This window comes from Cajanus cajan, chromosome 9 (genome assembly GCF_000230855.2).
Source record: "Cajanus cajan strain Asha chromosome 9, NIPB_CcT2T_4, whole genome shotgun sequence".
Lineage (NCBI taxonomy): Eukaryota > Viridiplantae > Streptophyta > Magnoliopsida > Fabales > Fabaceae > Cajanus > Cajanus cajan.
In genome coordinates, this window is record NC_138525.1 from 35,493,774 (window position 1) to 35,565,862 (window position 72,089).

Consider the following 72,089-nt stretch of genomic DNA (forward strand, 5'->3'; position numbering starts at 1 on the left):
ACTTTTAAGATCGGTTGTTTTATAACCGATCTTCAAAGTCCTGGTTGCGAAAAAATTAAACTGGAACGGGGCGTTCCAGATTGTTAAAAAGTCCTAAAAAGATAGTGTGGAACGGGCCGTTCTAGCATAAGTTTAACTAATCCAGAACGGACATCTGAACAACCCGTTCTCCTTGTAGTACGGGTCGTTCTTCTTGCAGAACGGCTCATTCCAGATTCAAAATTTACCCAAAATTGAACCTACAACGAAAATAGAGACAAGAGAAGAGCATGAGAAAATGAAAAGAGACACAAGAAGGGCATGAGAAGACGAAAATGAAAACGAAAATGACAACAAAACTTACCTTATTGGAGACTTTAGAAAATGAGAGCACGAGAGAGTAAAAAAGGAATGGAGGGAAAGATTAAAGAGAATGAGAATGGAGGGAAATATAAAAGGTTTCTGACGATACTTTTAAAATCGGTTATTTAAGAACCAATTTTGTATACTACATACAAAATCGGTTCTGAAATAACCGATTTTAAAAGTAACACTTTTAAAATTGGTTCTTAAATAACTGATTTTAATAGTAGCACTTTTAAGATCGCTTAAAATTTAACCGATCTTAAAAGTACTTTTAAGATCGGTTATTTTATGACCAATCTTAAAAGTTATGTTTGATACAACTTTTAAGATTGATTCTTTTGTAACTGATCTTAAAAGTTGTGCCAGACATACCTTTTAAGATCGGTCATAAAATAACCAATCTTAAAAGTACTTTTAAGATCGGTTAAATTTTAACCGATCTTAAAAGTCTTCATATTATTTACAAAATTGCCACCGCGTCACTTTTAAGATCGGTTACCTTGTAACCGATCTTAAAACTTCGATTTTAAATCCAATTTTTGCACTAGTGCTTCTATAGTAGTTATCACAATGATGATTACTACCAAAGACCCTCAAGACCCCATAGACATAGGGAGTCCTCCAATAAGGAACCTAACATCACTCTTCCCCCATTTCATGGCAAGGATAATGTTGAAAATTATTTAGATTGGGAAATGAAAGTTGAACAACTTTTATCTTGCCTGGAGTGAGTGAAGATAGGAAGGTTTCTTTAGCAACCCTTAGCTTCCAAGGGCATGCTATGTATTGGTGGACCTCCTTAGAAAAAGAAAGGAGAATAAATCATGAGCCCCCTGATCCAATATTAGAATGAGCTCTGTAGTGCCTTAAGAAGGAGGCATATTCCTCCATACTATGATCGAGAGCTTATGGACAAGCTTCAAAGATTGAAACAAGGATCCTCTAGTGTGGAAGAATATAGGCAATCTATGGAGTTGCTAATGATGAGGGTTGGGATTAGGGAGGAAGAGAGGACCACAATCTCTAGATTTCAAAGTGGTTTAAACCTTGAGATAAGAGACAAAGTTGAACTTTTGCCTTATAGAGATTTAAATGAACTTGTTCAACTTTGTTCAAGAGCGGAGCATCAACTTAAGAGAAAAACTTTTGCAAAATACTCCATTCCCTCTTATCCCAAGAGCTTTAAGAAGGAGGGCCACTCTTCCCTACCTTATCCCAAAGAAGAAGAAAAAAGAAAAAGAAAAAGAAAAATCATCTTTTAAAGCACCTTCCAAAGAGTCTAAGTCAAGTGAAATCAAGTGCTTCAAGTATCTTGGAAGAGGACATATTGCTTCCCAATGTCCTACAAAGAAAATTATGGTTTTAAAAGCCCAAGACCACTATAGTAGCCTTGATGAAGCTACTTCATCTTCCTCTAGTAGTGAAAAAGAAGCCATAGACTCCGAGGAAGAAATTTTACCTTGTGAAGGAGACTTACTTTTGGTAAGAAGGCTTTTTAACAATCAATCTAGTGACATTGACCAATCTCAAAGAGAGAACTTTTTTCAAACAAAATGCAAGGTTTTAGACAATACTTGTTCTCTCATTGTAGATAGTGGGTCAACTTCTAATTGTTGTAGCACTAGATTGGTTGATAAGTTAGCCTTGACTACAAAACCTCATCCTAAACCTTATAGAATGCAATGGATCAATAAGGAGTGAGGTATTGTAGTTAACCAACAAGCAAGCATACCAATCTCCATTGACAATTATAAAGAAGAAGTTTTGTGCGATATAGTGCCATTGGAGGTTAGTCATGTCTTGCTTGGAAGGCCATGGCAATTTGACAAGAAAACAATCTATGATGGCCTCACCAATAAAATAAGTTTCCAACATTCGGGAAAGAAATTTGTGTGGCGTCCCCTATCACCTTCTTAAGTGAATGAGGAGAAACTCAAATTAAAAGCTAAGAAAGATGAGGAAGAGAAAAGCAAAAACAAAAACAAAAAGAAAAAGAAAAGAAAAGAAAAAAAGACTTTTTCCTTTGAAGAAAAAGGGCTAGGTTCAAGAGAACCTTAACTCTTGTGTCATCCTCATTCTTTTGGTGCCAAAGAAAGATGGAAATGGAGGATGAGCACCTTTTTATAAAAGCCATCATTGAATAAAAGGCACCCAATCTCTAAGATAGATGATTTAGTGAATGAAATGCATGGGGTCAATAACTTTTTCAAAATTACTTAAAATGGTGATGCCTCTTTGGCTCTCTCCTTCCCCTAGCACTTTCATTCAACAAATTGTGTACATAAAGATTACATAGCTAATTTTTAGTATTTTACTTCCCTAATTGTGGTCTCACATCTTTTTGAAGGACCAATGGAATGGAAGAGCTTAAAAATTTGGGGTCAAATTCTTAAAAGCATTGAAGGCATAACTCTTAGTAGCAAGAAACATTACCCAAGTAAACCTTGAATAATCATCCACCATAACCAGCCCATAGTAATTCCCTCCTAGACTCATGGTTCTTGAAGGACCAAACAAATCCATGTGAATTAGTTGCAAATGCCTAGAAGTTGAAATCACTTGCCCTTTTGACAAGCATCACATAGTTTATCCTTGCTGAACTTGAGTTTAGGTAATCCAATTACTAGCTCTTTTCTACTTAGTTTGTTTAAATGATTCATATGTATGTGTGCAGTTCTTCTATGCAAAAGCCAAACAATGTCTTCCTTAGTGATCAAGCATTTTGTGTTAGAAATTGTGATTGAATGCTCTAAGTCTAACATGTAAGTGTTATCAATTCTTTTTCCAATGAATATAATTTCTTTAGTCAATTTATCTCAAATCAAACAACAAGAATTATTAAATTCAATTTTGAATCCCTTATCACTTAGGTGGCTTATGCTTAGCAAATTATGTTTCAACCCTTCAATAAGCAACACATTTTCAATCAATGTTGAGGAAGAAGAGTTATGTAATACCCATTTTTTTTTTTATTATTAATTATCAATGGCATTTTCGTAAATTTTATAAAGGTATAGGGGTATTCTTGTAATTTTATTACTGATGGCATTTTCGCAATTTAAAAAAAAAAAAATTTAAGGGGTGTTTTGGTAACTTGGAACGGGCCGTTCCAAAAGCAAAACGGGCCGTTCCAAGCTTAAAAATTATACTAAATTTTTTTAGTGAGAACGGGCCCAGAACGGGCCGTTCCAACTAGGAGAACGGGCCGTTCTGACTTTGGAACGGGCCATTCTGGAGGGAGAACGGGTCGTTCCGGAAGGAGAACGGGCCGTTCTGGATGAGTCTCGGAACGAGCCGTTCTGATTTTAGAACGGGCCGTTCTGCTTTTTGGGAACGGCCGTTCCGATTTTGGAACGGGCCGTTCCAGTTTAAAAATTTGCGTACATTTGAAAGATTCGGAACGGGCCGTTCCGAATTCAATACGGGCCGTTCCGGGTGACTCTGGTTGCCTATAAATAGGGGCCAGGGGGGGTGAAAAAAAAATATACTGAGAAAAGAGGAGAGAGAAAGAGGAATCCAGTAGAGGAGGTTCTGCTAGGGGAGAGAAAAGAGGAGAGAAGAGGAGATTCTGCCCGAGTTTCGGCCCTTGCTTAAGGAGAGAGGTGGAGGTTCTGCCCGAGTTTCAGTTCAGGTTTATCCAAGTAAGGGTAGTGCTTATAAAATTAATCTAGTATATATGAGCATGATAGGAATAGTATAATTTTAATATGCTATTTTATGTGGAGATTTTCATTTCATATAGTATAATTTGGATCAATTGATGGTTGTTTTGGATATTTATATTATTATTATATTGACAAATTGGCATGGTTATGGTTATGTTTAATTATGGAATATGCTATGTATGTGGTTTGGAAAAGTAAATAGGACTTAAAGGAGTAAGGTTATGGTATGGATTAGATCTCTTGGTGAGATCAGGATATAATCTTTGGAAAAATATGAAATTTGGGAATCCCATGGTGAGGATTCCAATGTGGAACTTTTCCAAAGGTTATATGATAAACCACTTCAGATGTTAGGTGGATTCTGAAGTACTCCTCTAAGTATTCTATTTGCTACCGGTATGGGGGCAAGGCCGAGTCATACCGATGGATGAAGTGGCCATGATCACCAGGGTTACGTGACGACGCAATCCAACTGTATATTTTCCATGAGAGGTTAGGCGTGGGACATGGGTTGCTGACATGTTTCACCGTATCAACACTTGGTTTGGATGGTGTTGAGGCCAACATTTGGTTTGGATGTGTTGGTTACATCATGGATTATACAGTGGTGTGACTTTGTTTTGGATATGGAATCTGTATACATATGGTATGGATTGTATACATTGGTTATGGATTATTTTATTATCATAAAATATGTATATATTGGCATGGACGTGTATACATTATATTTTGGGTTGGTCTATATTTAGAATGGAAAATGACTTGTTGGTTTGGATAAATACTGTGGATAAATATTTGTTTAATGATATAATTATGTTTGATATTATGAAATAAAATTTTTTCACTCTATCGTAGCTGGCTTTTGCTCTATTTTCTTTATTTTATATTATTTTATTTTGGCTGGTTATTAATGTGACGACCTAGGGTGGGTCGTTACAAGTTACCAACATTTCCACAATCTAGAATCTTCCCATTGTTGTTGTCACCATATGTAACAAATCCTTCATGCTTTAGTTTCAGACTTGAAAATTTTGAAGGATCTCCAATCATGTGTCTTGAGCAGCCACTATCAAGATACCATAGCAAACTTTTGGCTCTCAAGCATTCCTATAACAAAGTCAAAAAATTGATTTAGGTACTGTCGCCACCGGCCCGAAACGGGCTTTCGGCATTCGCGAAGGATGGTTGGACTCTTTTATTTGTTTAAATATATGGATTGCTAGAATGACTTATTCTCAAACTGAGACCTTGTCAAACGAGCAATTTTATTAAAAGGCTCACCAATCCATGTTAATCCCAAGCGGGACCCTCCATAGATTAGCGGTTTTTATAAAAAGGAAGGGTTCGTGGAGTCGCCACCAATGTTTTACTCAAAACATTGGAAAAAGAAGTTTAAGGCAATCGATTCAAAAATCGACTTCGGCCATGACAACCAGAGTCGGGTAAGGGAGTCGGTTACGCGTGGGGAAGGTGTTAGCACCCCACAGCGCCCCTTTTGGGTTCCCTATGACAGATTATTTAAAAAATAATAATGCAAAATTACTAAATTACCCCTATTTATTCTAAGCAATTATAAATTAACTATCTACATGATGACAGTTTAAATATGTACACACAGAAAGCGGTAAAAGAAGGGACTTTAAAGATATAAACCTTTGAAGCGTGCTTTCTTATATATCTTGACAGAAATTGGGAAGCGTTTTGGCGTTCCCTCCCTCTACAAGACCGCTCGCTCCCTCCTAAAAAATAATTTTTGACTTGGAAATCCGATGGATTTCCCTTCGACTTAGTTTGAGACTCAAGCAAAATGCTCAGAACTCAAAAACTTCGTCGGATCAACTCTCCGAGTGATTTCTAGGCAGAGCACTGCTCAAAAAAACCCAGAATACTCAAGAAGAGGGTTAAAACTCAGTCCAAAAGTGTGAAATGACGTCCCATTGACGTCATATTTATAGGGAAAAGGCTCAATACGGTCTCTGGGGGTCAATACGGTCAACATTGAAATTTTGAACTACAATACGGCCGTATTGAATTCAATACGGCCGTATTGAAGTTCAAAAAACCTCAATACGGCCGCATTGAAGTTCAGTGCAGCCGTATTGAAGTTCAGTGCAGCCGTATTGAATTCAATGCAGCCGTATTAAAGTTCAGTGCAGCCGTATTGAATTCAATGCAGCCGTATTGAAGTTCAGAAACTTCAATACGGCCGTATTGAGTTCAGTGCGGCCGTATTGAAGTTCAAAATGTTCAATACGGCCGTACTGAACCTCTGGGAGGCCGTATTGGGCTTCATTCCTCCCACTTTTCTTATTTTAGCTATTCTAAGACCTCTAAACCTACAGATAGTCATCCTATGGTCTTCTGGGAGTCCTTCCGGCTGACTTTCCTTTGGTCTTCGAGAGTCTTCCAGCCTTATTTCTGACCCGGACAATTTTAGGGGTCTACAGCTGCCCCCCCTTTACTTAGTCGTACGGCCTTTTGGTGTACCGGCTGACAAGTAAAGGAGTTGACCCAATTGTCCGGGTGATGTGCCAACCTTCTGACTTGTAGCGTCTACCGGTGGAAAATTGTTGAGTAGCCTCTCCAGGTTGTTGCATACCTCGGCGTTTCTGACAACCTCGGTAGCTAAGTTTACCCTCTCCAGGGTCAACTTCACTCGACGCCCGAGCCGGAAGTTGAACACCAACGTGCCTCTGACAACGCTGATGGTTGAGTACCGCCTCTCCAGGCCTAGCCTCACTCGACGCCCGAGCCGGAAGCTAGACACCAGTGTTAACATCACCGATGATTGAGTACTGCCTCTCCAGGCTCTGCTTCGGTTGTTTCTGACGACCTAGGCAGCTAAGTTTACCCTCTCCAGGGTCAACTTCACTCGACGCCCGAGCCGGAAGTTGAACACCAACGTGCCTTTGACGACGCTGATGGTTGAGTACTGCCTCTCCAGGCCCTGCCTCTCAACATGAGGTAGTTTGAGTATCGCCTCTCCAGGCCCTGCCTCTTAACATTCAGCAGTTGAGTATTGCCTCTCCAGGCCCTGCCTCTTAACATTTAGCAGTTGAGTATTGCCTCTCCAGGCCCTGCCTCTTAACATTCAGCAGTTGAGTACCGCCTCTCCAGGCCCTGCCTCTTAACATTCGGCAGTTGAGTATCGCCTCTCCAGGCCCTGCCTCTTAACATTCGGCAGTGTGAGTTTACCCTCTCCAGGGTTTTGAGATGATTTTTGTCTCCACAGTCCACGATGCTGCTTCGACAGTTTTTCTGATTTTGTGCCGCTGAGGGCTGGATAACGCAGGGATCCGTCTAGGGGATGTGCAGTCATTCATAGGTTCCTGTGCCCCAACTTTCCTTTGCATAGTTGGTGCCCATTGAGGAATTTCTGTTTCCCTGGGGTGTAGACACGAAGATGCTCTTTCTGAGATGAGCGGTGCCTTATGATTGGCTGACGTCCTTTCGACGATGGTGGAGTATCCCGGTTATCCTTATTCGGGTGACTCTTTTTGTTTTTCTGGTTTTGTCGCCTCTGTGTAGGCTGTTATCCGCGGGGGGATTTTGTCATTGATTGTGATTAGCCTCTTCTGTTAGGCAGATCATCTTGACGCTTGATGTTTGGCCAAGAGCCGGATTCCACTTGGGGAATGATTATTGATCTTTTGATTTTTTTTCTTTTTGTAGGAATGCCTCTTGAGTAGGCGACTGGGGATTTGGGGATCTTATGTATCCCAGAGTATTATTTAGGAAGCCTCTACAGGCTTAGCCTCACTCAACGCCTGAGTTGGAGAGCTATCTTCCACTGAGGAAGTTTTAAGTCCTTTGACTAGATATACTGCTTGGGTGATCGTGTTTCCATTGGGAATTTTGTCGATCTTGCTTTGATAGCTCTCGCTGGGGATTTGTTCCGTGAGCTTGAGTTGAGATATCTCTGGGGAGTATTATTTCTGCGAGCCTCTCCAAGCTCAATTATTCTGTATGATGAATTGGTTTTTTGTTCAGCCCGAGAATGCGAGCTGAGACGTCTTTTGGAGAGTATTATTTCGGCAAGCCTCTCCAGGCTTAATTATTCTGTGGGAGTATTATTTCAGCAAGCCTCTCCAGGCTCAATTATTTTGTGAGAGTATTATTTTGGCAAGCCTCTCCAGGCTCAGTTATTCTGAGAGTATTATTTCGGCAAGCCTCTCCAGGCTCAGTTATTCTGAGAGAGTATTATTTCGGCGAGCCTCTCCAGGCTCAATTATTCTGTACGATGAATTTTCTGTATTTTGCCTTTTTGTTGATTTTGGCTTATTCTGTGTTTTTGCCTTTTTTGATTTTGGCTTTTTTCTGTGTTTTTGCCTTTTTTGATTTTGGCTTTTTTCTGTATTTTGCCCTTTTTTGTTGATTTTGGCTTTTGTTGTACAGAAATAAAAGTGTTAAAAGATTTAGACTCAAAGAGTGAAAAAATTTCATTCATTAAATAAACATGAAATTTTGTACAAGGGAAATGATGGGACGCAGCCCATTCAAACAAATACATAAAAATAGGAAAAAGAAAACCGGTCTTCATTCTTCTGCCGGCGGGTCCTGTGGAGGAGCGGGGAACTGGCGGTGCATCCAGACCGAGAGGTTGTCGAACCCCTGCACCAAAGTGTCCAATCGAGCATCGGTGCTCTGCTGCCATGCGCCGATACTGTGCTGAAAAGCATCGAATTGAGTATCGATGCTTTGCTGTAAAGCGTCAAAGCGGGTATCAAAGTAGGCCCTATCCGACTGTGAGGTGCCGGCCTCTGGCTGTGGGCTGCCGTCGCCCTGAAGATCAACGTCATTGAAGAGCTCGACGAAGGCATCAGGGTCGTCCGCTCGTACATACCTCCCTCCTGACCTCGTTATGATCTTCATACTGATCAAGGTGGAGGCATTAATTGGCTTCGGTGCCAATGGCCCTGGCTCTACGCCGTCTGGGCATCCCCAAGTCTCCGCAAGCCGTGAGAGGAGTGGGGCAATCAGGATGTATCCCTGCCTAGATCCTCCTTCTCGTGCCCCCAAGTTCCTAACGTGCTCGAGGAAGAAGTATCCGGGGTTGGCCCTCCGACTGGTGGCCATGCAGTATAATGCTAATAAATCCGGCCGTGTCACCGACTCGGGGCTCTTCCACCTGCCATGGATGGTGCTGGTGAGGATCTTGTGACAGATCCGAAGAGCGGTCGGGAGCCGGGTGCCCTTCACCCCGGCATGATAGTCCTCGTGGCCTGTGATCGCTCTCCACATGTCGACCGGGGTCCACTGATCAGGCCACTCGCATATAGCATCTCGATATGCGAGCTGATCAGTCCTGCTGAAAAATCCTGTCTGGACGTTGAACTCGTCCAACGTCAGTGAGCGGTACCCCTGATTTATCCAGAAGTCAACTGAGCAGACAGCCTCCCCAAAACTGTTTGTCGACTCAGTAACGCCGACAGTGGCCAAAAACTCCTTCGTCGCCGTCAAGTACAGGTGAGAAGGGGAATCAAGGAGGAATCCCCATCCTATACTGTTGAAGTAGCCTCGGACTTCATCCTCCAAGCCCACTGTACGGAGAATATCAAAGTCGAGCACCCTCGACGGCTCGAAGGTGAATGACTCTATGAGCTGCAGCCGTTCCTGATGTCTGTCTGTCATCTCACGTCGAGCTGGGGCCCTCTGCCTCTTTCTAGATGATTCTGTCATTTCTGAGGTTTCTTCTTGAGGTTCACTTACAAGCAGGATGCAGAGGAATGAAGATTGGAATGCAAAAATGAGAAGGAAAACGCTTATTTATAGATAAATTTTCGCCAATACGTCCCGTATTGATTCAATACGGCCGTATTGGTGTAGCCGTTATTGGGCAATTTTGGCAACCAATACGGCCCGTATTGAATTTAATACGGGCGTATTGGAGGTCAATACGGGCGTATTGGATTTAATACACCCGTATTGAAGCTGAAAGGTTGCTTCAACGGTCGTCTTAATACGGCCGTATTGAATTCAATACGGGCGTATAAATTTTTTTTTTTATTTTTTTTATTTTTTAAATAAACAGAGAATAAGTGATCTTCTAGTACACCTATCATCTGTATGCATGTATGCAGTATGATGCACCTGATTCTATTTGATTCATTTTTCAAAAGAATTAATCGATGCGTTTTTTGCTTGGATTGTGCCATTCCTCCAGACGGACTGTGTGCTGCCGACTTTTATGACCAAGGAATGATGCATATTTGTTTTTTGTGTCATCAACCCAATGATCTTTCCCTTCCTTTAGAAGATGTGTCAACCCTCCTATTGACCACTATATCTCCATGTTTCCACTAGATTATTAAAAAAAATCGCTGGGACAAGAGAGAAAAGAAGGAAAGGATATATTTTCAAAAGTTTGTGTTTTAGAGGGGATTATTTATTTTTTGAAAGATGGATTTTGTAAGAATGGCTTGGCCAATGGTAGGCTTAAGTGTTTAGGCTTGTTTGATTAAACACTTATGAAGTTAAGCACGTCTTGGTTATTAACGTTTGTGATTTGACAACTTGGATAGCTTTTCTTGAGCCCCTTTGTTGAATTCAGTTGGTGGTACCATCATGGATTTATTCTGTTTTTCGATTGCCCTAACTTTTGCCTAAAACACCCATTTGTGGAGTTTTAGCGGGCTTTTGTTTTTGTTCATTATTTTGTAACCCTAATTTTTGCCTAGGTTACCCTCTTGTGGGATTCCTAGCGGGTCTTTTGCTCTTATTTTTGCGCAGTCCCCTTTTTTGGGTTTCCTGCCGAGCTTCTTTTATTTTGAAAGATTTCTTTTTACCCATGATGGCACTTGTCAAGGCCAAGGGAAGGTGCTCCAAGTTGTCACACACACCTCCACATAAAAATGATGTGGGTTTATTATTATTAAGGTGATTTTAACCTCATTCATGTTCATTCAAACAGGGTTAAATAATGTGGTTTAGAGTTTTATTGCAAGCAAGAAAAGAAGCAATAAGAAAGAATGATTTTATTATAATCATAGTGGAAAACATGTGCCCTATCGAGGCTCGGGGGTCGGGCTGTCCCCGAGGAGTGATCTCTAATAGTCACTGAATTTACACATCCCTATTAGAAGGAAAAGGACACTTGATGACGACAGTTGGCCTTGACGTTTGTGAACCAGCCTTCCTAAAGATCTGGCTTAAAGAACGTCGAGAAGGATCTTGATTCCTCTTCGTTCTTTGATCTTTAACAGGGTTGTATCCTAACCCTTGTTTCCCCGGATTATCCTTAATGATGGGTAGCTCCGGAATTCCTTGGGAGTCCTTGCCAAGTCCTTGTCCCGGCAAGTATCCATTCTTGGTGAGCATATGAGCTGCCTTCTTCATTTCTCGGGGAAACGTCTCAACATTGGCAATTTCCAATGCTTGGAAGGCGGTTTCCAAAGCTTCCTCTGCTGCATCCACATAAGGTATGGTGGATGGCTTGCTGATGAGTATGTCATCTTCGGCTTGTACGGTCACCAGTTTGTCACCCACTATGAACTTGACTTTCTGGTGGAGCGTAGAGGGTACAGCTTTCGCATCATGAATCCAAGGTCGGCCGAGGAGACAGCTGTATGCAGGAGTAATATCCATTACTTGGAATTCGACATTAAAGATAGTGGGCCCAATTTGGATTGGGAGACTGATTTCTCCCACCACTTCTCTTTTAGAGCCGTCGAAAGCTCGAACGATCATGTTGCTCGGGCGCATTTGGACTCCCTTGATTGCCACTTGATCAAGCGTTCTTTTGGGCATCACATTCAAGGAAGATCCGTTGTCCACCAAGACTTTTGCGATGTGATACTCCTTGCACTTTACAGAGATGTGCAAGGGCTTGTTGTGATTTGATCCCTCGGCGGGGATCTCTTCATCGGTGAAAGTGAGGTGATCATTAGCCGTGATGTGACTAACAATCCCCTTAAACTTGTCTAGGGAGATGGTATGCGACACATATGCCTCGTTCAAGACTTTCAACAGAGCTTGTCGATGCGGTTCGGAGCATAGGATCAACGACAACAGAGTAATCTTTGCTGGCGTCTTATGAAGTTGATCCATGATGGAGTACTCGCTTTGTCGGATAAACTTTAACAGCTCATCAGTCTCCTCCTCGGATTCTTTTTCCTCGGTCTTCTCCTTTTCTTTTCCTTTATTCTTGGGAGCTTTATCGTGAAGATCTTCGGGAGTGTAGATCCTGCCACTCCTAGTCATGCCCCCAAGTCCAGCGATGTTAGAGATATCGCTGTCGGCAGAAGAGTGTATGTCGTATATCCATGGCACAGCCTTATTTGATTCGTAGGGGAAAGGCCTTGGAGTGATGATCCTTAACGGTGTCGGACCTTTCCCTTTGTCTGTCTTAATTACCAACAACGGAGTTGCCGTGTGCTTGCTTGGTGCAGTTGTTGGTTTGCATTTAATTACCAATGGCGTGCGATCCATTCTGAACATACGCATCGATTAATTCTTTCTTTTTATTAATATTTATTATTAAATTACCGAGAGAGATAAATGCAAATGAATGACTAATGAGATGCAAAGGCAATAAATCTCAAAAATACAATTTTATTATTTGAAGAAAGTGTACAACTTTTATACAATGCTTTGAAGCAACTTTTTACAAAAAGAGAAAAGCCGGTAAAAACCCACAGGCGGGTTCATATGTCTTTGCCATTCATCTTCGGCTTCCTCCACATGACGGCCCATTGCTTCAATCTGAGTATGGACTGCTTGGCTCATATCATCACTGATTTTCTGAGCATCTTTCGCTTTTTGTATATGATAGTTGATCATGGCCTGTAGCTCATTAAGCTCATCCTCGGCCCGATCCTTCTCCTCTTGGAGTTTGGCCATTTGTGCCAATCCTTCCCTTTCCTTTTTGCGGAAGTCGGAAAGGTTTGCGGCTTGTCGTTGAACAACTTCCCGCCATTGTTGCGCATCGGATCGAGTCAAAAGCAGATCGTCTTGCATATCCTTGATCAATTGTGCCTGCTTTGAATACTCGGCCTCAAGGTGTGCTATCTTCATGTTGACTTCTTGAAGTTGACTACTCGGTTCAACCTTTGGCATTTTGGGTGCCCGAGTAGTCTCCTCATTGAGGTTAGCACACTCATCCTTGAGCCGCTCTATCTCGTGGTCTTTCTTCTTGCATTGCCTTTGAAGACCATCAATAGTGAAACTGGATTCTTCATTTTTCTCTTCAAGAACTCTCATCTGAGCTCCCATGATTTCCAGTTTCTTGGTCAAGGCGTCGACTTGCTCTTGCAACACCTTCCTTGTTGCTGTGGTTGCACAAGAAGTGGATGGTTGAAGCACCCCCCTCTCGCTCCTCCATTTCTCATAATCGATGGAGACGGATACCCGAGGCTTTCCAAGCTCGAGATCTCCCTCATAGGTTGGTCTCTCCCACGCTCTCATGACAGCGTGCATGTCCTTCTGATGCTCGGAATCGAAGGAGAAACACGACCCTCCAAGCTCCTCTATAGTAGGAATGGTCTGAGTCCTCATTAGTTGCCTCATAACCAATCTAGGTGAGTAGGCTATGCAACCTCTGAGGCCCATCAATGGTATGCTTGGATAACTGCCGCATCTCATCAATACATGGCTTGGACGGAACCAAGGGCAAACCCACGTGAAGTGCTCGATACTCCACTGTTCCATCTCTTCCTTCCACTCAGAAGCATATCGGCGGCGTACGGGAATTTTCGAAAAACTCCTCAAAGGGTCGGGCAAGGTCCCCATACGACTAGAGGCATAGAAATGAGTGATGCTCCATACATACAGCAAGGAGGTGCAGCATCGGATGATTTTTCCTTGCTTCTGTTGAGACAGATGAACAGAGAGCAAGGTGTCGGCAAGAATAGCAGGCACGGGACTCTTCATGTGTACGTCCCAAGCGAAGAAAGCGTCCATCGCAGCATGGTCCACTGTGTTAGCGTGAAAGGGGAATAGGATCATCCCAAACACAGCTAACGCTAGAGTCTTGTTGAAAGCTAACCAATCTCCCTCACCAGCCAAGGAAGAAAGGTGGTCCTCAATCATAGCAAGCTTCCAACCTTTAATACTGCCGTTCCCCACTAAGGCAGCTGATCGTGATGGTAATTTGACCTGAGTGGCAACTCTCTCCACTGCCACATGGTTGTCATGAAAGATATAGACCCCGGCTGATTTGGGCCATCGTAGCATGAGCTCGTACTCCTCGAGAGTAGGAACTAGATCAAACTGGGGGAACTCGAAGCAGTGCAAATCGAGACTCCAGAAGTGAACCAGTGCTCTCAGAAATGCTGGATCCACACAGATCTTCATCAAGTCGAGGACTCGTCCATATGATTTCTCAAACTTGACGCGAGCCTCTCTTGGCATCAAAGTACAGAGGTGATCCAACCTCTCAGCACGGTATAACAAGAAGTCTACTTTCTTCAATTGCCCATGCATCTCCTTAGACCTCTCCATATTCTACAATACAATGCATGATATGAGATGATGGAGATGAATATGCATGCATAGTGTTTATTCAACTAAGCATTATCATGTTTTGGGATTTTCCTAAGATGATGCATGATATTGCTTGGTTTAGATAAATATATATATATATTTTTTTTTCTTTTGGATATTTTGTATCTTTTTGTATTTTTTGGGTGAAAAGGGAAACTACCTATATGAATGCAATGAAGGTAGATGTTAACACCGTGTACTAGAAGATCTTTATTTCTATTTATTCTTTTTATTTAAAAAAAGAATGTTGTATGTTTAAAAGGTGCAATGTATGCTCATACAATGTCACATAAAAATGCACAAACAATTCACTCATCCACGAACAGTCACGAGCGAATCACGAGGTAGGGGTATCCTGCAGAAAAGTGCATATTCAAGGTGGTTCTAACTGTTCTCACTGGTCTGAGGCCCCCAAGGTGCCCCCATTATAGGGACCCAATTCCTCTCGTCGTAAGTCGATGGAAAGCTCCAACGCACTGTCGGACTCGAGTTCATGGTTATCACCTTGAGTGATGCTTTCCGACAACGGTCTACGGGCACCTATAGACCCATTCGACAACCGGCCGTACTAACATCCACTCCCTATGGCTTACCACTCATGCCCCCGGGTATAGAGGGAACTGTTGTGTGCAAAGGTTTGTGTGCAGTTTATATTTCAAACAATTGCGGAAAATTAAACATACAACAATTATTAAAGCCAAATAGATAAACATGTTATCATACAAGCAAGGGGTAATAAAGTAATTTTAACTATTATTTGTTAAAAATAATCTGTCACTAAATGGGACTGACTCTCGAGGCTTCCCCAGTGGAGTCGCCATCTGTCGCCACCGGCCCGAAACGGGCTTTCGGCATTCGCGAAGGATGGTTGGACTCTTTTATTTGTTTAAATATATGGATTGCTAGAATGACTTATTCTCAAACTGAGACCTTGTCAAACGAGCAATTTTATTAAAAGGCTCACCAATCCATGTTAATCCCAAGCGGGACCCTCCATAGATTAGCGGTTTTTATAAAAAGGAAGGGTTCGTGGAGTCGCCACCAATGTTTTACTCAAAACATTGGAAAAAGAAGTTTAAGGCAATCGATTCAAAAATCGACTTCGGCCATGACAACCAGAGTCGGGTAAGGGAGTCGGTTACGCGTGGGGAAGGTGTTAGCACCCCACAGCGCCCCTTTTGGGTTCCCTATGACAGATTATTTAAAAAATAATAATGCAAAATTACTAAATTACCCCTATTTATTCTAAGCAATTATAAATTAACTATCTACATGATGACAGTTTAAATATGTACACACAAAAAGCGGTAAAAGAAGGGACTTTAAAGATATAAACCTTTGAAGCGTGCTTTCTTATATATCTTGACAGAAATTGGGAAGCGTTTTGGCGTTCCCTCCCTCTACAAGACTGCTCGCTCCCTCCTAAAAAATAATTTTTGACTTGGAAATCCGATGGATTTCCCTTCGACTTAGTTTGAGACTCAAGCAAAATGCTCAGAACTCAAAAACTTCGTCGGATCAACTCTCCGAGTGATTTCTAGGCAGAGCACTGCTCAAAAAAACCCAGAATACTCAAGAAGAGGGTTAAAACTCAGTCCAAAAGTGTGAAATGACGTCCCATTGACGTCATATTTATAGGGAAAAGGCTCAATACGGTCTCTGGGGGTCAATACGGTCAACATTGAAATTTTGAACTACAATACGGCCGTATTGAATTCAATACGGCCGTATTGAAGTTCAAAAAACCTCAATACGGCCGCATTGAAGTTCAGTGCAGCCGTATTGAAGTTCAGTGCAGCCGTATTGAATTCAATGCAGCCGTATTAAAGTTCAGTGCAGCCGTATTGAATTCAATGCAGCCGTATTGAAGTTCAGAAACTTCAATACGGCCGTATTGAGTTCAGTGCGGCCGTATTGAAGTTCAAAATGTTCAATACGGCCGTACTGAACCTCTGGGAGGCCGTATTGGGCTTCATTCCTCCCACTTTTCTTATTTTAGCTATTCTAAGACCTCTAAACCTACAGATAGTCATCCTATGGTTTTCTGGGAGTCCTTCCGGCTGACTTTCCTTTGGTCTTCGAGAGTCTTCCAGCCTTATTTCTGACCCGGACAATTTTAGGGGTCTACAGGTACTCATGTGAAGGGTCCTTGATGGTTAATTCCCAGCCTTTGGCCTTTTATAATCGAAATCATTTCACCATTACAAACACCATATTTTTTGCAATAGCATTTTCTTATTGTATGTCCTTTCTTACAACAATAAAAGCAAGTAATTTGTTTCTTGAAATTGTCTTTGTACTTTCTAAAAGATTGGTTCCTTTTGAAAACATTTTCCTTTGTTTTTGATGGCAAGTTCTTGCTTTGATTATAACCAAGTCCACTTCTATCTTAAGCATGTCTTTGATTTCCCAAAATAATATTCAAATTTGCATTTTCATTTGTGAATTTTACAAGAGAATTTTTCAAATCAACATTTTCTCTTTTTAAATCCTTGCAACTTTCACATTCAGATTTTGTAGAGGAACTTTTCTCACAATAAGCTTCATTGAAATTAAACATTGTTTGCAAATGATCATGTTCAATCATCAAATTTTCAAGTTTTTGCTCAGCTTTAATCAAAGTATTTTCATACCAAGTCAATTTGTTTTTCAGCTTTGTATTTAATGAATCTAATTTTAGTGCTTCATTGTGAATTTGAATAAAAGCTTCTTAAAGTTGATCATAATCAAGATTAGACTCAAGATCAGAATCACTTACAATGTTATCTTGATCAACTCCAGCCATCAAACACAGGTTGATTTCTTCAGATTCAGATTCACTACTAGTTGAGCTTAGGTCATTGTCTTCCCAAGCTATGTAGGCTCTTTTTTCTTTGTTGTTTCTCTTCCCTTTCTTTTCCTCTTGTTTCTTCTTTAGGAGATTGGGGCATTCAGTTTTTATATGGCCAAATTTTCCACACTCAAAACAATTGTAAGAAGATGTGCTCCCTTCATCTTTCTTAGTTGCCCTCTTGTTGAACTTGAATGGAGATCTCTTTTTCCTTCTTAGAAACTTGCTGAACTTTTTCACCAGCAAATTAAAATTCTCTGAATCAAAATCTTCAGAGCTTGTATCTTCACATTTCTCTTTGCCTTTGACCAATTTTAAGGCGTTAAGAGATACTCATTTTCCCTTTTTGTCTTGCAGTTCATTTTCATCAAATATGTGCAGCTTTTGTTCATGTTCTCTTAACTTTCCAAAGAGAGTTGCAAGAGTCAATGAAGTTAGATCCTTTGATTCTTCAACTGTTGTAATCTTTGCTTGCCAAGATCTATCCAAGCATTGTAAAACCATCAAGTTTAATTCATCTTCTTTGAATTTCCTGCCAAGATCAATAAGGTGATTTATCAAGTGTGTAAAATGCTTTTGAAAATCAGAAATTGATTCACCATGATTCATTCTCAACAATTCATATTATCTTATGAGAGTATGTTTCCTAGATCTTTTTACATCACTTGTTTCTTCATGAGTAACTTGTAGTATGTCCCACATTTCTTTGGATGATTTGCATTGAGAAATTCTAAAAAAACTCATCAATAGACAATACAGATATTATAATGTTCTTTGCTCTACAATCATATTGAGCACTCTTTTTCTCATCATCACTCCACTCACTCCAATGTTTTTCTCTCTTCCCATCACTATCCATAGTCATAGGAACTTAAATAGGCAATCCATCATGCCATAATGGCGCCAAGTTCAAATTTGAACTTTGGTGCCAAGAATTTGAATTTTGAATTCAAATCTTTGGCTACCATGTGCTGGCCATGAATCATAGTTAATTAGATGTCATTTGGAGTGAATTTAAGATGTATTTGAGTGTGCACATGTGCAACCACCCTTGGCTAAAAACATGTGACTCAAATTCAACTTAAATGCATTCTAAATGAAACCTAATTTAAATTCATTTTGCCTTTTTAAGTATTCCTCCAATATTCCTACTCTAATGGCCTAAATAAAATGGCCAAAAAAATACAATGGAAAATAAAAATTACAAGAATCAAAATGAGCCCCATATTGGGTACCAAAAGCCCAAAGGCCCATGAAGTCCAAAACTAGGCCCATTAAGCCTATGGCCCAAAACTGCTACCTTATGTGGTCCAAAATACAAGATCAAAATATATGAAACCTATGCTAATATGGTATATACAAAATAAAAGCAAATGGGTATCTCAAGGTGTGGCCCATATAAGGATCAACTTGGGTCTTCCAAGCCCAACGGGCCTATTGGGCTTTGACTGGCTCAAATCTTCATGTCTAGCCCATTCCTCTTGGTTCCTTCAAGATGTCACCTCTTGGCCTCCTTGGCATGAATCCATCATGACTAAACTCCAAATCATGTTCATGTGTGTGATTCGGGAAGTCTAGAAAATGTTGAGGTGGGGTATATGATAAGTATGGTGCGAATGGTGGAATGTTTGCAAGTAGCTTGACGTCTTTGTCATGATCTCGCTTTTGTGCAAAGATTTTGTCTTTGTCCTCGCTAAAATGATCAAAAACTTCAGTTGGGAGACCTAAAACTACATTCTCTTCAATATGGGTTTCTTAGATTGACTGGGATTCTTGGATTGGTCGGGATGGTAGTTGATTAAGGTCCATGAATGGACCGGTTAAAAGCTAGGTGTAGAACAACATGTCATAATTGAAATTCATATCATGGGTTTGAATATGTGGGTTTGGAGTTTCGTGGTTAGGGTAAGGTGAAGGTGAATGTGAAATTTGTGGTGGCTTGGTAAGGTAAGATGATGATGTAATCGAACGTAACATATAGTTCTATACCTGATTGAAATTCATTTGTGTCATGAATGTTGAAGACTGCCTTAACATCTTCATCATCGTTCAACTCAACAGATCTGTAATTGGTCACCCCCGGCCTAAATCTAATTGGGTAGCAAAAATATATGGTTGCCACCCTTTCATTTTTGTGTCCCCGAATTTTTGTGTGGATTATTTTATTTAGCCTTCGTAGAGTGACTCTTCTCCTTACTTGAACCAATTTGGCTGATGGTGAGCTGCACGTGACTCCTTCCTTAGGGCAAGTGTTAATGGCACCATCAGAGTGAACAATGACATATATTGAAGACATGTTTTAAAATTAAGAAAGATCGACAGAGATTTTGGGAGTGAATGCAAGTGTTTCTAAGTGAATGCAAGTGTTTGAGAGTGTTGGCAGGTCAACAATGTTATGTTTATTTATAATGGTTTAAGGTTTGGTTGAAATCAAAAAAGAGTTTGAAGTCTGAATCTTGGATTCCCTTATCTGTAATTGTGGGGCCCATCTCTGAGATGGACTGTGACATGTCAGTCATGCATTCTAAAGGCGTGATTCCCTGTGGGGCCCATATCTCGGGTGCATGTTATGCAAGCAGAGCATTGATTCCTTGTGAGGCCTATCTTTGAGACAGACTATGACATGTCAATCACGCGTTCTAAGGGCATTGATTCCTTATGGGGCCCACGTCTTAGGTGCACATTATGTGAGCAGGGCATTGATTCCCTATGAGGCCCACATTTGAGATGGATTATGACATGTTAGTCACACGTTCTGAGGGCATTGATTCCTTATGGGGCCCACATCTTAGGTGCACATTATGCGAGCAGAGCATTGAATCCCTATGAGGCCCACCACCTTTATGACCAATAGTGACATGTCGGTCATGCCTTCTGAGGGCATTGATTCCCTATCAAGCCCACACTTTGCACGCATTGGATTCTTTCTCATGCGCAAGTGTTTCAACGACTCGGTCATCCCACCTCCATAAATAACCATGGTCACTATCGGAGTAACTTGCATTTTCAATTCTATCCTTTTTTTCTTCATTTCAAACTTACATTCTCAATTACATCCTCCTTTGTTTCTTTTCTCACTTATCAAATACCAAATATGTTGTTGTCAAAGCAAGATGAACATAGGTCTACCTTCATTGATAGAATGGTAAGTTTTACACAATGTCATTATTTACTTAAAATTTCAATCTACCTCTTACACATAATGTGCCTAATTTGTTTATTCATTATAGAAGACTGAAAATATTATTTCCTCTTACTGTCATTCAATGTCAGAACCCTACTCTCTAATTGTTCCTATTTTATAAGAAGTTGATTTTTTTGGGTTGCAAAACTCAGACATCTTAAGGTGGATCATGCATTGGTGACAACTTTGGTCGAAAGGTGGAGACCTAAGACTCACACCTTCCATTTTCCTAAGGGGAATGCACTATAACCTTAGAGGATGTTGTTGATATTCATGGAGTAGTGAATCAACTAAGACTTGGAGTATGAGAGTTTTGATGATAACAAAGGAGACAAAGGAGTTGAAGCTGACCAAGGACACAAACCAGTCAAGAAAGGAAGATATGAATATCATGATGTGTAATAGGAATAGCTTATAAGTTCTTATGAGTTGTATTGTTTTAATTAGCTTGTTTTGCATGTGTATACTTTGTGCATGAGTAAATTTTAATCTAATTTGACTAAGAGTGTGTATGATGATGATTTAAAATACTTGGAAAGATTTTTTTAAAGTATAAAATTGATTTTTTGAAAACTAACTCAAAATAATCGATTATCATCAACTGTAATCGATTATTCCAGCAACAGGTGAAAAGAGCCTAGATTTAATAATCAATTATCTATGAAATAATCGATTATTCTAGGAAGCACTCTCTGGAATAATCGATTATCCTGCAAAATAATTGATTATTCTGTTCTTGAGTGGTTTCCAGAAATCATGAAGAACAAAATAATTGATTATCCTTTAAAGTAATCGATTATCTGGTTCTGAAGATTTTATAAATAGCTTTCACACTTTGAAACTTCAAAACAGAGGATGAGTTGAGAATTAACAAGAGAAAAACTATATTATGAAGTCTTTGTGACCTTCTTGGAGTGTTTTCTTTGTGAAACCAAGAAGTAAAACATTTTGAAATGCTTTGATAGAGATCATCATCATCACTACATTCTTGGGAGAGAAAGATTAAGATTTGCTTTTGGAATTCACAGTTTGATTTGTTCAGCTTCCAGGTGAATTTATTCCTTTAATTCTTTGTGTAAAGTGTAAAGAAAATCTTGAGTAGGTGTCTCAAGTGGTAAGGAATTCTTGTAGTGGATTTCTACAAGAATTTCTTTCTTGGGGGCAAGAAAGTGGTTATCTTGAATGTAGGAGTATATGCATGAGTGGTATGCTTGTAAAACTTCTTCATTGAGATAGTGAAACAAATCTTGATCAGGTTATGATTGAGGGCTGGATGTAGGTCACATGTGGAGTGGTTGAACCAGGATAAAATACTTGTGCAATCTTCTTTCTCACTCTTATCTTTTACATTGAGCAAAATCTTGGTTGAGTATTAAAGTGGACGATCTTGATTAATATTTTTGTATGCAAAACATTGTGTTAAATTAAACCAAGGTGTTGCATATTAAGTGTTCTTAACATTGAACTTAATCAAGATTAATCAAGAAATCATATAGGACTCATTCCCATTGACAATCCTTTCAAGGAACTTCTTTGAGAATTCATATTAGAAAAGTTTAAGTTGAAATAAAGATCCTTAGAACTCTGAAAAAATTTTAAGTGTCATAGAATCCAATTCACCCACTTCTTGGATTGAACCATTCTTTTCTAACAATTGGTATCTAGAGCAAGGTTCTTAAGTGTTAATCAAGATTTCAAAAATGGCTAACAACAACCTACTTTATGGTGAAGGTGAGTCTATTCATAGACCCCCTGTTTTCAATGGTGAAAACTATGTCTATTGGAAAATTAGGATGAGAATTTTCATTGAAGCAATTGATATTGCTGTGTGGGATGCAATAGAAAATGGACCCTATATCCCTATGATCAAAGATAGTGATGGAAAGAGAGAAAAACATTGGAGTGAGTGGAGTGATGATGAGAAAAAGAGAGCTCAATATGACTATAGAGCAAAGAACATTATTACATTTGCATTGTCTATTGATGAGTTTTTTAGAATTTCTCAATGCAAGTCAGCTAAAGAAATGTGGGACACTTTACAAGTTACTCATGAAGGAACAAGTGATGTAAAAAGATCTAGAAAGCATACTCTTATAAGAGAATATGAATTGTTGACAATGAATCATGGTGAATCAATTTCTGATTTTCAAAAAAGGTTTACACACTTGATAATCACCTTGTTGATCTTGGTAGGGAATTTGAAGAAGAACTAAATTTGAAAGTGCTACAATGCTTGGATAGATCTTGGCAAGCAATTAGGTTACTGCAATAGAAGAATCAAAGGACTTAACTTCATTGACCCTTAATCAAAGCATGAACATGCCATTTGATAGAAGTGGACTTGGTTTTAATCAAAGCATGAACATGCCATTAAAATCAAAGGAAAGAGTTTTTAATAGGAACCAATCTTTTAGAAAATTTAAAGGCAATTTCATAAAACAAACTACTTGCTTTTATTGTTGTAAGAAAGGACATACAATAAGAAATTTCTATTCTAGGAAATATGGTGTTCCAAATGGAGAAATGATTTGGATCAAAAAGAGCCAAAGGCTGAGAACTAACCATCAAGGACCCTTCACATGAGAACCTAAATCAATTTTCTGATTTTTTTGTAGGAATGCTTGAGAGCCAAAAGCTTACTATGGTATCTTGATAGTGGCTGCTCAAGGCATATGACTGGAGATCCTTCAAAATTCTCAAGTCTGAAATTAAAGAATGAAGGATTTGTTACATATGGTGACAACAACAAAGGGAAGATTCTTGGTCATGGAAACATTGGTAACTCTTCCTTCTCAACATTGATTGAAAATGTATTGCTCGTTGAAGGGCTGAAACATAACTTGCTTAGTATAAGCCAACTTAGTGACAAAGGATTTAAAATTGAATTTGATAATACTTGTTGTTTAATTTGTGATAAATTGACAAAAGAAATTAGATTCATTGGAAAAAGAATTGACAACATTTACATGTTAGACTTGGAACATTCAATTACAATTTCTAACACCAAGTGTTTGATAACCAAAGAAGATAATATTTGGCTTTGGCATAGAAAAGTTGCACATATACACATGGATCACTTAAACAAACTTAGTAGAAAGGGGTTGGTAATTGGATTACCTAAACTCAAGTTCAGCAAGGACAAACTATGTGATGCTTGTCAAAAAGGAAAGCAAGTGAAGGCTAGCTTTAAAAACAAAAAATCTAATTTTAACTTCTAGACCTTTACAATTAATTCACATGGATTTGTTTGGTCCTTCGAGAACCATGAGTCTAGGAGGGAATTACTATGGGCTGGTTATTGTAGATGATTATTCAAGATTCACTTGGGTTATGTTTCTTGCAAATAAAAGTGAAGCTTTCAATGCTTTTAAGAAATTTGCTAAGCTTGTTCAAGATGAGAAAAATAAAAATATCACCTCAATTGGAAGTGATCATGGAGGTGAATTTCAAAATGTTTTGTTCCAAAAATTTTGTGAGGAGCATGGCATTAATCACAATTTTTCAGCACCTAGGACACCTCAACAAAATGGAGTTGTGTAAAGGAAAAATAGGTCTTTGAGGAATTAGCTAGGAGCCTAGGACTATGTTAAATGAGGCCAAACCACCTAAATACTTTTAGGCTGAGGCAATTAACACAGCATGTCATGTGTTAAATAAGGTTATAATTAGGCCTATTCTAAAAAGAACAGCCTATGAGATTTATAATGGAAGGAAGTCTAATATCTCATACTTTAGAGTGTTTGGGTGTAAATGTTTTGTGTTGAATAATTGTAAGGAACAAATTGGAAAATTTGATGCTAAATCTGATGAAGCAATTTTCTTAGGTTATTCTACAAATAGCAAAGCCTATAGAGTATATAACAAGCGAACTCTAATAGTTGAAGAGTCAGTACATGTTGTGTTTGATGAGACTAACAAGCAAGAAACAAAGCAAATTGAAATAGAGGACATAACTGATTTGCTTGATCAACCACCATTAGAAAGTGAACCTAGTGAAATGCCTAAAGAGAGTGAATCAATTGAAACCGCTAAAAATACAAGTGAATAATTGCCTAAGGAATGGAAAACTTCTAACGACTTGTCAATTGAAAACATAATTGGAAATATTAGTAAAGGAGTGACAACTAGAAGATCCATCAAGAATATTTGTAACACTATGGCTTTTGTTTCACAAGTTGAACCCTAAATAATAGATGAAGCACTACATGATGAACATTGGTTAATGGCTATGTAAGAGGAACTAAATCAATTTGAAAGAAATGAAGTTTGGGATTTAGTGCCATTACCAAATGATTATCTCATTATTGGAACTAAATGGGTTTTTAGGAATAAGCTTGATGAATCTGGAATCATTATAAGAAATAAGGCAAGGTTAGTGGCTAAGAGGTATAATCAAGAAGAGGGAATTGATTATGATGAGACTTTTGCCCCTGTAGCAAGGATAGAAGCCATTAGATTACTTCTTGCTTATGCTTCAATAATGAATTTCAAGCTTTACCAAATGGATGTGAAAAGTGTCTTTCTAAATGGTTTAATACAAGAAGAAGTGTATGTGGAGCAACCACCTGGTTTTGTTGATTTTAAGTATCCTAATCATGTGTACAAACTTAAAAAGGCACTCTATGGCTTGAAACAAGCTCCAAGATCATGGTATGATAGGCTGAGCAAATTCTTGATTGAGAATGACTATGTTAGAGGTAAAGTAGATAATACATTGTTTGTGAAGAAATTTAAGAATGATACAATGTATGTTCAAATCTATGTGGATGACATTGTTTTTGGATCTACTAATCTATCTCTATGCAAAGAATTTGTTAAGACCATGCAAGGTGAATTTGAGATGTCAATGATGGGAGAGCTTACATTTTTCTTGGGGTTGCAAATCAAACAAATGAGTGATGGAATCTTTATAAGTCAAAGCAAGTATTACAATGAATTGTTGAAAAAGTTTGGTACGGAAGGGTGTAAGGAGGCTGCAACACCAATATCAAACTCATGCAATCTTGACTTGGATGAAAAAGGGATAGTTGTTGACAACTCAAAATATAGAGGTATCATTGGATCACTTTTATATTTGACAGCTAGTAGACCTGATATAATGTTTGTTGTGTGCTTGTGTGCAAGATTTCAGGCAAATCCAAAAGAGTCTCACATGAAATCTGTTAAAAGAATTCTTAAATATCTAAGAGGAACAACAAATGTAGGTTTATGGTATCCAAAAGGAGTCTCACTAAGTCTGATAGGTTATTCAGATTCAGACTATGCTAGGTGTAGACTTGATAGCAAGAGCACAAGTGGTACTTGTCACCTACTTGGAAGTGAACTTGTCTCATGGCATAGCAAAAAGCAAGAATGTGTTGCTTTAAGTACAGCTGAGGCTGAATATATAGTCGCTGGGAGCTGTTGTGCACAAATCCTCTGGATGAAACAACAACTAAAAGATTATGGAACTGAGTTGAACAAAATTCCTTTAAGATGTGATAACACAAGTGCAATCAATCTAACCAAAAATCCAATCTTACACTCTAGGACAAAACATATAGAAATAAGACATCATTTTTTAAGGGATCATGTACAAAAGAATGATTGTGTAGTAGAGTTTGTTGAAACAAATAAACAATTAGCTAATATATTTACAAAACCTCTACCAAAAGAAAGATTTAATCAATTAAGAATTGAACTTGGAATTATCAATGAGTCTTGTTTGAATTGATTGTGAATGTGCACTTGAGTGTGATTGTTTGAATAAAACTTGGTTGATGTGTGTATAGAACATTGAAATATGGTGCATAAAAGTGTCATTTAAGAGTTGAAATGGATCAGGGATGGTTTAAAAGGTTTAAACTAAGAGAAACAAAACTCCTCTAAAATAAATCGATTATAGTAAAATTTAATCGATTATTGTAAGTAAGCCTAGGCAAATAATCGATTATTTGGGAAATAATCGATTATTTGGGAGAAGAAGAATTCTAGAAGTCTCTGGAATAATCGATTATTTGGGAAATAATCGATTATCTGGATAACAAGAAAACTTGGAGCCCTTGTAATAATCGATTATTTGGGCAATAATCGATTATCTGGGCAAGTCAGAGGAAATAACCCTCTGGAATAATCGATTATTCTAAAAATAATCAATTAATTAGTGCAGACAGGGTTTTTCAAGAGATTTTACTGATAAATAATCGATTATTTGCGCGACCCTTGGTTTTCCAGATAGTTTTTGAACGGTTTTATTCGCACCAACTCCCAACCTCCCACTTTCCTTCATAAGTGGCACCTCTTTTCTACCCAATCCGGTGTCTAGGGCTTTAATAACACCTAACCCTCTTATTCTACAAATAACACACACATTCTCTCAACTCTCACACAAACCCTAACCCCTCTATCTCACTTTCTTCTTCATCTTCTCTTCTCCAACCAAGAACCCATCTTTAATCATAAAATGGCCTCATCTTCCAAGAGAATCAAGAAGCTTGAAGTTAGGGGGAGCAAAAAACCTCTGCCCACAGGAGCTGAGCAACTGATCTCAAAATGGTTTGCTGACAAAGAAACCCAAGACTACTACTTTGAGTGGTTTGCGGGTAGGAGAATCATTCCTCCGAAGACTTTGAAGCTGGAATGGTTCAAGAGTGAGGGTTTCAATTTTCTTCCTTTTTTGGAGCATCAAGAGCTTGGGAAGTTCTTAGAGTTGGAAGGTCCGTATTACCTGGAGCTTATTAGTCTGTTCTTGTGTTTTGCCTCAAGTAATGAAGGGATAATGCAATTTGTGGTGAAAGACAAGTTGATAAAGCTTGATGGACCAACCTTGAAAGAGGTGGTTGGGCTTAGTGGAACAGGAAGTATAAAGCCCCAACCCTTCAATTTTGGTGACTTTGAAGAGTTGACAACTTTTAGAGATTGTCAAAGGAACCCGGAGACCATAAATTACAACAAATTTCTAGCTGGAGGTATGAAGAAAAACTCTAGGTTGATTTCTTTTATAATAGCTTGGATGCTTAAGCCTAGACTTCATAACCATGCTCAAATGTCTAGAGATGATATTTTGCTAATGCATGTTATTAAGAAAAAGGAAAAGATAGATTGGGTGTCTGTGGTGAATGATTGTATCTGGAAGGCTAGGAGAAAGGAGGATGGTCTAATACTATATGCCTTATTGCTGTCTAGAATTTTTGAAAAAGCTGGTGTGGATCTTCAAGGAGAGAAAAAGATAATTCTCTATGCCTCAAATAAGATTGAAAAATCTTATTTGCATCATATGGGGATGCTAAAGCAAGAAGATAAATGGGTATTCAAAGGTGATGTTCCTCCAACACCAGAACCGGCAACGGATGAAGATCGTGTTCCATCTCATGATGTTGCACTTCAACTCAGCCTAAGAGTTGATGGATTACCAATCATTGGTCCAACATTATATGATTAGGAAGAAATGTGTTCCACACATCTCGGCATTGTGCTTATCAAAGGAGAGTTATTATTCAGCTCTATGATAAAGCTAAAGTGGTGGAGAGAAATTATGTTGGAATTACCAGAGGAACCATCTCAAGAAGAATTTCACGCCCATTGTAGGGCATATATATTAGGTTTAATTGGAGGTGTTTTGATGCTTGACAAAATAGGCAATAAGGTACATCTTATGTATTTATCTTTATTAATAAATCTTAGAAGAACACGATGATATAGTTGGGGGTCTGCTTGTTTAGCTATGTTATACAGGAAAATGTGTAGAGTCACAAATGTTATGAGTAGAACAATGTGTGGTTGTGCATCACTATTACAATCCCGGGCATGGCATCGCATGCCATATATTGCACCAGTTTCTAGAGTACCACCAACATTCCCTTTGGTCTGCAAATGGAGCGGGGCTAGAGTACTCAACTTTCAAAATGTACCTCACAATGATGTTGTGAGGTATAAATCAATGTTTGATCACATTCAGGCTGATCAGGTAAATCTTCATAACAAAGTTTTAATTGTTTCATTTGTTTGGCATATTATCTTAAGTAATAGTTTAATTTATTTGTAGTTTTTATGGGCTCCATATCAAGGCTTGCAAACATCAATATCCATGCAAGCATATAGAGATGCCCAACTGTGGATTTCATGTACCCCCATCATTTGTTTTGCAATTATTGAATGACACCAATCAGATAGAGTGAAATTGTAATTTGGTCTCTTCTAGGATGTCCCTTCTCCATCCAATGATTTGGATAACCTACACAAAATTGACATGAGGGGAAGACAAGATGAAAATTGGGTTACAAGACATGCTCAATGAATCGACATATGGAACAATAGACGTGAGCACACATTAATGGGTTATCTAATGCAAGGCCTATTGTTTCACACACGAGAATACATGGAATGGTACTTGGCCAATTTCATCTATTTCCTATCTGTGCCACGAATACTATAAGATCCAAGGACCCACCAACAGTTAATGACTTCCACAACATTTGAAACTGGTGCGACTTCCATGCCATCGTATGAAGAGACTCATCAACATGTATAAAATCCTCCACACAACATCATGCCACAAGCAAACATAATTGACAAAAGGCATTCATTTGCAACAACTTTAGAGGATTTTTTACAAACTTATTTGGAGTAGATTTTATAACTCCATCTTCAGCATAATCATACATACAATCTCTTTACTAATCGAATTTTGCTAATGAACCTGGTAGTTCTTCAGTTGCATTCCAACAACTAATCATTGATGATGATCCAAATCCTGGTGAGCAACAACCACCACGACATAACCTAGGACGTAATAGATGTCGTCCTCGTTGTGGAATTGGGCACCATTATGGAGATAAAAAATCTTATATAATTAATAAAATAATTTTTGCATAAAAAAAGAAAATATGTTGCTCAAAATTCGACTCTCGGGGAACCAAATTCCAGTGACTACAGAAAATCGTTCTACTTCGATAAATACTTAAGAGGGGCGAGCTCCATCTAAGGATTTTAAAAAAAAATATTATTATAGTAAACAATTCAACCTTTGTATCCCTTTATATATTAGCTTCAAGTTATAGATATTTTTTTAATAATTAAAGATAATTTTCTACAAATTGTGGAGACGAAAAATAATTACGAAAATAATTATTCTCTTTATATATTAGTATAGATAGATAATTAAGGCTATAATTGTACACAAACTATGGAGACGGTAAAAATATTCCTTTTATATATTAGTATAAAAAGTTTATTATATATAGATTTAAATTATATAAAATAAAATCTATTATCGTTACTAGCAGGAAAGTGTCTGCATTGTATTAAAAGAAAAAATAAATAAAAAAGGAAAAAAAAAGAGAAATTACTCATAAAAAAGGTAATTATTGAAAATTAAACAAACGATAAAATGATCCATGTAAAAATGAAAACCAAAAGTAGTTATTGAAAGTAGTATCTCCTTTATATATTAGTATAAATTCATTAGTTTCAATTTCTTAAATTTGATTAAAAATATTTTTTAATTTTTAAAAATAAAAAGATATAATGGTAAAAAAAAAGTAGAGACCAAGGTAATTACTGAAAAGGATATTCCCTTTATAGATTAATATAGATAAAAAATATATTTTTTTAATTTTTTAAAATAAAAAGATATAATAATAAAAAAGAGTAGAGATCAAAGTGATTACCGAAAAGAGTATCCTCTTTATATATTAGTATAAATTATAGTTTAAAAATTATGTAACTATTTTTCGTCTCTACAATTTGTAGACAATTATATCATTAATTATCTATCTATATTAACTTATAAAGAAAATACTTATTCTTGTAATCATTTTTTATTTTAACAATTTGTGATAATTATATCCTTAATTATCTATTTATATTTATACTTCTATGCTTACTCATATATAAAGAGTATAATTCGTAACTGTTTTTCGTTTTTATAATTTATGGATAATTATATATTTAATTATTAAAAATATGTATTAGTATAGTTATATATTAAGTATAGATATTTATTATAATTATAACTTTATTTTGGACCAATTATGTTATACATAAAAAAAAATTATCTGTACAAAAAAAAAAGTGATCTGTTCCAAAAAAAAAAAAAAAAAACACACGCTAACTGTTCAAAATTCAAAGTGCAACCATAACAATTCGAGTTGGCGCAAACCAATCAAAACGAGGTAGAACAGACGTCGTTCAAATCCCCACAATAACAAATCAGATTACCCGGCGTGCGTTTCTTCGTCTCTCACCCTTCTCTTTGCAGCAACCGAAACATCCTTTGCAAGTCTGAACCCTAACAATTCCCAATTTCAGGTCCTTCTTACATTTTACGTCTTCTCACTATCGTTATTTCTCACTATCGTTATTTCATAGCCTTTCTCATTTCACCGAAGCCCTGTTTTCGGAATCTGCCAATTCTTTAAGGAGCTTGTTCGATATGCATGCAATTTTGTGCCTGAAAATGTGGTTAACTATGCGCAATTAATCACCATATTAGTTGTTTCTGTTCTTGTTACCTACTTAATTTTAATAATATCGAATTATTTGTTGCTACCGAGAATTTGTTATTCAAGAAAACCGTCTTAGCGTAAAGTTGACCTTATTTCATCTTCATGTAATGTGAATTGATTTGTTTCCATGATTCTGAGATTGTTCAGGCACTTCTCGGTTGGGTCATATTAGGGTGACCGCTTATGCCATGACATGAACGCCTAAAAAGAAGGTGACTATTAATCTCACTAAATATATGGTTTATGCTGATTGCTTATTTTTTTGGTCTATGCTAATTGTTTATGATGTATTGTGTGTTCTTGTGCGTGTTTGCTGTTGATTTTTACAAAATCTTGCTATTGTGATTGTCTTTGTTTTGTCTTTTAATGTTATTACTTGTGATTGTGACCCATTATCGTGCTTATTTGCGGTTGTAGTTGACCGGGGAGGATGCTGAGAGTGAATGTTCCAGATTACAATCCAGTGTTTCATTTTGGAAGATGGTTAATTTGGTCAAGTATTAGTGATATGCAACATAGGTGATTTGATAAGAACTGAAGGGGGGGCACTTGGATTCGCTGCTTATTATGATTTGTGAGAAAGAGATACTTGTGTTGTTGCGGGTTATTCTTGTGCATAGCTAGGGTTGTTTGTTGGTGTGAAGTATAGAAGCTGGCCCACAGGGGCTATCTGATGTAATGCCACACTCTTTCAAGGTCAGGGCAGTGGCTATGTTGGAAGCTGTACAGGAGATTGCCATCTACATTCATAGATTTCACAATCTTGACCTTTTTCAGCAGGGGTATACATCAATTTCTATTTTTTTACTTTCCAGTTTTTGTTATGAATTTTACTTGGTTATCTAATTGACATGCATATTTTTTGTTATATAGATGGTATCAGATTAAAATTACTATGCGATGGGAGGATGATGAAAATATATCTTTTGGAATCCCAGCTAGAGTTGTTCAATATGAAGGTAATACGTCAAAATTATGCTCTATATTACTCATGCGCTTCAGGAAACTGGTTACGAATCTTATAGTACTCAGCCACATATTCAAATAAAATTTGCCAATTATTTAACCAGCATATAAGTAGTGTAATTGTGCTGTCAATACAGTCATTGAAGTCGTTGTCTTTGATGTCATATATTATTGTTTGGATTTTTTATTTTTATTTTGTTTATTGCTTGTACTCATACTCCTTAGTCTTGGAGTCTCTTTGGCCCAACTTTTCTGTTTTGTACTTATAAGTTACTTTCAAGTTAAAGTGAAAATAAGAACTTAAAAAAAAGTAAAAGCTGATTGTCAATTTTTCATTTTGTTTTAGCTTAAAAGTTACTTTTAAGCTAAAAGTTGTTTGGTAAAAATTTAAAAGTTCTAATTATCTTCTCGAATGAACAGTATATTTGTAAAATATAGTGTAAAATTAATTTAATCTACATAAAATCATTTTCATGACAATAAAATTATTAAAATATAGATATATAAAGCTTATAATTTTTAAACTTGTTAAAAATTACATTAATCAATAAAATTTTATTTTAATGATTGCAAATTCCTTCCTTCGAAGTTGAGTTCACAATTCTATTTTATTTCTCTTTTCATAATAAGTATTTCATACATGGGGTTAGTTTTGTTTTCATCCTAAAGACCTCTTTCCTTTGGTTCTAATTTATTATCTTGAGATAATGAATCGAGTATGTTGTATAGGCATCTTGAATGATGTTATTGAAATAGCCTTTCTCACTATATTTTATGGGAGCCCCAGCTACCCAATATTTGAGAGATCCTTTTCCTGAACCAATAAGTGTTTCAACAGGTCTTATTGTAATTGCTTTGTCTAGAAATATGCATAGCATTTCAGGGAGAACTAGCTAGCTCTGGGTTTGAGTGACATTTCACCCCAACCACAACTCCTCTGTTGATTTTTCAACATCAGTTGGTTCGAACCTCCATTTAGTTTCACCCAAGGTCATGGATAGATCACTCAGGGTTCATAAGAAGTGACAATTGCCCTATGAAGACTCGCTTTCGCTACGGCCCTGATGGTCACCCTTAACCTGGGGCAAAAAACTCATTGTTGTCTTGATTATGTTACTGGAGGCTTTGGGGAAGTCGGAATAGGAGAGTACTCATGTTGGGATGAGTTCACTACTTTGATGCTTTCAACAGTTATCAGCTTTGCACCTGGCTACCCAGTGTTTACTATCTAAATCCTAAACCTTAAACTTTAAATCTTAAGGATAAGAGACATAATAGGGCTAAAGACAACCAAAAACGAATCTTTCGTATATAATCATGCATAATCACAAATGTTATCCGTTCTGGTACATAGACCAAATATCAAATTTGTGTCCAATAGGATTTGAACCTATACAGAAGGTTTAAAAGACCTCTATCCTATCCATTAGACAATGGACGCTTTTTTTCTTTAACCTTTTTTAGTTAATAAGGTTAAAGAAAAAAAAAAGGAATTCTATTATTATTTGGGTTGGACTTTTCTTTTTCTTTCATTTTTTTTTGTTTAAATAAACAATCCATTTATTCATATATAATTAATATAACTAAAATGAATTTAATGGCCATAAAAAACCATTCTTTTTCTATTAATGTAGAATTAGACATTAATTTTGAAATATTGAATTCCTAGTTACTTATCTATAACAATAAATAAAGCCAATACGATGTTTTTGTGTACACATTTTGTTATGTCTTTTTTACCCTTTTTATCGCATTATTTTTTATGTTTTCTTTTATCAGTAAAGGACAATTTATTAACTTTTATTTATTATATTAATTTAATAATTGATTAATTAATATTAAATTACTCCACAACTTCCCCCAACCATTTACCAACCTCCACTACACACATGATACAATGTGGTTTTTCACCTTAATGGAACTACTAGTGCAAAAAAAATAACATTTTTTTATGCATAAAATTATAACTGTCTCACAATCTATCTTAAATAAATTGTAACTTATAGTTTATAAACAAGTATGTTTATGTCATATATATAGACACAAAGTGCCTCGACCCTGCTAGTTTGCATATAATATATATAATATTAATTGAAGAAATTTAAATATTGTTTACAAATGATAAAATGTTTAAGTTATTCTATATTGTTGTTAGATAGTATTTTTAAGGAATGTGAACTTATGGGCTTTTATTTAGGGTGATTGTTACCCTATGGATGTTATTTTCGTACATTTATTTTACTATGTTATAATGGATAGAGTTATGCCTACCTCATGTAATCTGTTATAATGGGATAGAGCAGAGACTAGGTGATGGGAGGAGGTAAGTGAAGTGAAGCCTGATCTTCCTTTTCCTTCTCCACTAACACGGATCTTCTTCCTTGAACAATGATTCCGGATTGAGATAGGACTTGAGAACAAGAAAGGCTGAATTCCTAAGCTAAGATGGAAGTATCCTAGCTAGAAACTCAAAGGAAAGCCCACGGACTAAGCTTAGAATTTAGGATTCCTAAGGCTAAGGCTATGAGCTTTTGAGAGAGACTTTGAGAGTGACTTGGCTGAATGAATTTTCAGAAATCTCTATTATGATTCAAAGTGATTACAAGAATGAAAGAAGAAGCTTAAATAGGCACGAAAATGGAGCAAAGTGGCGCCAACATTCAAGCCTCACATTTGGCGCCTAGATTTGAATTCAAATTTGAATCTGAATTCAAATTTTCAGCCCACATGTGCTTGGCCGTGAATCTTGGTGCTTACATGCATCTAAGTTTAATTTGGCAAGCATTTAGGGTTGATTTGAGTGTGCACATGTTCAGCCACTCATGGTGAAAAACATGTGACTCAAATGCAACTTAAATGACTTTCAAATTAAACCTAGTTTTGCCTAATTAGTCTATTTAAGTAATCCTTCCATATTCCTATGCTAATGGCCTAAATACAATGGCCAACCAAATACAATGGAAAGGAAAAATTACAAGAATCAAAATGAGCCCCATATTGGGTACCAAAAGTCCAAAGGCCCATGAAGCCCAAAACTAGGCCCAATAAGTCTATGGCCCAAAAATGCTACTCTATGTGGTCCAAAATACAAGACCAAAATATGTGAAACCTATGTTAATATAACATGTAGAAAATATAAGAAAATGGATATCTCAAGATGTGACCCATGTGAGGATCAACTTGGGCCTTCCAAGCCCATTGGGCCCATTGGGCTTTGACTGGCCCAAATCTTCATGCCTAGCCCATTTCTCTTGGCTCCTTCAAGGTATCATCTCTTGCCTCCCTAGGCATGATTCCATCACTAGGATACAGGAAAAGAGCAGAGACTACGATAAAAAACCTTACCTGACTCATGGTGATGGAGAGCAGGATGTGAGTGACCATTTTCAGATTCTCCCAGTGAATTCAACTAAGCACCTGCAGTGTAAAGTGAAAAATAAAATCAAAGGGAAAAAATATAGCAAGGAGCAACACCCTAAAAGTACTATGTGAGGATTTGTAAAGTGGATATTTTAAACAAAGCTCCATGAAAGTTCCATATAAGCTACATGTACTAGCTTTTCTATAAGCTACTTTTTATTTGTTCATAAAAGTTATGCTACACTTTTTAAGGGCATTTATTAATAAGTTTTTGGTCCAACCTTTACTTATAAGTAGAAGTTAAGTTAAAATTAAGCTGGCCCAAACATACTCGTGGACTAATATCAGTGTGTTTTAGATGTTTTACATATTTACCGGCCTTTATTTGTGGTGGTTACAATTTCTTGGTGGTGGGTTCTTCTGTCATATGAATAATATGCTGTGCTGAAAAGATTGGTTTCCAATATGTTTGTAAAGTATCATTTTTTGTGAAGTGGTATCGTTTTGTTTGTAATGCCTAATAGTGTTTAACTATAGGGAAAAATTGATGCTTGGATTGGAACTTTGTTTACCTTCTTCAGTGACCTATTAATCCTATTTAATTTCTAACTAATGGCACCATAAATATGGACATGTTTGTCAAGGACATTTCTTGGCCAGTCATGAGATTGTGGTATTTGGTTTTTTATTCTTGAACCTAAAGTCTACACTTTTATGTTTCTCTGTGCATCTACATATTTCTTCATATTGAAAATTTTTGTAGAAACTATGTCGTATATGCTGAATCAATAATAACTGATATGGTAGAAAATTCTGATTTGCCAGCTCATGATCTGGGTCCGAGCAGTATATATGGAATTTGGAGGATTGATAACACAGACAACAGTTTCTCAACGCAACCCTTTCGGATAAAATATGCTAGGCAGGACATTCATTTATGTATGATGATCTCGTTTAACTTATCCCTTAGTAGATTTGAGGTAATTATCTTTCTCTCATTTCTTCTCTTTCTAGAGGGTATCGTCATATCGAGGGGAAAGGAAATGTTATGGTATGCCAATATTGATATTGGGTGCCAAGTTATCTATTGGGAACATTTCCTAGGTCATACCACACTGTTAACAAGGTTGAAATCTAATTTCCCATAAATTGTTTATACAGTCCATCACATGTGCACATGCAGAGACACAAGCATGTAGTGATCTTGACAACACAAGACCTTTAATGAACCATTCAGTTACAAATTAATTGATGTGTGGACATGTAATATTTTAACAGGTTTAATCTGGCCATAGTGATTTACGTTTGAGGTTTAATAGCTGTGGCTACTGTATTTCTCTTTTCTTTGCTACAACCATTATACTTGCTAACTAGGGTTGATTGAGTTCCTATTCACAATGACAGTTGATTGAGTAGCATGATTCAAATTGATTAACTAAGTAATGGTGACATTTTTGAACCAAAATTTTCCCTAAACTACTATGATGAGCACACAAGTTGAATCCAGACATGACCAAAGCAATAGCAGAATTGGACATAAAGGAAGGATCATGTGTCTATCCTTTTGAATTTGGCAAGGAACAACTCTCCCAAAAGCTTAATTTATTAGGTGAAGGCTCATGGTTAGTTTTATATGTCTAGAATGTCCCCTTACACAAGAGCCCTTTGGGCTTTAAGCATGGATAATGCACAATCCATCTCCACCTTATTCTAGACATCGATTTTAATCTTAGGGCCTGCAAGGATGGAATCCTTGACCTATTAATCATGGACTAACTCACAAAAGTTTAAGTTGCTAGGTGAAGACAAATAATGATTTGTTTTATGTATTTGACAACAATGTTTTCAAATTCAACATCCAAAACAACCAACATGGTTATGAGTTTATTATGGCTGTGTTTTTGGATCCTGTTTGCAGTGACACAAATAGGAGTTCACACTTTTCAATGCACCAAACTCAGAAGTCAGTTTTTGTCTTTCTGTTGAATGTTTGCAATTTTTCAACTGCAAGCCAAACAAACCCTACATTGTTTACTGTCATTGGACAAATAGCCAAAACTAAAGATTACTTAACCCTTTCTAATAAATTAGCATATTGTGTATGTCTTTTGCTATTCCTTTCTCTTTATCTGGGGACTCTCAAAACCCCAACACTCTCCAAATCACAGGCAAACAGCCCTGAACAGAGTCATCATAATACTAAGATCCGAAGTTAAAAAGCTGATGCTCAATTGTAATTCATTGCAGTGCTGAAGTTGCATAGCTCCACTGATCTAGGTTGAGCACCACTTCCATAGGAAGGAAAAGTGAATGTTTGAATGGACAGGATAGGTTAAATCAGGTTTGAGTTTATGTGAAACTTGTTCTCAGAACACAGTACAACTTTCATTTAAGTTTGGGTCAGTTAGTATTAGTGATGTAATATGAAACCATTTATGTCTTTATCCAACAACTTAAGCTTTTGGGATTGTAAGTTTGTGGCATGGTATTGAAGCCTATATGATCAAATGTGTTTTTATAGTTTAATCCCTGTCGCCCCTTATTCTTCTAGTAGAAAAGTTATATTTGACCAAAACGAAGGTGGGTTTGTGCATTGTTCATTCTTTTTCTCGAAGGGCACTTGTGTGATGGGGCATCTTGGAGATGTAATATTGAACCATTCACATTTCTTCACCTAAAAGTTTAAATTTTCGGGATTGTTGGTTCATGCCAGAAAGTCTTGGCTGTCAAGCGTTTAATAATCTGCCCCACCCACCAACCTGGCCTTGGTGGAGTTAATAGAGACTAATAATGCTGGAAATGCTTGAGTGTGTGATTTTACTAGTCTGAACACAATTCCAGTGTGATCCATCCAGATCCTATCAGATCACGTTCTGAAGCAGGAACAGGATCATTAATTCACTATAGCTGGAGGACCGTTTCCAACCCTACAATCAAGAGTGCAATTGTGACTACCTTACTCTTTAGTTCAATATTCTTATCTTATTTAATCGTGTTTTGTGGTTCTTAATTGCAGGTTTTACCTACAACAGCTGTAATTTTAAAGTTTGAGCTTATGTACGCTCCCACATTTGAAAATGGGTGAGTGATTAAAGTAGCATATTCTTTGGGTTATTAACATGGAGCCAAAACACATGCTTGTTTCTTTTTTATGTATCTCTCCTTAGTGAAATCTGTACACTGACTGGAGTGACCTATCTACAGTGCTGACTTGCAATCTTCTTTGGATGCTTACCCTGCTGCTATCCACGAATTCCGAATTCCTCCTAAAGCTCTTTTAGGGTTGCATTCGTATTGTCCTGTACATTTTGATGCTTTACATGCAGTGCTGGTTGATGTCAGTGTACATGTCAGTTTACTGAAAACTGCCTCTCACCAGTCTGCATCGAAGGTACCCAGGTTTGTCAAATTAGCTAATTTTCATCTTGAATAAATTAGACCTTGATTTTAAATTTTTTTTTTCTTTTGAGAAGTTTTAAGAATATATTTCATGAGAACTTTGTTTTATGTTGTTCAATTACATGGAGTAACCTGTTCGCATTCTTTGTTTCAGCAAATCACGTAATGCTGAATTTGTTGCTGATACAAGTTATGGCACACTGAACCAAGTATGTTCTATACTATGTCTCTTTTTTGAAATTGCTGTTGTAGTTATGGTGAATTTTCCATTGTTTGAAATGCTTCTTGCAAATCTATCTTTCATTCTTCTATGTTATTGAGAAAAATCCAAGTCTCACATTGACTAGAGATAAGACAATTAAAGAGTATATAAGTGGGAAGTAATCCTTACCTTAAGTTGAAAGAGAGAATATTATTAATTTGTATCGTACTAATTACATTCTTCTCTTACCCTATTATAGACATACATTTGTTTCTAAAACAAATATAACTACGAAAATAACCAAATATAAAATAAATAAGAAAAGATTATATCAAATCTCCTAAAATAATATCGAATCCCCTAAGATATTTTTATTTACAACACTCCCCTTTAAGTTGGTAAATGAATATCAATCATTCCCAACTCGCCTATTAACTCTTGAAATCTACTAGTAGGTAGTCCCTTAGTGAGTACATCTGCCACTTGAAGTCTTGTAGGGACATAAGCGGTAACAATAAGACCATTGTCCAACTTGTCTTTGATGAAGTGTCTATCTATCTCAATATGCTTCATCTTGTTATGTTGAACTAGATTATGAGCAATGTTGATGGCTAACTTGTTGTCGAAAAACAACTTCATAGGTAGCTCAATTTGAATTCTAAGGTCATCAAGAATATCTAGAAGTAGATCTCTTATCTGTGACTGACCCTGTGTAGTTTGCATCAGTATATATTTTCATAGACATGGTGTCTCCTCTTTTGAATAGTAATCCCTTCCTTGTACTCATATCAATTGCCTGCATATGCCTTTCATGGGGTTCATGCATGGATTGACTAACAACATTCATAGCATAAGCAATGTCTGGTCTAGTGTGTGATAAGTAAATTAGTTTCCCTACCAATTTTTGATGTTGGTATTTTTCACTAGTGGACTTTCTTCACTTTCAATTATGTGATTTCGTTCAATTGGAACTCCTAAGGTCTTGCATCCCAACTTTTCTTTTTCTTTAAGAAGATCAAAGATATATTTTATTTGAGAGATAAATATGTCCTTCTTGGAACAAGCAACTTCAATTCCCAAGAAATACTTTAATTTTCCCAAGTCTTTCATCTCAAACTGTGTTGTCAATTTCTTCTTTAGGGTCAATTTTTCTTCTTCATCATCACCTACAAGGATCATGTTGTCTACATAGACTAAAAGTATTGTAAGTTTACCATTAGGAGAATGTTTTATAAATAACGTATGATCCCCTTGACTTTGTATCCCAAAGAAATCATTGTCTGGGTAAGTCTCCCAAACCTTGCTCATGGAGATTACTTGAGTCCATACAAGGCACTTCTTCTAAATCTCCATGTAGGAAAACATTCTTTACATCAAATTGTTGTAAGTCCCAACCAAAATGAGCTGTAAGGGAAAGTATAACTCGTACTGTATTCATCTTTTTGCCACTGGTGCAAATATCTCCTCATAGTCTATTTCACAAGTCTGTGTATACCCCTTTGCTACCAATCTTGCTTTGTATCTTTCTACTGTTCCATCAACTCTGTGCTTTATTGTGAATATCCATTTGCATCCTACAACTTTCTTGTCTTTAGGTCTATGTACAATCTCTCATGTTGAGTTATTTTCCAATGCCTTCATTTCTTCTTTCATGGCTAGTATCCAGTGTTCTTCTCTCATAGCTTCTTGGACTGAAGTTGGGATATCCACTGAATCAGTGGAAACTGTAAAACTTCGATGTTGAGCAGACAAGTGGTTAATATAGGCATACTATAAAATAGGATATTTAACACAAGATCTTTTCCCTTTCCTCAAAGCAATAGGGATATGAGTATCATCATTAACACTTAGTGTTATCAAATGGCTGTTATGGCGTCGTGATCCGTTATGGCCGTTTGGCCTGTGTATGGCGGGGATCTGCCATTTTGCAAATGGCGGCACGGTAATGGCATGGTACTCCAAGGCGGTCATGGTGCCGTTATGGCCCTTTTTTTTTTGTTTTTTCCGGTTTGGGCCCTAGTTTCTTTATTGGGTTGGGCGGCCCATTAGCTTAATTGTGCAAAATAGGGTTGCTGCAGAATCCTAATTCGCGTAGCCCTATCCTTCGTACATGCACCTGCTCCGACGAGACCCTCCACCACCGTATCCTCCAATGTGGCCGCCACCGTCACCTCCGACGCGGCCACCACCTTCACCTTCGACGCGGCTGCCACCGTCGCGTCTGACGCGATTTTCTTCTCCAGTTCTCCCTTGCACGCACGATTCTTCTCTTAGCGCGATTCTTACTTTTTCCCTCTGCACGATTGCATCTTCTTCCTCCGTGCACGACCGTTGCTATGCGTGACTGCTGCTCTCCTCTGTGCACGACCAATCCTTTTCCTCCTCCTCCAAAATAGTTTTAGGTTTGTGTTTTGCTATTTTTTAATATTGTATCTTTGTTTTGATGGCTATTTAATCCTTTTGTTGGTTAGAAATTTATGTTTTTTTTATGATGACTATCACTAGGTTATGAATGCCATGATTTTAGATTGTTATATTGTTGGTTTTAATGTATGTGTTTGTTATTTTTCTTTTTTTACATCATATTTTATGTATATATATATATATATATTTTTTTTTTTTCTTTTTTTGTCTGCCATAGACTGCCATGGCGTACACCATGGCAGTATGGCACTTAAAGGTCCTTGCCGCCATCCGCTGTATGACCTTACTAATAACCTTTAACACTTACTTCCTCCAAATTATCTTTAGGATCACTTATCTCAGAGTCAGACGATTTCTCTTGCTGTGGAACTAAGGTGGGTTTTTTCTTCCTTTGATATTTTACGCCAAAAAACTTATCCTCCTCTTCATTTTGGACATCTTGTAGAGACAAAAATGGTAATAACTCTAAGAAAGATTCATCTTCAGGTTCTAAATCTTTTTCCCTCTTGAGCCGAGGACAGACAAAGGGCTCATTTTCATTGAAGGTAACATCCACGGAGACAAAAAATTTACGACTCTGAGGATGATAACATTTGTACTCCTTTTTAATTGAAGGGTAACCAACAAGGACACATTTGATTGCCCTCGGGTCTTATTTACCTCTATGAGGACAATGTGAATGGACAAAAGCAACACAACAAAAAACATGACAAGATAAACTTGACATCAATGAAGAAGAAGGAACCAATGATTGTAACAATTCAATAGGACTAACACCTTTAAGGACTCAAGTGGGTAACCTGTTTATGAGATAGGTGGAGGTTGGGACGACTTCTCCCCAGAAAGTGTTAGGAATAAACATTTGAAAGAGTAAGACTCTGGTGACTTCTAGGAGATGACAATTTTTCCTTTCTGCAACCCCATTTTGTTGAGGGGTATTAACATACGTAAGTTCATGTACAATACCATTATCAATGACATATTTAGACAACTCATGATTCACATATTTTGTATCATTATCCGATCTTATTCTTTTTATGGACTTACCAAATTGATTTTTAACAAGATGGAAGAAGTTGACAAATATTTGACCAACCTCAGATTTGTTTTTCATTAAATATGTTCATGTTACCGGTGTACAATCATCAATAAATGTCACAAACCATTTAGCACCAATGATAGATTTCACAATAGGATCCCACACATCAGAGTGTATTAAATCAAATGGAAAGAACTCGTATTACCACTAATTGGAAAAGAAGAACGATGGTGTTTGGACAACTAGCAAACATCACAATTAAATGATTCAACAAAAACTTTTGTGAAGAAATGTTGAAACAAAGATTTAATAAGACTAATATTTTAGAGGTGACCCAAGTATCAGTCTTCGCATGGTGACTTAAGGTTGATTCCATGTTCTTATCACCATTCCCTTTTTGCTCTAGGAAGTTAACTCACCTTGCTCTTTAGCAATTAAAATTGTCTTCCCCATGGCTAGGTCCTGAAAGGAACAATGAGAATGAAAGAATGTTACTGAACAATTCAAGTCTGTAATGAGTTTTTGTATAGAGATGAGATTGTTAGCCAATTTTGGGACATGTAAGACATTATGTAAGAAAATAGAGGGTTCAAGTTGAATGTTGCCAGAGTCAATAATGGACACATTATTTCCATTAGCAATTGTAATGAATTGTTTGGTGTTTGTTTTGGAATATGATGCAAAGAGTGAAGGAAAGGGAGTCATATGATCTGCTGCTCCAGAATCAAGAATCCAAACTCCCTGAGAAACGAAGCCAAAAGTATTGAAAGTACTCTTACCCTTCATGGATAAAGTACATGAGTCATAGGGCTTACTCATAGATTCAATCATCATTTTTAGAGCATCAATCTCTACCTTACATGCTCTAATATCCCATTCTAGTTGAAAGAGATGGGATTTGCATCATTCATGAATGAACTCAAATATAAACGAGAGAGAGACAGAGAACTCAGATCTGGACAATACCACCCCTTGGAATGGGTTAGGGGGGTCACCGGTGAACCTTTCTGGGTGGTCATTGGCGAGTGGATCTTGTTGGAGATGGGTGTGCGACCTACATGCATCGGAAAAAGGGGCGTACTGTGGTGGCGCGTGGTGGCATGTGAGGAGGACTTTGATCATGTGACTCGCAACGTTGAGATTGCTAATGATGAGCGCTCCTTTTTTGCTCACAATTGGTTTCAACGATGGAGACAACAGTGAGGGTGGTAGCGTCTTGGATTGTTTTTATGTTTAGGGCAGCAGAAACCGAGTTCCCAAGATTAGGAGCTTTGATACCAGGTTGAAAGAGAGAATATTATTAATTTGTATCATACTAATTACATTCTTCTCTTACCCTATTATAAAGATACATTTGTCCCTAAAACAAGTAACTATGAAAATAAACAAATATAGAAGAAATAAGAAAAGATTATATCAAATCTCCTAAGATATTTTTATTTACAACACCTTACAAATCAATTTTGTAGGGTTGAGTTAGGGGCAAACCTACTATCTAAGATGGTATTAGAACTATATCTAGATCTACTTTAAAAAGACTATCCACTATTTATCCACGTACCAAGCCTATTAGTGTTGGGCATGAGGGGAATGTATTTTGAAAAATCCAGTCTTACTCTCACATTGACTAGAGATAAGACAATTAAAGAATATATAAGTGGGGGATAACTTTCACCTTACAATCCAGTTTTGTAGAATTAAGTTAAGCTCAAACCCACTATCTAAGACATGCTAGTTTTCTTTGCTTGATTTATACACATGGTGCTCTAGCATATATTCTCTCCTATGCATATGCACATTTGTGTTGTGTGCTTTTTCATGACTTTACCAAGTTCTACCTTGTGCATTATCTCAATCTGTACCATGCATATGCTATTTAGCTTATGCAACAATAGTTTTACTGTTTAAGTAATCCATCGTAAAAAAAAAAAAAAGAATTACACATTTCATATGAAACAGTTCTATGCCCAAAATATAGCTATATAGAGTTGAGTGGAAAATAAAGAATATGATGATAATGAAACCCACTTCTTGCTATGGCTTCCAGGCTCTACTTAAATGCTTTCTGTCAGCTCCTAAAATGGGATGAAAATCATTTAAAAGATGTTTATGTAGGAAGTACGCTAAATGTTTGTTTTTGTATTATAGTAATCAGGGATCAGATTCTTGTTTATATATTTGTTTTATTGGTTTAGTTCTATTTTTTGGACATTAACTGAGTGCTTTATGTGACTAACCAGGGTTTGAGTGACGTTACAAAGTTGAAAAATATCATGGTTGTTAAAGCATTATTAACAGCTCATGATATATTACTTGAAGAACTTCAAAAATTTAGCAGGGCAGTTGATCAAGCTATTGATGTTTCAGAGTTTGTGTCAAAAAGGGAAAATATGAAGTTAATAAATTCTGTTCTGCAAGCTAATCAGTTTACAACAGGTGCTGAAATTTCAGGTCAACGAAAGCCACGAAATGGTCTTGAGGTCCATAACTTGTATTCACCCTGAAAAATATTGCTGTTTTATTTTACCTTTCATATCATTCTTTAGAGTTATATAAATTAAATGGTCTATTCCTGTACAGGGAGGAAGTAGTGCTCTAGATTTTGTGAATGCTGAAAAGTTTCGTTCCATGTCAAAGAGAGAGCTGTTGGACTGTTATCATTCAGTGGGAAATCAATTGTTGTATTTATGGAACATATTTCTGAAGTTCCACAGGTTTGCTTATCATGTATCATCAAAATTAACCAAAAATGTGTGCCTGTGTGTTTCTCTGTATTTTATGTGTGAATCTGATTCAATAGTTGGTTTAAGAGGTCTATTTTTTTTTTCTTGTGTGTGTGTGCTTATATGCACGTACCTTTTGATGAGAAAACATATATAATTTGATTTGAATTGCCTATTTGGTCTATTATGGAAAATTTTCTTAGGGTAAATAATTGACATCATTAGCTTCTGTTCCTCTCATTGTTGCAGATGATATTTTTGCATAGAAACCCACAATAAATGTTTCAAATGCTGACGTGCATATAACATAAGAATGTTCCAGTTAACTGTGACAATTATAGTTTGTTGCCTTCTTCATTACCCATGCATGAGTACATATCACGAAACATTGCCTTAAATTGTTTGATCAGCTATAATATTCTTGTTTCTAGGGATAACAAAACAAAGATTCTAGAATTTTTGCGTGATACATGGGCCAAGGATCGGAAAGTTGAGTGGTCAATATGGATGGTGTACTCTAAGGTAGAGATGCCTCATCATTATATAAATAGTGGGGCTGATGAGTCTTTCAATCGTCACAGAAGAGTTTCCAGTTTGTGGAAATTATCTGATGAAGTAAGTACTTGTCTGTTCCATTGTATTCTTAATATCGGGAAAGTGGTTTTGTGAAGAAAGAACTTGTTAAAAATAATTTTAATGTAAATAACTAAAAGTATGATTTTCTTTTGGCCTTAAATCGTACAGCCTCATCAGGCTGCTGCTACACGAGCAGAACTTCATCGAAGGAGCATTGCACAAATGAGGGTAACTATCAACTCATAGACCTCTAGTTTCTCTTTTCATTTACATATGGCCTATAAATGGATTATATTTTTGCAGATTAACAACCGGTCAATTCAAGACATGCATATATTTGGAGATCCTTCAAGCATACCAATTGTGATTGTTGAGCGTGTGATGAATGCACCACGTCGAACTATCAGTGAGAATTCATACCTGAGACATGTAGGACTTATAAACTCACATAGCTTTCAATCGGGAACCAACTTGGACACTGAAAACAATAAATCTACTCCACAAAGTAGTACTCGTGTATTGAAGATTGTTGTCTTTGTGCATGGGTTTCAGGCAAGTCTTGCACTTGTGCAATTTTGGCTACAGGAAATACTGTGCTTTTTATACATGTCTTGAGTTTTTTTGGATTTGTCCAACCTAATAATAGAGATTGGGTCAAACAAACATGAATCAATAGTTGGCTGTATTTTAAAAACGCTGGCAAACCAAAAGTCCTAGAGGTTGGTGGGCATAATAATAAAATAATTGTTTAGATTTGTCTAGATTAGTGCTCCTATTTCCTTGTTTACTAGGATTTTATGACTTGCACGTATCACCAGTACATACATTATCTAATCCCTGAATGATAGGGAATTAGGAATTTGATTGTCCTGGACAGTGATTACACTATAAAATCTGAAGGCTGAGAGCTAATCTCTCAAGCAATTCAGTCATATATCAATTTTATCAAATATAGAAGGTTTTGGAGGGCCAAGTTTTGGACCCTTTGGTTGAACAAGCTATTAAATTGCAAACGTAACCTATCGAAACCTCAGTATTCAGTTGGCTTGGTTTTCTATTTTGATTAATTTGCTATTCTATTGTCAATTAAAAGCATGCTTCATGGCCAGATTTAAAATATTGATAAGTGAGCAAGTCATGTTGCTTAATAGTCCCCCAACCATCCCTTTTCCAAAAGGCCAAAATTGACTTGCAAGCCATTGATTCATTGAATATCTATAGAGATATGAGGAAAATGAATAACATGGTCATTTTAAACTTCTCAAAAATAATGACATTCAACTTCAATATGCTTTGTACATTTATGAAAAATAGGATTGGTAGCTATCTGAATTGCACTAGTATTGTAACCATATAGAGGAGTAGATTCATTAAAATTGATGATCCTTATGATTTGGCACTCGATTTTAACAACATCGGTGCTTTTAGCTTCCTATTTTGAGGACGAATTTGACATTTTTGAATGATGTGTCCTTGTTTCTTACAATAAGTACAATATGGCTGTGGACATTTGGTTACAATGTGTACTAAATCTTTGCAGCTGTAGCACTGTATAGATCCTTTTTCTTTCCTCTTCCTTATGCTGCCAAAGAAACATTCAGTCTCTAATTCACCCTTCCTAACTCATTCCAACTTGAGTAGCTAGCCTCTATTCTTATCTTAGCAACACCCCAACACAAACATCCAAAAATGGAACTGAATTTTGGTTTAGTAAACCAGACCGTGCAGTCTCAAATTCAGGCCACAACTTCATCAAAAAATCGATCACATCTACTCTCCCCATGAACTGATTGAAGCATTGACAAAACTTCCTTTGGCACCATGGCATAAAGAATATCAGAATATTCACTCCATAAATTCAAGAAAACAGAATAATACTGCTCAATGGGGAGACTGCCTTGACTGAGATTTCCAAACTCTAATTCTAACTGAAAGTGACTGTAAAGTTGTCTTCATTATAAATCAATTTAAGATACTCCCACATTTCCTTTGTTACAGCAAAAGACCTCAAGTTGTTCACCATATCTGGTTCTATTGAACATAATATCCAAGATATGATACTAGCATCGGCAGCCTCACTTGTCTGAAATTTTGTGGTGTCTGTAGGGGCTGGTCTAGTCCCATCAATGTGCTCCCACAATGTCTTCCCTTTTACATACATCTTGAACTAAAATTCCCAACTGAAATAATGGAATTTTCTCTTGACATGATTGGAAAAAAAAAAGAGTAATCAAGAGAAATCACTAAAGTCCCAAAAATCGATAGGAAAAGAAAATCTGAGAGTTGTTAAACCACAAGGGATTCCCCTTGTTTGAAACTCAAGAACTATGAAGAATGCAAACGTCTAGGTTTAAAAGTATTGGCAATTGAGATTTTTTCACTATCAATTAAATATTTTTAAGTCTCTGTAATTTTTTGTTTTGTTTGTAGTTTTGATTATTGCTTATGTTCATAAAAGTAAGTTGTGTAGGCAAATGATGTTTGCTTTTTAGTAAATTGTGCAGGTGAATGATGTTCTCTTGTTAGTGTAATTATAATTTGTTTTTAGATTTACCCAATCAGGGATAGTTAGTTTTAGTACTTAAGCACTTGCTTTAATACTTTCAATGTGTGCAAAACTGAGTCATAACTCAAATATATCATTATTGTGATTTAGGAATTGTGTGTAAAATCTTCGGCGTACATAACTCTTATTTATAATAAAAAAAAAATAAGGATGATATGATATGATATGATAAGCTAAGATATGATTAACCCTAATAAATCTCCACAATATCTTAACACTCCCCCTCAAGTTTGAGCATATATATCATATGCACCAAGCTTGTTACAAATGTAATCAACTTAAGGCCCTTTAAGAGATTTTGTGAACACATGCTAACTAGTCACTAGAGTGGACGAACTCAGTTGTGATCTCTCCTGAGAGCACTTTCTCTCTTACAAAATGACAGTCTATTTCTATGTGCTTAGTTCACTCGTGGAAGACTGGATTGGAGGCAATGTGAAGAGCAGCTCGATTATCACAGATGAGTTTAGCTCCCTGAGTGTCTCCAATTTGAAGTTGCTTGAGAAGTTGTTGTAGCCATGTAATTTCACTCGCAATTGCTACCATAACATGGTATTTTGCTTCCGCACTGGATCTAGCAGCTGTATTTTGCTTCTCCACGAAATCAAGTTACCTCTAATCAAAACACAATAACTAGAGGTAGACCTTTTATCGGATGGTGATCCTGCCCAATCAACATCAAAATAATAGACGATTTTGGAATTGCCTTTGTCCTCATATAGGAGTCCACAGCCCGACGCCTTCTTGATATATCTAAGGATCCTGATGACTGTAGTTCAATGGCTATCACGAGGATCGTTAATAAATTGGCTTACCACACTTATTGGGAATGTGATGTCTGGCTTGATGGCAGTTAGATAATTAAGTATGCCAATGAGTCTAAAATATCTTTTTAGGTCATTCAATGGCTCCCCCTAACCCATAAGAAGCTTGACGTTGGGGTTCATCAGAGTGTCACTAGGGTGGAAATCAACCATATCAGACTCGGAGAGAATGTCTAGAGCATATTTTCGCTAGGAAGTGACAATACTAGAAGCAGATTGAGCAACCTCGATCCCCCAAAAAATATTTTAGAGGGCTGAGGTCTTTCATTTGAAACTGGTGTTGAAGGTGAGATTTGAGACAACAAATACCATCAAAGTCATTACCAATAATGACAATGTCATCAACATATACCACTATGTAAGTGCAAAGACCAGATGAGAGGTGAAGGAAGAAAACAAAGTGGTTAGCCTCACATTGAGTCAAATCGAACTCAGTTAAGGCCGAAATGAAGTGACCAAACCAGGCATGAGGAGATTGTTTCAAGCCATAAATAGAACGATGAAGGTGACATACAAGGTGAGATTCATCAAAAGTAGTAAAAGTCAAGGGGGTTGGTCCATATAAACCTCTTTGTGCAATTCACCATTTAAAAATGCATTTTTAATATCCAACTGGTGCAATGGCCAATGACGAATGGTTGCCATAGCAAGAAACAACGAACAGAAGTCATTGGCTAGAGGAGAAAAGTATCCCCATAATCAAGACCATAGATCTGAGTATAACCCTTGGTAATCAACCGTACTTTAAAGCGATCAATACTACCATCCGGTGCAACCTTCACAGTGTACACCTATCGACAACCATTTGTAGACTTGTTAGGAGGCAAAGACACCAATTCCCATGTGCCACTGGTCTATAAAGCATCTATTTCATCCAACATTGCTGTCTCCACCTAGAATCAGCCATAGCTTCACCTGTAGACCTAGGAATAGCAACAAAATCCAAAGAGGAAACAAAAGAAAAATAGGAATGAGACAATCTATGACAAGAAAGAGTACATGCATATGAAGGATTAGGATTATGGGTAAGATCGAATACCTTTGTGAATAAAAATGATAAGCTCAGGTAAAGGAGGTTCAAGTGCAGGGAGCGCTGTCGGATGACTGTTTGGAGCAGGAGATGATGCAGAAGGACGTGTATGTGGAACCACCTATGGATGTTGTGTCCTTTGCTAATAAACAAGTAATGGTGGTTGATCAGCGACTACAATTGAAGTTGGAATATCTGGTTGAACATCCAGAGGAGGATGATTGTTAGCATCCTTAGAGAAGAAAAGAGAGGACTCATAGAAAGATGTTAGTTGAAACAAGGTATCGTTGAAGTTGTGGGCAAAAGCAACGATATCCTTTCTGGAGATGAGAATACCCAAAATAGACACTTAAGAGATCGTGCAGATAGTTTATCTCTTACTGGGGTGAGATCATGGACAAAATATGTACATTCAAAGACTCGAAGTTGGACAGGATAGAGGTCATGTTGTAGATACAAGATGGTGTATGGAATATGATTGTTGAGAGCATAGGAGGGCATGCGATTAATCAAGTAACATGTAGTGAGGATCACATTGCTCCAAAAGTGAAATGGAACTTTATGATGAAGGAGAAGAGTATGAGCTGTTTCAACTAAATGATGATTGTTGTGCTCAACAACATCATTTTGTTGTGGTGTATAGGCCCAAGAGATTTGATGAAGAATACCTTGTGAGGAGAGAAAAGACTGAAATTTGGAAGACAAATATTCTTTAGTATTATTAGTGCGCAAAACTTTAATTGACATCCCAAACTGAATAGCAATTTCAATGGAAAAACTTTGAAAAATATTGTAAACATCAGAATGATGTTTTATTAAGAAAAACCCCAGTACAACCTGAAAAATTATCAATAAACGTAACAAAATTAGAATAACCTAGAGTTGAACTAACTTGACTAGGTTCCCAAATATCAGAGTGAACTAAAAGTAAAAGGTGACACAACACATTTATTGACACTAGATTTATAGGACTGATGGACATGTTTCCCTAACTATCATGTAAAGTTGTAGGTTTTATAATATCAGCTTGTTATATTTTTTCTTAATCATACAACTCTCTTTTATGTCCTGTTTTCAACATGGTATCAAGAGCTATATTGATTTTTGGGGGGTTTTTGAGGGAGAAAAAAAGGGAGAGGAAACCAACAAGAAAACTCATACAAAATAACCTTCAAACACAAAAAATGCTTCCAACAATAGTTCTTTACGTCGACTTCGTTATTTACATGTGAAAACCATCACTTGTGTGCTGTGAAAATGAGAACTTATTTCAAAGCTCAATGTTTGTTGGTTATAGTGGATAATGGAAGTAATCCACCTACATTACTAGAAAACCCAATAGTAGCTCATATCAGGAGTCATAGTAATCAAGTGGCAAAAAAAAAAAAGAACTCTTGCCATTATACAAGTAACACTACTTGATGATGTATTTATCAAGATTCTAATTCTTGAAATTGCAAAAGACACATGAGATAAATTGAAGGAGTTCCAAGGGAGTGAAAGAACAAAAAGAATGCTAGTGCTAAACCTAAGGAGAGAGTTTGCAATAGTAAATATGAAAGCAAGTGAATTTGTCAAAGATTTTATTGACACACTTTTGAAGGTTGTTACACAATTCAAATTACTTGGTGAAAAGCTTAGGGATCAAGGTATTGTAGATAAAATCTTGGTGTTTTCCAGAAAGGTTTGAATCTAAAATCTTCTCTTGTGAATGCTTTGCAAGCTACAAAACAGAGAAGTTCTTTTGAGGATGGAGGAAAATACTGAAGGTGCTTTTGTGGGTTACTCAAAAGGCAAAAAACAAGAAGGCAACAAAGACAAAGGTTGGGAAAACAAGTGTTCACCTTTCCCCAACTATAAGAAGAACAATATATCGAAGATTTTTGTTGGTTTAGGCCAAGCATCAAATGTAGGGTCTACAATCTGGTTGATTATGTGGAGCAGGTTTGTAAAAATAAAGCAAGTCCCACAGGAACATCAAGCACAAATTGCTAAGCATGAAGAATAGTATAAGGAACATTATTTGTTGCTACTTGTTATTCCACAAGCAATAGTAAGAAGGTATGGCTAATAGATAGTGGATGCACAAATCTATTACTCATGATCATTTTCAAGGAATTAAATTAGGCCCACATCTCCAAAGTCACCATAGGCAATGGAAAAAGTGTTGATGATGTCAAAGGTAAAGGAGTTGTTGAAAGTTGAAACTCCTTCGGTTATCAAATATATTTAAATGTTTTATTTGTGCCTAAAATTAATCAAAGCCTTTTGAGTGTGGGACAAATGTTAGAAAAGAATTATTCTATGTTCTAATAATATGCGGTGCACCATATTTAACCCTTTCAAGTGAGTTTATGTCTATTAAAATTGGAGATAAAAGTTTTTCAATAGAGTGGAAGAAAAACTCCACACCTTCTATTTTAAAGAAAGATGAGGATTTGAAAAATGGGTCACTTGAGGAGGTATTTCAAACTTTAAAATGCAATTCAAATGGGCTTACGCAGAAGGTACTCAAGAGAAGGTGTCCATCTTTGGGCATAATAAATATGAGGAGAAGGAGACAAAGTCTTTGAAGTTTTTAGGATTTAAATGGAATCCCTTTTTATGGGTCATGAAAGCTACAATAATCATGGTTATGACTTTGGCCAATAGAAGAGATAAGTTTTTTGATTGGCAAAATTTAGTTGGAATTATTATACTTATCAATTCAATAGTAAGTTTTGTAAAGGAGAACAATGTTGATAATGTTGTTGCAACTCTCATGCGAAAGGTCTTTTAATATGGAAGGTGGATTAAGGAAATTGTAAGGATTCTTATTTCTAAGAATAAAATCAATGTTAAACTTGGAGATATTAAATTTGATGATGTTTGTCTACTTGAAGGTAGTCCAAGTGTGAATAATAATTGAGATGAAAGCTTGAAGTATTGAAAAAATCTCAAGGAGTGTTGGCAATTGAGAATTTTCAACTATCATTTAAATATTTTAAACTCTGCAGTTTTTTATTTTATTTGTAAGTTTGGTTAAAGTTATTTATGTTAAGAAAAATTAAGTTGTGTTGGCAAACAATTTTGCTTGCTAGCTTAGTTATAATTTGCTTTTAGCTTTACCTAATCAGGAATAGTTAGTTTTAATATTTAAATACTTGTTATAACACTTTCATTGTGTGCAAAACTAAGTGCATAACTCAAAATATATATAATATCAGTTTTTGCACCCTTTTGTATGTATGAAGTTGCAAATTTTATAATTTCAGCCTATTATATTTGTGTTTAGCAATACACATATGTTTTATGTTCTGGTTTTAACAAAAAGCAAGAGCTCTGGTACCATAACAGATTTTTGACTGAATGCCCCTTCTAGAGGAGTAAATTCTCATTTAAATAATACAACTATAACTGCCCATATTTAATTACTGCAATCCCTGATTTATGGCTATACAAAATTGTACAATTAATGAAATAAATACAGGAAATCAGGAATATATTAGGAATTGAGAAGTGATTATAAGAGCTGTTTTAAATATTAAAAGATGCTGATAATCGGGAAGCTAATAATCGGGCTGATTTTATTAACAATGTTGAGCTGCCTTAAACTGTGATACCTTTTTAATCCATGCAAAATTTTCTATTTCCTTTCATACCAAAATGAAATAAATTTGTCAGGTATCTTGTTTTTTTTTTTTTTGATTGGTTGAATGCTTATTCTTCATCACTTAAAATGTTATAGGGGCATCATCTGGATCTACGGCTTATACGAAATCAATGGCTTTTGATAGATCCGAAGGTAGAATGTCTTATGTCCGAGGCTAATGAAGATAAAACATCAGGAGACTTTAGAGAAATGGGTCAACGGCTAGCTAAGGAAGTTATTTCTTTTGTTAAAAGGAAAATGGACAAAGCCTCAAGATATGGGAATCTAGGAGATATTAAGCTAAGTTTTGCTGGGCATTCTATTGGTAACCTCATTATAAGAGCAGCACTAGCAGGTATGCCATAAAATTTTGGAAGTGATGGGTGTTCATATGTTTGAAATTATGGGGCTAAATTTTATCCTACCTATGTATATATGCAGAGAGCATGATGGAGCCCTTTCTAAGATATCTATATACATATGTTTCGGTATCTGGTCCCCACTTGGGGTATCTTTACAGTTCAAACTCTTTGTTTAATTCTGGATTGTGGCTTTTGAAGAAACTACGTGGCACACAATGTATTCATCAACTCACCTTCACTGATGATCCGGATATTCAAAATACATTCATCTATAAACTGTGTAAGGTAAGGAAGGTGTACAAATATTGGAATTAAATAACAAGCTTGAAGTCTCTCTTGAATAACTTAATTGTATATGTGATTATTGGTTGTTGTTGTTACCAACAACTGTTATATAATAAGCATTTATTATGCTAAACTTTGCTTAGCTATTTGAATATTAAATCCAACTTATTTGATTAAGTTATGTTTACTTGTATTTGAAAATGACAAATAACATTTGATGCGATTTTAAAAAACTGGCTATAGTCAGCATAATGATTTCTAAAACCAATGGTAATTTTCTTTGAAAAAAAAAAGTACCACGTTTTCCCTTTTCCATGTAATTGGAATGTTATATAAAGGATACCTTTGTATAAACTTTCATTTTGACAACCAGGGTCATGTATTGCATAATGTTTCAGAAGTTAATCTGTTAATGTTGAATGGCTATTTTTACCAAAATTCTACCAAAATATTATTGGTTGGAAAATAAATTGGATGAATACATTACTGGATGGAAAATATATAAAGCAAGTGTTGTGGCAAAGATGCATTGGCATAAAAAATGGATGGAAGTGACTAACACAATGTTTATATTTGTGTGTTTTAAATTGAAAGTTGGGAGTTTTGTTTGCAAAAGTCCCAAAGCTGGAGAGGAGCATGCTTTTTTCCCCTCAAAGGCGTGGACCATTCATATATTATAATCAATTTAATTGTATGAGATTCTAACATTTCTTTTATATTTCTCTCTTTCTTCTTTTTCAGCAGAAGACCTTGGATCATTTTAGGCATATTATCTTGCTATCTTCCCCTCAGGTTATCCCATCTTATGACTCTTTAAAAATCATTTATAGAAATGCTTTTTACTGTCACTTAACAGTGAATATACATTAGCATCTTGGTATAATATGGGGTTTAAATTGGACTTAATATATGGGGACTTTATCATATGTATAAATGCAAGTAAAGCTTGATCATCTATTACATAATAAATTTTACGTGTCTTATGATCATGGTGCATGTGAAATAAATCCAATAGAAAACTAACAAGGTTTCTGGGATTTTCTTTTTTGTTAGAACTATATGCTAGAGTAGCAAGATTTTGAAATGTTGGGAGTATTATGTCTTTCCTAATTGAGATGAATTGAAATACTAACGGATTGTTTGGTTTGAGAAAATGTTTTCTATTCACTTGATTGCAAAAATGTCACTCTATTTTTCACCTTTTGTTTTTGTTTTCAAAGATAAATCTTTGACAATAAAAAATAAAATTGAAGTAAGTAAATAATTTTGTAATTAAAAGTAAATACTATATATGAAAACAAAAAAAAATTCTGAGAGTAATTGGGGGGCCTTGAGATATTTAAGGAAGAGTATGTATAAGGGATTATATTTCTTAGTCAAGTAAATCCTCTTTCCCTTTGACAACATTGGTGCTGCCTAATGATTATGTTTTTATACAGGATGGTTATGTGCCTTACCATTCAGCTAGAATTCAATCATGCCTGGCTGCTTCACATGACCATTCAAAGAAGGGTAGAGTGTTCCTAGAGATGCTGAACGATTGTTTGGACCAAATCCGTGCCAATCCCTCTGAACGTCGAGTTTTCATGCGTTGTGATGTCAATTTTGATGCCACTGCCTATGGCAAGAATTTAAACGCTTTAATTGGGCGGGCAGCTCATATTGAGTTTCTGGAGTCTGATATTTTTGCTAGATTCATAATGTGGTCCTTTCCAGAACTATTTCGATAGTTTCCTGCCATTGGCCTTCTTTGCATTCTGGTTTTCTTAACCATTCAGACTGACATAAGCTTCCCCTCACTCATTAGCATCACAGACCAATTGTGGGCTTGTGGCCAGATTTCAGTCACTAGTCATTCAAAGAATGACAATCACCTTGGTATGCATAATTTGGTAGCAGGATATGGACTTCTCAACTGTGGATTTAGTCGGCTTCAAGATGCTTATTTGCAACACGTGTGTATACATATAGCTTTAGGAATTTAGGATGTAATTATTTTAGGTTAGGTAGATTGCTGTTAATGTCATGCTTTTACCGTGTTATATCCAAAGCCGTTAACATACTGAAAGAAAGGATTAAGCACGCAAATGAACGCAATAACATAATTGAATATACAAAGAAATAGTGTGTTTTAAATTTACAAAACTGAATTCTCACTTCTGTTAATTTAGTTTTCTTTTCTTTGGAGGAATAAAACTATAATTTATTTATGATTGTTTTGTTTCGTTGTGCAATGTATGATCCTTTTTTTTTTTTTTTTTTTCTACGGGAGTTCTTATTAATCAGTTCGTTTATGACAGCATGTGTGATTCATTTGTAATTCCACATCGTTTACGTGAAACTAGTTAATTACGTATTATTTATTGCCCATTTTTCCATTCGTTTTCCGCACTTCAATGGAGCAATCAGTATCTTACGTTTTTCTCTGAAAGTTTTTGCCTTTGCTTCTTTTCACTTCTCTGGAGCAATTGCGTTTTTCTTTGAAAGATTTGCCTCCATGGAGTAATCATGATGGGATATTTCATATTTCAGTATCTTACGTTTTACTTTTTGAATTCACGAATCAAGTTGTTTAGAGTCATGTTTAGTTCTTAATTGTTAAATGATTCTTGGTGTGACTTTTAATTTGTTGTTCCATATTTTTTGCTTAATATTACCATTTGGCCGAGAGCTTTTAAGCATTTTCTTGTTATGAGCTTTGAGATCATGCATGTTATTAGATCATCAACATGCTCCTAGAGTTAGTTTTTCCAATTTGTCTTAAAGTTGCCTTGAAATTTCTTTGAATTTCTTGCATTCTTTGCACTAAAATTTGGATTTGATTTGGTGAGGTGAATTTGAAATTCAAATTGTGCAGTAACATTATGTATTGGACTTGTAACTTTGTGCAAATTATTTGGTCCAAAAGTGTGAATAAAATAAAATACCTAAACTCACCAATTCTAGTTCAAAATTGAGTAGTTTACTTATGCAATTTTGAGTTTTATTCTTTTGGAATCTTTGTCACAAATATTTGGTTAAAAAAAAGTCACATTGCTCCAAAAGAAAAAAAAGTGTATAAAAAGATGCAAGAAAAAGTGCATTAGTTTTGATTTAAAAAATTAGTGAAACTTGATTAAAAATATTTACCAAAAATATTCAAAATATGTCGTCAATACATAACATGAAGTAAACTTGAGTCAATTTTCTTGATTATGTAATCTAGTCTAGTGTCATTCTAGAAAATTTTCATGAACTTCTAGCCTTTTAAATTTACCTTAATTTTAGTTTGTCAATTCTTGAATTACAAGAATTACTTTGAGTTTAAGGTACATTCTCCAAAGAAGAATATTTTTTGTCTTTTTCACTTCTTAACAACCCTTACTTTTGAACATCATTGAAATGGTGTTGACCACATTGAAGCGTCATCAACTACCACCAAAGCATCACTAGCCACCATGCATACATTATGTTGAAATTCCATTTCTTGATATCATTAGTTAATTGAAAGTGTTTGGCGACCTCAAACTTGGTTATAGAAACCATGCACCAAAGCTGGATGCACTCACACCTTTGTTGCTACAAACTTGTACTTTGTTCCAAAATATATTTGTTATTGTAGATCCATGCTCTGTTAAGATAGATTCAAACTCACACAACCTCCCTTGCATTGCGGAAGATCTACTCCTACGTGGCTTAATTGAATTAAGGTAGATTTGAACCCATTGACCTTCGTTTGGTCATGGAAGATTTAAACCTGTTGTTAGGTCAAAAAAAAATTTTAGATCCCTCTGATTTTAAGTTTTGCTATTAACAAATAAAGAAGTTTTTTATTAGAAGTATAAGTTTTCAAAATGACTAAGACGAATCTTCTACTAAGACGCAACAAAATGAATCTTCGTGTAAGACAAAAGACATAGTAAGGCATTTATGTTACAGACTAAGATGAAGCCTCAGTCATAAAAAGAAATATGTATTAAATCTTTATCATTATGATCTCTAAACAAGAAATTGACCATGTTTGAATATTTCCTTAATAAATCAAATTTAAAATCCTTTCTCAATACCAACATTCTATACAAAATAAAGAAAGACATGCTTTGCGTAAGAAAAGGACAAGAAAATCTTTGTAAACATGGAAAATTGTAATTAAAAGTTGTTTCATCAGTGCAACATCCTGAAACACACATGGTTCTACCCACTTAGTACCCAAAAGGTGATAAGTAGCTTATTCGATCAAATAAGAAGTGACAATTTGGTGAAAGCATTTAATGTAAACATTTATTATACCAACATGTAGTTCTCTTCTCAAGAATCAAATCATGAAGACAAACAAAGCAAGCCATGCGAAAGAAGCTCAACGATTTGCAATAGTCATCTTCACTTAAGTACTATAAAAGGAAGTTTGAAGCTCATAAAAAAAGATCATGATGTGATTAAAAATTCATATACAAAAGAAAAATCAATTGTAAAAAGTCATATTCTTTCTAAAATAAAAGTCTTTGTACTTAACTTGTTATGTCGCATCTTGAAAGGAAGACGAAACAATTTTGTAGACTTTTGTAACTTTGAGTTATTGGGTTTTAGTGTGGAGTGACTTATCTATAATAGAATACTCGAGTTTGAGTCTTAAGAGACTTGTCTATAAAAGAATACTCGGTATTGAATCCTAGAGAGGCTTTGTGTAAAAGAATATTTTGGTAGTTTCTTGAAGAGGCATGTTAAAGAACACTTAGGGTTGAGCCAAAAGTGGCTTGGTAAGGAATACTTGTTTATTAGATAAGATAGTGTAACTTGATTTGGTTGGATCAAGAAATGGATGTAGTCTCCTTAGTTCAAACGAATCAGTATAAAACACCTTATGTTTTGACTGTTTACCTTTTCATTTGCACTCCTTACTGCAATGTTATTACCTTGTTGTTTTGCAAAAAAATGTGAGTTTTTGAGTGACACTATTCAACCCCCTTCTAGAGTCTCTTTTTTCCCCATAATTTGGCATCAAAACTCAACCTTTAACGAAGTTGAGCATCTAACAGTGTTAAAGGAAGAAATCTTGAGATGGGAAGCAATAAAAGTCAATACCTGCCAAAAGGAGCTTCTATTACAAGGCATCCAACCTTTAATGAAGAAGACTACCCATATTGGAAGGATAAAATGGAAATATTCATTAAATCCACCTAATATCAACTCTGGAGAATCATCACAAGAGTTGATGTTGAAGTTAAGAAAGTTAAAAGCGAGTACATGTAGGAGGACTACAACACTTTGCAACTCAACACCAAAGCAAGATACATCTTGGCTTGCTCCTTATCCGTAATAGAATATAACAAATTTTATAGTTGCAACACTGCTAAGGATATGTAGGAAGCTATCAAGGTAACTCATGAGGATATCGAAGATGTTAGGGTCAAACGAGATGCTACTCTTCAGAAATTGAGTTCACCAAAGCTAAGAATAATCTCAAGATCTTGGATAGTCTTCCAAAGATTTGGGAACCAAAGGCCACCATGATATCAAAAGCTTGTGGCTCAAAGCTCTTACTCTTGATGAACTTTTGAGTGCACTAAGAGTTCATGAGGTTCACTTGAACAACAAAGAACATCTAAAGACAAATGACTCTGTTGCTCTTGATGGACTTTTGAGTGCACTATAAGTTTTTATTTATTTATGAAGGAGAATGGAACTATCAATGAAATGTTTGGAAGATTCCAAATAATTCTTAATGGTCTAAAATCCTTAAGAACTGAGTTCACCAAATCTAAGAATAATCTCAGGATCTCAAATAGTCTTCCAAAGATTTGGGAACCAAAGGCCACCATGATGTCAAAAGCTTAAGACAGTTTTGAATGAAGCTTAAGACAAATGACCTTGTTGCTCTAAGAACCAATGAATGAAGCAAGAGAAGAGAAAAAGGAAAAACTTTAAAAGTGGAATAACTCAGATGGCAGTTTTGAAAACTTAACAAACCATGAGATATCACTCATGTCGCTTCCACAAGAAGAAGGATAGACTCAAGAAACCCTTTCAAGATGATGAAAAAGAGGTTATCTACTACTAGTGCAAGAAGCATGGACAAATGAAAGTTGAATGTCCTCAATGTACTAGCCGAAAGGAGGCCAAGAAAAGTTTGATGGCCACTTGGAAAGATATGGACAATAGTAGCAACAATAATTCAAATGAAGAAAAAGCCAATATTTTTCATATGCCAGATGTAGACAATACAAAATTGGAGTTAACCTTTGACTCTTGTTCTTGTTCTTCTGAAAATTTTGACGAGGAAGACATGTCTTATGAATTTTTTTTTGCTAAGTCTCACATGATCTCTCTTGAGTACAAAAGAATTAAAGAAAAATGCAAAGTCTTGTAGATATCCTTGGTGGGAAAAAGAAATGATTCACTCTAGTACCTAGATAGTGTTGTTCACAACACATGATGAGTGAAAAATCTATGCTCCTAGATCTCCAACCTCATGAAGGATCAATCTTTTTTGGAGATAGTGACAAAGGAATTATTAGAGGTATAGGTAAGATAGGTAAATACTCTATACATATTGTGAAAGATGACTTACACGATGAAAGATAGATACAATCTTGTTTGGACTTTTGTTTGAAAATCTCATCGGTTAGGGAATGCCCAGAGACCAGACTAATCCCTAACCAACGATTTTTGAAAAAGGTTCGAAGGAGTCTCCACCGAAATTTTACTCAAAATGTCAGAAAAATAAAAGGTTTTCAAAATTTAATAATGGCCTTCATAGCTATAATTAGGTTCAGCGGTCAGTTACGTGTAGGGAAGGTGTTAGACACCTTACAACGCCCTAATTTGGTACCCTCACAATATATTGATCTTCAAATACAATGGTCGGATTGTTGAAATTAGGTCTGTAGCGAGAGATACTATCAAAACAAAAACCCTATCTGGTATAAGACTTCTATTTTCCAGCTACAGTGCAAGGCCTCTAGATAATTCATTAAGCATTGGATCATGCTAAAATTTCAATGCTATATTCTCAATACATTGATCTTTAACTTCAACGGTTGGATCATCAAAATTAGGTATGTAGCGAGAGATATTATTAGAAAAACAATGCTTCCCAATGCGAAGCTTTTCTGGAAAGGGGAACGAGTCGTTTTGGTTTCGGAACAAGCCGTTCCAAGATTGGGAACAACCATTCTAAGGATGGGAATGGAAGCTTCGTATCCCATATTAGGTTTTTTGTTTTTTGGGCCTCTTAGAGCTATCTTGGTCCGTTTAGGTGCTTTATTGGGCCCTCGAGGACCGTTTGTCCCATTCTAGTAATCCCATGTCCTTAGTTCGGGTACCTCGGACGAAATTAGGTGTCTATAGCTGCCCTTCTTTGCATGTCCTTTGTATGGCTAAATGTAGCTTTTCCAAAGGCAAGTAAAGATGTAAACGTTTCGTTTGGGTTTTCTTTTTGCTTCTTCATGAAAGTGCTTCCAGGTTGCTTCCTTCAGTTATAGGGGTTCGCTTGTATCCTTGCTCTTTGGAGTAGCTGAGTGTCGGGTTACGTGTTTGTTGGAACCCAAAAAATTTTGATCTTGCCCACAAATGGTTTGGACTTCCATTTTAAAAATCTCATTGGTTAGGGAATGCTCAGATAGCAAACTAATCCTTAACCAATGGGTTTCGAAAAAAGTTCATGGAGTTGCCATCGATGTTTTGCTCAAAACATCAGAAAAAAAGAGTTTAAAATACCAAAATGGTCTTTACAACCAGAATTTGGTTCGAGGGTCAGTTACGTGTAGAGAAGGTGTTAGGCACCCTACGACGCCTTGAATCTGTACTCTATAATGAAACTAGTGCGATTGCAAATAATAATTTAAATATTAAGTTTCCTTTTATTAATAATTATTTACATATTTACACGATTTTTCCTCAAACATCTATATGATTGCTTTCGTTTATGATGGAGGAGGCCCATGGGCCAAGGGCCCAACTACTAGGGCTATGGCAAAGAGGATTCAAGAAGAGTGGGCCCATGCTCAAGAAAAGCCGATCACACTTTTAGGAATCATATTCAATCCCAAACAAAAAAATATGCAAAATACAATAACAAGGGTAGAAAGGAAGTTGTCTTCAATGAAGGAGACTGGGTTTGGCTACACCTTAGGAAGGATAGGTTTCCTTCCAAAAGAAAGTCAAAACTTAGTCCTACAGGAGATGGACCCTTTCAAATCCTTATAAAAATAAACAATAATGTCTATGTCTTAGATCTCCCCTTTGAATATGGGGTTAGTCCTAGTTTCAATGTTTCTGATTTATCTCTTTTTACAGGACTTGCTGGCCAAGAGGAGGAAGCTTTGGATTTGAGGACAAATCCTCTTCAAGAGGGAGGGGATGATGGAGGAGGCCCATGGGCCAAGGGCCCAACTACTAGGGCTAAGGAAAAGAGGATTCAAAAAGAGTGGGCCCATGCTCAAGAAAAGCCCATCACACTTTTTAGTTGGGCTTTGACTCAAGCCCAAGTAGAATAGGAGTAGTGTAGGTTTGGGCCTTAGGGCTTGTATTGTATTTTGGGCCTTGTATTTCGGCCACTTAGACTAGGAGTTTCATTTCATGGTCATTTGGATTTAGGGTTAATTCAGGTTAACATGTACATTTTCATTTGCATGTAATTAGTATGGCATTTGGAGTGTATTTCGGCCATGTGCACACATGCACATGGTGTGACCGAAATGCAACTCAAATGGATACTAAATCACATCCAAATGAGTGCACATGGAGGAGGTGACCGGTTGGCACCAAAATTTGAATTTTTGAATTCAAATTTTGGCGCCTAGAGTTAAGTAAACCCTACCATGGTTTACTTAACCCTAGGTTAACCCAACATGCAACCTTTAACCTAATTTTCCCTATAAATCTCTCTTTGGCTGAGAATTGTAACACTTTTGGAATTGTTGAATGAGAAATTACTTTTTGCATTTCTCCCATCCGAAAGTCTTCCTTAACCTTTCTCTACCCTACTTGAGCTCCTCTCTTTGTAGAGTTAGGTTCCTTCATCACTTCTATCCGAGAATAGCTTGGTCAAGGCTTGGCTACACTTGTTCTTCTTGGAGCTTCTAGTCCTTGCATTTCTTCCAAGGATCCGAGAAGTATTGAAGATAATTCCTTGAGGTTTCTTCAAGTTGAACCTCATCAAGTGGTATCAGAGCTTCGGTCATCAAGAGATAAGTTTCTTGTCTTTTGGTTGAATTGTATGATCCGTATGAAATACTTGAGTTTATGTCACTTAGAGTTGATTCATTCCTAGATCTATTTCTTGCCTAAAATTGATGGATCTAGCTTTCAGTTTTGCTTGAATGATTCATATATGCATTTTATCTTCATTACTTTTCATGAATCATGCTCCACATCTTATGCTATTAGGAAAATTCTGCCTATGAACCATTTGTGTTGCTTGAGTCGTACTTGAAATTCTTTTTTCGGTCAATTGATTGTTTGAGTCATTTAAGTTTTGAATCCATGTCTAGTGTCATGTGTAGTTCTTTATTTATTGTTAATTCTTAGCTATGCTTATTTTACTTCTTGTTTTCATTGTCTTGTGAAATTTTTCTGGATTTGGCCGAGATCATTTTTGTATAGTGTGCTCATAATTTTTTTTGCTTTAGATTTGAGTTCATAAACTACTGTTAGATCATTAGTAGTTTTCTTAGTTCTAGGTTTCCTTTACTACAAGGTGTCTTCAATTTTTTTCCTAATTCCGTGAGTTTAATCTTGTATATCTTTTGGTTGCTGAAAAATGTTGTTTAGAAAAACTTTGAAATTCAAATTTGGAGCCAAAACCGTGGCATGTGTTAAGACAAAACAAGTGACAAAAGCATGATACATTTCATTACATGTTGACCTAATTTGCTTGTCATTTGCATTCCAATTTGAAAACGGTTTTTGTGCTTTGAAAATCAAGTGACCGAGAGTTTGATTTTTAAAAATTCAAAGGCAGAAAAAGGCATCTCCTAAAATATAAAAAAAATAAATATAGAACAAAAGTTCAAAATAAAATTCAAAAGAAAAGTTGATAAAAAAAATATATCTAAACCTAATTCTTCAAAGATAAAAGCCAAACAAGGAGATTGTGTTGACTTGATTTGTTTTTGGGTTGCTATTGTGTAGTGCAATACCATATATTTTTAGCTTACAACTTTTGAGTGTTTTGATTTGTTATTCAAATTCTAGAACCTATCTAGGTTTCTTCCTTCTTGTTCTAGCCTACTTCTTTTCTTGCTCATCTATATTGTCTACTCTTATACTCCATTCTTGTCTTGGTTAAATCTCAAATTGTCTTGGTTGTTTGTGTTCATATTGTACTCAAAGTGTGGCCTAGTTTTGACCTAGTCTATCTCCATAGAAACTAGTTCTACAAGGGTCATCAAAAGAGGACTAAGATAAGGAGGAGGCAGGTGACAAGGAGAGCTTCTCGGATTGGCTACCAAAAATCAAACACCAAACACTTTTGTTGCTGGAATTTGTGTGGCTGCTGTACCTTTACAAAACCGAGAAGATACATTGGAGAACACTTCACTTTGTATTAATTTTTTTTTTAAAAAAAAAACAGGGTATTAGTGACGAATTTAGAGACCAATTTTTCATCACTAATTTGAATTTTCATTACAAAAGTGGTCTCTAATTCCTTCACTAATTTTGGTGGTTGTTTTTGTGTTTCCTTGAAGCCACTTGTTTAATTTTCTGTCCAGCTTTTAATTCAATTGTAATTGGCCATTTTAGGAGTGTCTTGGGAGTGTCTTTGGTACACAACCATCTCTCCTTAGGGACCTTAATTTCGTTAGACTTGGTGAAAGTGGTCCTTGATTGGTCTTTGGTACCTCTCAAGCTTTCACCTTAGGGATCTGTTAGTTTTAAATTCTTGCAATTTTAATTTGTTTTAGTTCCTAATTCGTCTAGCTTATTCAACATATCACAAATCACAAAAAAAAAAAATATTTTCATTGAAAAGATTTTTGGTGAGGATTAACTACAAGGTGGATTAGTAATTTTTACTTGAAGAGGCTTGGTTATTAGGTGGCTCTTAGTAGCTCACCTCCCTCCAAAGTTCAATTTGTATACTTAGTCCTCCAAGTACTTAGTCTTAACCTTTAAAAATTGCTTTTAAAAAGTCTTTCATTAAAAGAAATCTTTCCCCTATAATGGAAGAATTTTCTACTCCTCAAAGTGATAGTAATTCAAGTGACTACAATGACATTTCCAAGGTAGCACATGAATTAAGATCACTCAAAATTTGGAAAGAGCAAGAGGCTAAACATAGACTTAAAGAAAAACTTGAAAGGGAGTCTCAACTTGCTCTTTTGGAGGAGAAAATTCGTCTCTTAAAGGAAAAAGAGGAAAAATTGCACAATAGACACCGAAATAAACATAGTTCTCAAGCTCATAGTTCAACTATAGAAGAATCCATGCATGATGATAGCCTAGCCTTAGGTGATCATTATCAACAACCTCCTAGGAGAGTTCATAGAAACCCCAAAGCTAGGGAATCTAGGGTAGATCTCCCTTATTTTCATGGTAAAGATGATGTGGAGGGGTACCTTGATTGGGAAATGAAGGTTGAACAAATCTTCACTTGCCATCAAGTGAGTGAAGAAAGAAAAGTGTCTCTAGCCACCTTGAGCTTCCAAGGCCACGCCATGTATTGGTGGACATCCCTTGTTAGGGATAGGCGCCTCCATAATGACCCTCCAATACAATATTGGAATGAGTTAAGGAGTGCTTTGAGAAGGAGACACATTCCCTCATACTACACTAGGGAGCTTATCAACAAGCTCCAAAGACTCCATCAAAGGAACATGACTGTAGAAGAATATATAGATAAACCATAGAGTTGTATTTGATGAGGGCTGGCATTAGGGAGGAAGAAGATATTACCATTGCTAGATTTTTGAGTGTTTTAACTTTTGAGATAAGAGATAAGGTTGAGCTTCTACCTTATAGAGATTTGAATGACTTGGTTCAACTTTGTATCAAGGTTGAGCAACAAAATTTGAGAAAGAACTTCAAAACAAGCTCATACTCATCTTCTTATTCAAAGATTGACTACAAGAGGGAGGGAAAAACTTTTGAAAAGAAAAATACTTTTGATTCCTCCAAAAATCTAGACAAGGGTAAAACAAAAGAAGAAAAAATAAAAGAAAAACACCTCACACACTAGCACCAAAACTAGTGACATAAAATGCTTTTAGTGTCTTGGGAGAGGCCATATTGCTTCTCAATGCCCTAACAAAAAGGTCATGATACTAAGGGGCCAAGACATTTATAGTAGCCAAGATGAAGCTACTACTTCTCCATCTTCAAGTGAGGATGAAGAAGAAGCAAGTGAGGGAGAGTCATGTGAGGTCACTTACCCTTACAATGGGGAACTTCTTATGATGAGAAGGGTCCTCAATAACCAACCTAGTGATACACAATCACAAAGAGAGAACATTTTTCACACAAGATGTAATATTTCCAACAAAGCTTGTTCTCTAATTGTGGATAGTGGATCTTGGTGCAATTGTTGTAGCACTAGGATGGTTGAGAAGTTGGGATTAACTACCACACCCCATCCCAAACCTTATCAACTTCATTGACTCAATGATGATGGGGATATGGTGGTTAACCAACAAGTGGAAGTAGAGTTTTCCATTGGGAACTATCAAGATAAAGTTAAATGTGATGTAGTTCCCATGGAAGCTTGTCATATTTTGTTGGGTAGGCCATGGCAATTTGATAAGCAAACACACCATGATGGCCTAACTAATAAAATAACTTTCACTCACAAGGGAAGAAGTTTGTGCTTCATCCTCTATCACCTTCACAAGTGATGGAAGATCAAGTACAAATGAAGACCAAACGTGAGCAAGAGAAAGAAAAAGAAAATCAAAAAAAGAAAGAAAAAAATTTCTAAAAACTAGCAATCAAGAGGATTCTAGAGAGTCTAGTGTTTCCTCTCTAGAGATAGTTCAAGGAGAGACATTTGAAACAAAAACTTTACAAAAAACCTCTCTCTTACTTGAACCATCTTCTCATATCCTCATGTGTAGAGGAACACTCACATGCACTGCCACAATTTCTTTGGAAACTTCTCTACCTCTTGAAGTTAAAAATATTTTAAAAGAATTTGATGATGTATTTCCTAGTGAAGGCCCTATGGGACTTCCACCTTTTAGGGGAATAGAGCATCAAATAGATCTTGTGCCTGGGGCTAGTCTACCCAATAGACCAGCCTATAGGACAAATCCACAAGAAACTAAAGAGATAGAGAAGCAAGTACAAGAATTGTTGGATAAGGGTTGGATTCAAAAGAGTCTAAGCCCTTGTGTTGTACCTATTATCTTGGTGCCAAAAAAAGATGGAAAATGGAGGATGTGTTGTGACTGTAGAGCCATCAACAACATCACCATAAAATATAGGTACCCAATTCCTAGGCTTGATGACATGCTTGATGAGTTGCATGGGTCATCCATATTTTCCAAAATAGATCTTAAAAGTGGATATCACCAAATTAGAATCAAGGAAGGTGATGAGTGGAAGACTGCTTTTAAGACTAAGTTTAGATTATATGAATGGTTAGTAATGCCTGTTGGGCTTACTAATGCACCTAACACATTCATGAGGCTAATGAATCATGCCCTTAGGGATTGCATTGGTAGATTTGTAGTTGTTTATTTTGATGATATCTTAATCTATAGCCAAAGTCTAAGTGATCATGTGGATCACCTAAGACAAGTTCTAATTGTTCTTAGAGACAATCACTTGTTTGCCAATGTACACAAGTGCACTTTTTGTGTGGATAATGTTATATTCCTAGGGTTTGTGGTGAGTAAAAAAGGGGTTCATGTGGACCCCGAGAAAATCAAAGCCATTCAAGAGTGGCCTATTCCTACTAATGTTAGTGAATTTAGGAGTTTCCATGGATTGGAAAGATTTTATAGAAGATTTGTTCCTAACTTCTCTACATTAGCTTCACCTCTCAATGAGTTGGTGAAAAAGGATGTGGTCTTTTTGTGGCAAGAAAAACATAATTCAGCATTTCAAGAGCTTAAGCAAAAACTCACTCAAGCACCTGTTCTAGCTATCCCTGATTTTAGCAAAACCTTTGAGCTAGAATGTGATGCTTCAGGTCTTGGCATAGGAGCTGTGTTGTTACAAGGTGGCCATCCCATAGCCTATTTCAATGAAAAAATTCATGGGGCTGCCTTGAACTACCCTACCTATGACAAGGAGTTATATGCTTTAGTTCGAGCCCTTCAAACTTGGGAACATTATCTTGTGACCAAGGAATTTGTTATTCATAGTGATCATGAATCACTTAAGTACTTGAAGGGTCAACATAAATTAAATAAAAGGCATGGCAAATGGGTTGAGTACCTTTAGCAATTTCCTTATCTCATCAAGTATAAGAAAGGCTCTACAAATGTAGTAGCTAATGCTTTATCAAGAAGACATGTGTTATTAAACATCCTAGGTTCTCAAATATTAGGGTTTAATGACATAAAGGAATTGTATGAGAAAGACCTTGATTTTTCTTTTATTCTTTATGTATTCAAAAGCCTTATCAAGGTTACTATATTTCTGAGGGGTTTCTTTTTAAAGAAAATAAACTTTGTATTCCCCAAGGATCTATTAGGAAACTCTTGGTAAAGGAGAGCCATGAGGGTGGGCTCATGGGGAATTTTGGATTGAGAAAACTTTTTCACTTTTGAAAGAAAAATTCTTTTGGCCTCATATGAAAAGAGATGTTCAAAGATTTTGTAGTAGTTGCATAGCTTGTCTACAAGCTAAATCTACCACAAAACCTCATGGAATATACACCCCCTTGCCAATATCCAATGCTCCTTGGGTAGTCATTTCCATGGATTTTATCCTTGGTTTGCCTAGGACCCAAAGAGGAAAGGATTCCATCTTTGTGGTTGTGGACCGTTTTAGTAAAATGGCACACTTTATTCCATGCCACAAAGTGGATGATGCAAGTAGTGTGGCTAAGTTATTCTTTCAAGAAATAGTGAAGACTTCATGGGTTACCTAAAACTATAGTCTCCGATAGAGATGTTAAGTTCCTTAGCCATTTTTGGAAAACTTTATGGGCAAGGCTAGGAACTAAACTTCTATTTTCTACCACATGTCACCCGCAAACTGATGGGCAAACTGAGATAGTCAATAGGTCTCTTGGGACTATGTTGAGGGCAATCCTCAAAGGCAATAAAAAGTCATGGGATGACTATCTCCCTCATGTGGAGTTTGCCTACAATAGGGTGGTCCATAAAACCACCAACATGTCTCCTTTTGAGATTGTTTATGGTTTCAATCCTCTAACTCCTTTGGATTTATTACCCCTTCTCGATGTTGCTTCTTTTATCCATAAAGAAAGTACATCTAGGGCTGAATTTGTCAAAAACTTGCATGAGAGGGTTAGGAATCATATTCAATCCCAAACAGAAAAATATGCAAAATACAATAACAAGGGTAGAAAGGAAGTTATCTTCAATGAAGGAGACTGGGTTTGGCTACACCTTAGGAAGGATAGGTTTCCTTCCAAAAGAAAGTCAAAACTTAGTCCTAGAGGAGATGGACCCTTTCAAATCCTTATAAAAATAAACAATAATGCCTATGTCTTAGATCTCCCCTTTGAATATGGGGTTAGTCCTAGTTTCAATGTTTCTGATTTATCTCTTTTTACAGGACTTGCTGGCCAAGAGGAGGAAGCTTTGGATTTGAGGACAAATCTTCTTCAAGAGGGAGGGGATGATGGAGGAGGCCCATGGGCCAAGGGCCCAAATACTAGGGCTAAGGCAAAGAGGATTCAAGAAGAGTGGGCCCATGCTCAAGAAAAGCCCATCACACTTTTCAGTTGGGCTTTGACTCAAGCCCAAGTAGAATAGGAGTAGTGTAGGTTTGGGCCTTAGGGCTTGTATTGTATTTTGGGCCTTGTATTTAGGGTTAATTCAGGTTAACATGTACATTTTCATTTGCATGTAATTAGTATGGCATTTGGAGTGTATTTCGGCCATGTGCACACATGCACATGGTGTGACCGAAATGCAACTCAAATGGATACTAAATCACATCCAAATGAGTGCACATGGAGGAGGTGACCGGTTGGCACCAAAATTTGAATTTTTGAATTCAAATTTTGGCACCTAGAGTTAAGTAAACCATACCATGGTTTACTTAACCCTAGGTTAACCCAACATGCAACCTTTAACCTAATTTTCTCTATAAATCTCTCTTTGGTTGAGAATTGTAACACTTTTGGAATTGTTGAATGAGAAATTACTCTTTGCATTTCTCCCATCCGAAAGTCTTCCTTAACCTTTCTCTACCCTACTTGAGCTCCTCTCTTTGTAGAGTTAGGTTCCTTCATCATTTCTATCCGAGAATAGCTTGGTCAAGGCTTGGCTACACTTGTTCTTCTTGGAGCTTCTAGTCCTTGCATTTCTTCCAAGGATCCGAGAAGTATTGAAGAGCATTCCTTGAGGTTTCTTCAAGTTGAACCTCATCAGTTTATAACAAAAGAGATAAATAGTAAAGAAAGATACCTCTTAAAACGAGCTTTTATAGATACTTCCAATGTAGTAAATTTGAGGTTCTTTTTGACTACCTTTCACACTTCAAAATACCTCACAAATCTCAAGAAATACCACATAAAAAGAAGAAAAAAGTATATAGATTCTAGAGGGACTTTCAGAGATCAAATTTTTTAGCCTTTAGCACTCACTATTCATGAGCCTTCTATTTATAGGCACGAAAATCTACCAGAACAGGCCATTCTGAATTCAGAATGAGCTATTCTAGACCTTTCTGTTACATACAAAATTTGAAATTGGAACGTCCCGTTCCCAAAGAGGAATAGCCCATTCTAGATTTTTAATTTTGGATATAATAGATTGAGTTAGAATGAGGCATTTTGACCTAGGATTACAGGCTTTTTCTAAGCTTGGAACGACCGTTCCGATATAAGAACAACCTATTTTGGAATACTTATTCGGGCACTCCGTGTTTCAAACCTCTAGATGTCATGTTAGCCTCCTCTAGTGTTGTTTTCGAGCCTTTGGCAGCTTCTTCTTCATGCTAAAAGTTTATTTATGTATTTATGTGCCCCTAGATGAAATTAGGTGTCTATAGATGCCCCTCTTTACTTGTCTTTTTGGATAACTATGTGTTACTTTTCCAAAGGCAAGTAAAGATGTAGAAATTCATCCAGGTCTTCTCTTTGTCTCTTCGTGCACGCGCTTCCACGTCATTTCCTTTGAATTGATGGGTTTGCTTGTATCCTTGTTCTTCTGAGTAGTTGAGTGTTGGGTTGCGTAGTCCATTGGGTAACAAGGATGGCAAACTGTACCATCTAATTTTCTATCTTCATGCAGATGCTCCATGCCATTTCCTCTAGTTGCTTCTCTATGATACTGAGATTTTATTTATTACTTATTGAAGAGGGACTATGTTCTGAGTTCAACCTCTCTAGGCTAGACTGATATTAAGGCTTTAGTCGGCCTATGGCGAGTGTTACTTGTTCCAGTCTCTCCAAGCTAGATTGGTATTAAGGCTCCAGCCGAACTTTTCGGAGCTTGTTGTTGAGTATTCCTTGATCCAGCCTCTCCAGGCTAGATTGGTATTGAGGCTCCAACCGACCTTTTCTGATCTTGTGCTAGTTTTTAGGGTCCAATAACCTTTTTCGATCTTGTACTGGTTTTGAGGGTCCAACAAACTTTTACGATCTTGTACTAGTTT

General features: G+C 36.5%; 1 protein-coding gene across 2 annotated transcripts; it reads left to right on the forward strand.

The window, feature by feature from the left end:
* Window positions 1–30,620: 30,620 nt before the first annotated feature.
* Window positions 30,621–56,587, forward strand: LOC109790642 (uncharacterized). Of its 2 annotated transcripts, none has more exons than XM_083064071.1 (17): window positions 30,621–30,790; window positions 31,135–31,199; window positions 31,405–31,769; window positions 31,861–31,946; window positions 36,139–36,293; window positions 38,330–38,394; window positions 38,518–38,712; window positions 38,867–38,921; window positions 44,618–44,857; window positions 44,958–45,091; window positions 45,532–45,715; window positions 45,845–45,904; window positions 45,980–46,228; window positions 53,824–54,082; window positions 54,169–54,374; window positions 55,119–55,166; window positions 55,814–56,587. In XM_083064071.1, the coding sequence occupies exons 3-17, from the start codon at window positions 31,666–31,668 to the stop codon at window positions 56,102–56,104; spliced, it is 2,331 nt and encodes a 776-aa protein (XP_082920197.1). In that variant the 5' UTR covers window positions 30,621–30,790; window positions 31,135–31,199; window positions 31,405–31,665; the 3' UTR covers window positions 56,105–56,587. The 2 variants fall into 2 exon arrangements, with proteins under 2 accessions (XP_082920197.1, XP_082920196.1); XM_083064070.1 differs by having other exon boundaries at window positions 30,622–30,790; window positions 55,116–55,166.
* Window positions 56,588–72,089: the final 15,502 nt, after the last annotated feature.

Coding starts and splice junctions, on each gene's coding strand:
- LOC109790642 (XM_083064070.1), top strand. CDS start 31,666: ATGCCACACTCTTTCAAGGTCAGGGCAGTGGCTATGTTGGAAGCTGTA. Junction 45,905..45,979: donor GGAGCATTGCACAAATGAGG/GTAACTATCAAC, acceptor ATATTTTTGCAG/ATTAACAACCGGTCAATTCA. Junction 54,083..54,168: donor TATAAGAGCAGCACTAGCAG/GTATGCCATAAA, acceptor GTATATATGCAG/AGAGCATGATGGAGCCCTTT.